The 58,499-nt window shown below is 49.8% G+C and overlaps 1 protein-coding gene across 1 annotated transcript; it reads right to left on the reverse strand.

Annotated features, from left to right (window-relative positions):
* Positions 1–2,131: 2,131 nt before the first annotated feature.
* On the reverse strand, positions 2,132–56,795 carry gfra4a (GDNF family receptor alpha 4a). Its single transcript, XM_067243447.1, has 9 exons — positions 56,738–56,795; positions 14,290–14,568; positions 13,739–13,819; positions 11,333–11,672; positions 9,165–9,274; positions 7,942–8,076; positions 4,385–4,554; positions 2,295–2,476; positions 2,132–2,210 (listed from the first exon to the last, which is right to left on the reverse strand). Exons 1-8 carry the CDS (start codon positions 56,793–56,795, stop codon positions 2,342–2,344), a joined length of 1,308 nt encoding a protein of 435 aa, XP_067099548.1. The 3' UTR covers positions 2,132–2,210; positions 2,295–2,341.
* Positions 56,796–58,499: the final 1,704 nt, after the last annotated feature.

Consider the following 58,499-nt stretch of genomic DNA (forward strand, 5'->3'; position numbering starts at 1 on the left):
GGTTATACACTGTGATAGTGGTGAAGACATGGTTATACACTGTGATAGTGGTGAAGACCTGGTTATACACTCTGATAGTGGTGAAGACATGGTTATACACTCTGATAGTGGTAAAGACATGGTTATACACTGTGATAGTGGTGAAGACATGGTTATACACTGTGATAGTGGTGAAGACATGGTTATACACTGTGATAGTGGTGAAGACATGGTTATACACTGTGATAGTGGTGAAGACATGGTTATACACTGTGATAGTGTTGAAGACATGGTTATACACTGTGATAGTGGTGAAGACATGGTTATACACTGTGATAGTGGTGAAGACATGGTTATACACTGTGATAGTGGTGAAGACATGGTTATACACCAAGACGTGAGCAGCCGATCCTCTAAGTCCTGTAAATTGTGAGGTGGGGCCTCCATGGATCACACTTGTTTGTCCAGCACATCCCACAGATGCCCGATTGGATTGAAATCTGGGGAACTGGGAGGCCAAGTCAACACTTTGAACTGTTGTGCTCCTCAAATCATTCCTGAACCATGTTTGCTTTGTGGCAGGGGGCATTATCCTGCTGAAAGATGCCACTGGCATCAACGAGTACCGTTTCCTTGAAAGAGTGTTCATGGTCTGCAACAATGCTTAGGTAGGTGGTACATGTCAATAATAACATCCACATGAAGGGCAGGACCCACGGGTTCCCAGAAGAATATGGACCAAAGCAGTGGACAGGGGTCCGAATGGGCACCCTGACTGCTCTGCACTGTGTGTTTTGAAAGATTTTTTATTTCAGAACCAGCATTCACTTCTTTCCACCGAGTCGTCTAGCCATCACAAGGAAGAGGACTGACAGATTCACTTCCCTTTTTAATCACAGAACAAACCAGAACATGACAGAACTGGGCTGGTGTCACATAGTGATGATGGGAGACCAGGTTCACAGGGCCCTCAGGTCTGTCCGTATAATAATGTTTTCATTTAGCACATTTTTTACTTACATTACATTTACATTTAGTCATTTAGCAGACGCTCTTATCCAGAGCGACTTACAGTAAGTACAGGGACATTCCCCCCGAGGCAAGTAGGGTGAAGTGCCTTGCCCAAGGACACAACGTCAGTTTGCGTGACCGGGAATCGAACTGGCAACCTTCGGATTACTAGCCCGATTCCTTCACCGCTCAGCCACCTGACTCCCATACATAAAAGGTATTTTAAACGGCAACCTCTAAATCTGCAGTCAACATCTCTAACCACTGAGCTATACCCCCATTCTATCAGCCTCTGGTTCCAACAGTAGCCCTGTGATGGCGGTGAGTCAATGTGGGTTCTCACTGTGTAAAACCGGTCTCCTATCACCAGGGTGAACCAGCACATTGTCTCATAAAAAATGTGTGCTTTTTAATACTCAGATACTCCCATGTCAGAAATATGCTCCAATGGGGGGGCAGGCTTTCTTGTCACATGATACAAGTCCATCCAGTCTTCCTGGAGACACTTCCTCCCTTGCGCTGACCATGATGGGAGAGCATGATTGATGACATCGTAATCCATAGATATATATATTTGGTGTGGTAAAGACCACATACATAAAAAATATATACTGTATGATCACCCTCTGGCCTGTCATTAGAATGACGTTACCTACAGTGGCGGTGCCCCAGGGCGCCCTGCGGGGCGACTCATCCGTCCTCGAATTGTGGAAATCTCACGTGGGTTTGTCCTCAGAAATATCTACAACTGAAATATGACAGCGGGTTGAAAATAAAAAATGGTCTTGGCTTGATAATGTGTGCCTCAGACTTTGTGTGCTGGTAAGAAAACGACTTATAATTTCATTGTGACACCCAGAAAAGTAACATTCAAATAAAACATGAGTGAAGAGAAATGCCGCCTGTGTGTGAAGGGAGCCATCTTTGTCGCCGTCTTCACACACAGATCCTCTCAGCAGTGTCTTCACATGGAATATCTGTACATCAAGGAATGTTCTAGAACAGAGTCCTCATTAGAAAAGAGTAGAACTGCATCTCTATTGGATAGCAGTGACCCCTCCCCTTCTGTCTGTACAGCTCCAACACCTCGCTTAGGGGATGGGGAGGTGTGTGTGTGTGTGTGTGTGTGTGTGTGTGTGTGTGTGTGTGTGTGTGTGTGTGTAAATGGGGCATGGTGTTCCAGGTATCTTCCACGTGGGCAGGTGTGTACGGTACGTCCACTGTGAGTCACAAAGAGAAAAGTGATTTAGTGAAAGGAAGGAGGAGGGGGGGCAGGCACGTAACCCTGCCCTCTCTGTACACACCTCCCCCCTCCCCGTCAGTCCCCCGAGGGCGGGGCTGGGGGCGGAGTCTACAGGCCCCATAGCAGCAGCGCGGCGAGGAAGCAGGCCAGGGGGCAGGGCTGGAGGGGCTGGGCGTGGTCCGACAGCCCAGGAGAGGGCATGGTAGAGTCCACTTCACTCCACAGTCTGTCCTTCTCATCCAGCTGAGGAGAAACAACAACAGCTGGATGTCAGGCTGGCATCTCACCCCACACCTCTCCACCCAGGCCCAAGCATCTCACCCCACACCTCTCCACCCAGGCCCAGGCATCTCACCCCTCACCTCTCCACCCAGGCCTCTCACCCCTCACCTCTCCACCCAGGCCCAGACATGTCACCCCTCACCTCTCCACCCAGGCCTCTCACCTCTCCACCCAGGCCCAGACATCTCACCCCTCACCTCTCCACCCAGGCCCAGACATCTCACCCCTCACCTCTCCACCCAGGCCCAGACATCTCACCCCTCACCTCTCCACCCAGGCCCAGACATCTCACCCCTCACCTCTCCACCCAGGCCCAGACATCTCACCCCTCACCTCTCCACCCAGGCCCAGACATCTCACCCCTCACCTCTCCACCCAGGCCCAGACATCTCACCTCTCCACCCAGGCCCAAGCATCTCACCCCTCACCTCTCCACCCAGGCATCTCACCCCACACCTCTCCACCCAGACATCTCACCCCTCACCTCTCCACCCAGGCCTCTCACCCCTCACCTCTCCACCCAGGCCCAAGCATCTCACCCCTCACCTCTCCACCCAGGCCCAAGCATCTCACCTCTCCACCCAGGCATCTCACCCCACACCTCTCCACCCAGGCATCTCACCCCACACCTCTCCACCCAGGCATCTCACCCCACACCTCTCCACCCAGGCCTCTCACCCCACACCTCTCCACCCAGGCCCAAACATCTCACCCCACATCTCTCCACCCAGGCCTCTCACCCCACACCTCTCCACCCAGGCATCTCACCCCACACCTCTCCACCCAGGCCTCTCACCCCACACCTCTCCACCCAGGCCTCTCACCCCACACCTCTCCACCCAGGCCTCTCACCCCACACCTCTCCACCCAGGCCTCTCACCCCTCACCTCTCCACTCAGGCCCAGACATCTCACCCCACAACACCTAGAACCATACACCTCTCCACCACAAAAAAAAAAAGAAAACACCCCACCCAGAACCAGACCTCTCCACCCAGAACCAGACATCTTCCCACCCAGAACCAGACACCTCTCACAAAACCAGACAGGCTGGTGACTCACTGTCCCATGCCCTTGCCTCCCCTGCTCTCCTTTTGGACAAGCTTTCTCCACTGTGATCTGTTTATACAAGCAGGCATTCACTATCAGCAGTTTCATCCAGAATATGGGAGAGAGGAGAACAGAGCTTGGTATCAGAATCAGATGGGCAGTATTTCACAGGTAGAAGAAGCACCTTAGAAATATGTGGAATAAAATCTTCAATCATCAAACTCAATCTCCCAAATTTCCTCCCTGACTAACTGGAACTGAGTAAATAGAGTTGCCTGGCATCATTCTTTTCATCCCACACTGGTGCTCTCCCTCCCTCCCTCTTTCCCCCTCTTCCTACCTTATCCTCTTCCCCTCCCCCCGTTTCTAATCTGCTCAAGGACTTTCTCTCCACTCATCAGTCCCTCTTCCCTCCCTCTCCTCTCTTTTTGCAGTGGGAGATGTTATCATTCATGACTGCAACCCCTCATCTAGTCATGTGGTGGGGTTGGTCTCTGGTCTCCAGCCCTCCCTCCCTCTATCGCTCACTTCATTGCTCCCTCCCTCCATCTGTCCACCCATCCTTCTGTCTTTCCTCCATCCACCCATCCTTCTTCCCTCCCTCCCTCCCTCCCTCCCTCCCTCCCTATCCCTTCCTCCCCAGCCTGAGGTAGGTGTGATGAGGGCAGATCCTGGAGGAGGACACAGGAGGAAGGAAGTTAACTGTTGATGATGTACTTATCTCAGCTCCTCTGGCCTCTAATAAAGATCGACGGAGGGAGAGTTAATTAATCTGTCCACCTCGCTGTGTATAGAAACACACACAGCTCTTTCTCCTCACCTGAGTGGGTATCTGTGCTCTCAGGATGCTCTGCTCAGTTTCCATAGTGACGCCAGGGTTGGTGGTAGCCAAGAGCTGGATGCGGTTGTCGGGGGCCGTGCTGGGCATCCCTGGCTGGCCGGCTCCTGACTTCCCTTCGGTCCCGTTCCCGAAAGCCTGGATGGCGTTCCCTGGAACACAGAGGAGCCGTCACGCACGGCAGACCGGCGGGTGGGACCGCTCTGCCCGGAAGGGTGCTCCAGGGTTTGTCCACTTTAACCCTCGTGCTGCCTTCGGGTCACATGACCCAAAGGTTCATAACGAACCATCGTTGTGTTTACCCAATTTTACCCAATACAAAAACAATTATTTTAACCATTCCAATGTGGGGAATGGTTAAAAGACAGTTAAAAGAAAATGCTTCACTTTGTTTTTGTATGAGGTAAATTTGTCGCAATACGACGGTGGGTCACAATGACTGATGGGTCAGAATGACCCGAAGATAACACAAGGGTTAACTGGGAGCCTTCACCAGATCATGTGCTTCTCACTGAGGAGCCCAGATCCTCAAGATGACACTTATCAAAACCAAGATGACTTACTACATGGTTATGAGGGGCCATTAATATTCCACGTACGTTCATGAGGCTAATGGGCTGCCTCGCAACAGCTACTTCAGCATGAAAGTCACTCCAGTCAGACCCGGCTCAGAAGGAGGTGGAAGAAGGGCGATTCCTCACCTATCTGATGTGATGGATGCGAGTAGTTAGACTCACTGTACAATCATCTGCTCTCCCTGCGACTGGAAATTTCCAGAGCAACAGTCTCAGACTGAGGGACTATCGACTGTCCTGCAGGTTCACTCCATCACTTTAGAAAAGGAAACATCTGCCTTGGCAAACAGACCCCTGCAGAGAGCATTGCAGAGAAGAACTAAACTCGACATACCAGGAGGCAGTGCATCCTGGGGCTGGCGGTAAACCAGTCAGCATTGAGATGCAGACCCACATGCCCAGACAGGAAGAACCGCTGGGCACTAGGAAGCTGCTGCTCACACCTCAGCAGAGGAGAGAGGAGCAATCTATAGAGGAACAGATAGTGAGAAGGAAGGGAGAGGTCTAGATTGAGACAAGCAGGTTTAGAGGGAGGGAGAGAAGGAGGGGGGAGAGGTTGGAGGGTTTGAAGAGGGGAGAGGAGAAGAAAGGAGAGAAGGGGAGAGGAAAGGAGAGGGGGAGAGGGGCATGGCAACATGCCTGGATGCAACTGTCACCAAGGAGATGAACTGCCAATGGATGGTAAGCTTTTGCGACAGATTCTTTGTCAATGTTTGGACATGGCTATTTAAGCACAGTTAACTCATCCTGCCAAACACACCTCTGTGTGTGTGTGTGTGTGGGGGGGGGGGGAGGGGGGGGAGTCACTGCAGTAGACATCCCGTCCCTCCTGGTGGAGTGGGGCGATCAGCACAGGGAGCTCCAGCCAGCCCAGGAGAGTAAGAAGACCAGGAGAGACCAGAGAGGGGAAGGGAGGAGCGAACAGGAGAGACCAGAGACGGAAGGGAGGAGCGAACAGGAGAGACCAGAGAGGGAAGGGAGGAGCGAACAGGAGAGACCAGAGAGGGAAGGGAGGAGCGAACAGGAGAGACCAGAGACGGAAGGGAGGAGCGAACAGGAGAGACCAGAGAGGGAAGGGAGGAGCGAACAGGAGAGACCAGAGAGGGAAGGGAGGAGCGAACAGGAGAGACCAGGGTAGCGCAGTCGTTCTGGATGCAGGTAGATGACGACTGCTTAAAAACATCCACTCTAGAGGACGATTGCTGCTCTCTCTGTCTCACTCCTCCTCTCCTATTCCCTCTCCCCCGTCGCCTCCTCTCCCTCCCTTTATCCTCCTGTACTCCTATGCCCATTCCTGTCGTCCCCCTCCTCTCCTCCTCAGTGCTGTACACTCTGTCCAGCTCATTAGCTTTGCAGCAGGAAACCAAGTTGAGCTCAATTACACAGTCATCAGAGGGCCTTGTGAAGTCCTGTCTCAGCACACAGGCTCCACCACAGCGCACGGGCAGCACCAGCACAGCAGAAACCTTCAGTATGGGGGCTTCCTGGCAGCTCACAGCACCAAACTGCCTCCCAGACACACTGGACTGTACGATCTGTTTGGGTAAGGCTTCCTATGGGACAGTCATTGAACAGCAGCAGGCATAAATGGGAGTAGGTGGAGCTCAGTGGTGGAGTATTTGACTGCAGATCAAGAGGTTGCGGGTTTGAGTCCCCACCAACACAACCGCCACTTTAGTTAAAAGTGTCTGCTAAATGCAGTCACTTTTATTTAACCTAATTTATCTCCCTGCAAGTCATTGTCTACTCTGCAGCATGATCTGTCCCAGTAACGGTGACAGTGTGCTCTCCTGCCGGGCCAGGAGCATTACTGGAGCAGGAGGCTGTCAACATCACAGGTGTCATCTCTATCAGCACTCCTCCATCTCTCCACAGACACGGAGAGAGAGAGAGAGACCAGGGGAGAGAGAACGACCGGGGGAGAGGAGAATGCATGACTGTATGTGTCTGTATGCAAGACGGGGAGTTCTGACTTGTATAGAGTTAGAGGCATTTAGAAATGCACCCGGTCCCATTACCTCCCAGTCACTTGAGCCACCCAGTCACATGAGCCACCCAGTCCCAGCCAAGTGGTCCTCTCTGCAGACCAGGTCCAGCTCCACCTCTCTGGACCTAATGAAACTCCTTGTTGAAACTCCACTTTGAGACAGCTAGATTAAGCTAATTTGCCAACTGGGCACTAAAGATCTTTGGTTGCTTGAAGTCTCTCATCACTGTCAAACTGCCTTGTTTGGACAAATTCGTCATTTTATAGGCAATCGATTGGGCGCTAAACGTTCCAGAAGCAAACGACCAGTAACTGATTTTTCAATGCATGCACTGAATAACAAGCTCGGGGTAAAGTCTAGTAGTTAACTAGCTAGCTCATAGATAAACACGGCTATCTTGCTACCCTTATGTTAATTACATTAGGAAAGTTGTATACATTGCAGGTTGCGCATTACAGCATTAGTCATACGTATAGAACTTGTTAATAAAGCCCACATGGCTAACTTATGATTAATACATTACACATGGCTAACTTATGATTAATACATTATTAAAGCTAAGACCATGTCTACATATAAGCTACTGTAAGGCTATCAAAAATATATGCTGCTATGGGGCTGGACCTGAGCTGGGGGTGGAGCTGGACCTGAGCTGGACCTGAGCTGGATCTGAGCAGGGGGTGGGGCTGGACCTGAGCTGGGGGTGGGGCTGGACCTGAGCTGGAGGTGGGGCTGGACCTGAGCTGGGGGTGGGGCTGGACCTGAGCTGGAGGTGGGGCTGGACCTGAGCTGTGGGTGGGGCTGGACCTGAGCTGAGGGTGGGGCTGGACCTGAGCTGGGGGTGGGGCTGGACCTGAGCTGGGGGTGGGGCTGGACCTGAGCTGGGGGTGGGGCTGGACCTGAGCTGAGGGTGGGGCTGGACCTGAGCTGAGGGTGGGGCTGGACCTCTCGTCCCAGCAGGTTGCGTGTGACTCACTCAGGCAGATGTTGTCGTGGAAGAAGCCCAGGAACTCAGAACACTGCTCCCGGTGGTTGCCACTGGCAGTGCAGGAGCACCAGGGTCCAACGTTAGAAGTCGAGTTGTCGAGGTAGTTAGGGGTGATGGAGCTGCCTGGAAGTAGAGACAGGGAGGAGCAGAGTGGGGGAGAGAGAAAAGACAGTCAGTCAAAAAAATGAATGACAAATTCACAACCGTAACAGGTAGCTGATGCACATTTTTGTCTCTATTTAACCAATTCCTTTTATTTCTACAGTAGTTTGTGTGTTTTGGGGGAGTAGCTTTGAAGGGAGGGGATGGGATATTTTGGGCTGAATCCTTTCGAACTCAAGCCAAAATTGCTAGGTTCGCAACCTTTTATGATCTAGCCATATATTCAACTGGAGGTGTGTTTTTGCTACACCCAATTCAATTATTGGCAGACAATTTTATTGAAAATAATGTACAAATAGTGCATATACAGGGAAATGTCTACAGACCCTTGAAGATGGCCTTTTAAAAGGAAATACTAAATTGTAGTACTCTGAGGTACAGTGATTTGGCTGCAACAGTGATGTCCAAAACAGGTCATCTCTGTCATCACCTATGTCGATGTTTCCAGAGTACACGAGGATGAACACAGACATTTAACAGTTATGGCTGTCACAGCCAATCACCCAAGGGTCTGCTCAATCTCTAACAATCTCTCTCTCTCTCTCCCCACTCCCCCTCTCTAGCTCTCTCTCTAGGTCTCTCTTTCCCCCTCTCTAGTTCTATCTCTGGGTCTCTATCCCTCACCCCTCCAAGGTCTGTTCTGGCACAGTGGCAGTACTTATGAATATCCCTTGAGCTTTGCTAGTTTCAGCTCCTTCCATACCCCAACTTCTCTACATCTAACACACTTGTTGAGGTAGACAGTCTCCTTTCAGCAGAAACCAAGCCTGTCATCTTACCTAACAGCAGTCAATACGTGTAATTGCTCCACTTATAATGTCTGCCTCAGGCTTGGAAACACACCGCCATTAATCAACACCTCATCGATCACACCTGTCATTCCAATCTTTCATCACGTCTTTCACTTCTTCTAAATGTGCTCGTCTCCTCCTTTTCCTCCCCCTCTTGCTGTTCTTTTCTTCATTGCGCTCTCTCTCTCCCTCTCCCCCCTCCCTCTCTCTCTCTCTCATCCCTGAGGAGTTGCAGGTGGGTGGAGCCATGGTTCTCACCTATGAGGCCGGTGTACGCCAGTAGACAGGCGGCGTGGTTGTCGTGGTTACAACCGCTCGCGCTGTGCTCCGAGGGCTGGCAGTCGTACTGGAACTGAGCCCAGCGGGACCTGGAGGGCGACAACACACCATCCATCACTACCTCGGGTACACACACACACCCAGGACCAGCCACGCTAGGACTCTCCCTTCTCATCCTCCCTCCCACCCTCTCCCCTCCTCCCTCCCCCCCTCTCCACTCTTCCTTCCCACCTCCTCCACCATCTCCCCTCCCTCCCACCTCCGCCTCCCCACCATCTCCCTCCCTTCGCCTACTCCTACCCCTTCCAACCCCACTCCTCTCCCCTCATCTTACCTACCCTACCTCCCAGGCTAGCCCAGTCTTTGTTTGGAAGCCAGCCATTGGAGATAAAGTGAGAGCGAGAAATAGAGAGAGTGCCAAAGTGTGTGTGAGAGAGAGACAGAGAGAGAGACAGAGAGATGTTGGGCTTGGCTGTGAGAGATGTAGGAGGTAAGACAAATATATAGATTTCCCAACTCCCTACATACACATGTAGTATATACTGTGCTCAACGTATACATATATACTGTGTGTCCTGCTCAAAACCCCCCCACCCCCCTCCACCCAACACACACACACACACACCGCCTGTCTCATCCGTCTGCCGCTGTGCAGAGTGACAGTGGATCACTGACTGGGAGGGAAGTCATCATCACTGCAGTTATACCATCTGAGTGTCGGGAAGGAGGCCCTGAGCTCTGGAGGGGCCTGGTGTTGGGGGGGAGGAGGGCTGGACACCTCCAGACTTGGTGGGGGGGAAGGGGGGGGGGGGGGGCAGACCTGATCGATAGCTGTGACTGATGAGAACTTCTGTCTTCCCGACATTCGAAGAGGAAGTAGATTAAACGCTGGCGACCATTTTCCTGTCAGTGAGGAGAGGGAGGCAGAGTGGAAGGGGCTTGTGAACTCCATCGCTACACATCCGTGACGGCGATGGAGCACTGGTTGAATTGCAAATACCTCCATCTGCTCTCAGAGTGCAACTGGGACCAGGCTCCGGTAATAAATACATGTCCTCATCATACACACACTGATATAAAGTGCCCTCCTTCACCTGGTGGCTTCATTTCCAATAAGAGAGTAGCTTGCAGAGAGACCCTGGTTGCCTCTGGACGAGCAGCTGAATGATGCTGACAGATAATAAGGAGGAAATGCTATGTTGTCATCAGGTCAATGATCCTGTTACACACACAGCCTGGTCTGGTCCTGCTGCACACACAACGCCTGGTATGGTCCTGTTACACACACAGTCTGGTCTTATTACACACACACAGCCTGGTCTGGTCCTGTTACACACACACAGCCTGGTCTGGTCCTGTTACACACACAGCCTGGTCTAGTCCTGTTACACACACACAGCCTGGTCTGGTCCTGTTACACACACACAGCCTGGTCTGGTCCTGTTACACACACACAGCCTGGTCTGGTCCTGTTACACACACACAGCCTGGTCTGGTCCTGTTACACACACACAGCCTGGTCTGGTCCTGTTACACACACAGCCTGGTCTAGTCCTGTTACACACACACAGCCTGGTCTGGTCCTGTTACACACACAGCCTGGTCTGGTCCTGTTACACACACACACACAGCCTGGTCTGGTCCTGTTACACACACACAGCCTGGTCTGGTCCTGTTACACACACAGCCTGGTCTAGTCCTGTTACACACACAGCCTGGTCTGGTCCTGTTACACACACAGCCTGGTCTGGTCCTGTTACACACACACAGCCTGGTCTAGTCCTGTTACACACACAGCCTGGTCTGGTCCTGTTACACACACACAGCCTGGTCTGGTCCTGTTACACACACATCCTGGTCTGGTCCTGTTACACACACACACACAGCCTGGTCTGGTCCTGTTACACACACACAGCCTGGTCTGGTCCTGTTACACACACAGCCTGGTCTAGTCCTGTTACACACACACACACAGCCTGGTCTGGTCCTGTTACACACACAGCCTGGTCTGGTCCTGTTACACACACAGCCTGGTCTGGTCCAGATCCATGTTCTCACGCTGCCCACAGCTAAACCTGCTCCCCGGTAACCAGAATTACCAACAGGTTCAGTAAAGGTGGACCGACTACTCCAGTAACCGTGGTTACCTGCAGATGTAGTCGGCCCTGCAGGTTCTCAGCTGGGCCAGGCAGTTGGGCTTGCTGTCGCGCTCCTCGTAGGAGCAGGCGGGGACGATGGTCTGGCGGCGGCGCTCCGAGCACGCCGTGTCCGAGCACGGGCAGAAGAGCAGCTCGTGGGTGTAGTCGGGCGGCACGCGGTCGAAGAACTTCCGGAGCGCCTTGCTGCACTTGGCCCGGTTGCAGGGGGAGCGCGCCGACGGCTGGATGCACGAGGACACGTAGTCCGTGCGCTGCTTCTGACACGCCTCGTCCACGTTGCACGCCTTCGCCGCGTCCAGGCAACGGTTCACCGTCGTTACCTCCGACTCTGGAACAGAACAGGGAACTGTTACAGCTGTGATGGTGTTAGCTGGGGGGAGAGGGAGGGGGGGGGGGTATTAGCTGGGGGGCTGGTGAGGGTGTTAGCTGAGGTGATAGTTGCAGGCAGGTGATAGTTGCAGTTGACAGGAAGTACAATTCCAAGAACATTTCCTCTTCTGCTCCTGCCTGGAGAACGTCCCATGCAAGGCCAGTGCTGTTCTTGTTAATGACGGGACTTTCCTACTGTAGTTTATCAACTGAATTAAAGATAGTGTGATGTTCTGAAGTCCAACCATGAATAGAACATGACTGCAGGGTGAATGCTAAATGATGCTAGGCTCATGGATATTTCACTATTGAGGGTTAATGCACAACTTGGAGCACCACTTCTAATTACACCTCTCCTCCTCCCTCCTCCTATTCGCCTCTTCCTCCCTCCTCCTCCTTCCTTTTTCCTCCTCCTCCTCCTCCTCCTTCCTGTTTCCTCATCCTCCTCCTTCCTGTTTCCTCCTCCTCCTCCTCTCTCCTCACTCTGCCTCCTCACTCTGCCTCCTCCCTCCTCCTCCTCCTCCTCCTCCTCCACCTTCCTGCTTTCTCCTCCTCCTCCTCCACCTTCCTGCTTTCTCCTCACTCTGCCTCCTCCCTCCTCCTCCTCCTCCACTTTCCTGCTTTCTCCTCACTCTGCCTCCTACCTCCTCCCTCCTCCTCCTCCTCCACCTTCCTGCTTTCTCCTCACTCTGCCTCCTCCCTCCTCCTCCTCCCTTCTCCTCCTCATGTGTAATGAGACTCAACTGTGCCGTCTATGGAAAACAACATTATCTCCCAATCAATATCACAATTTTGATGCTCAGGCCCTCTGGCAGGCGGAGGAGCTCGTTAGTCAGTCCTGCATGATGGAGTCCCGGAGAACTCAGGCTGAGCTGCCATGTTAAGTATGAATGCTCTTTGGGAGTCGCCACTACCACACTCAGCCAGGGTGGCTGTGCCAAGTGGGCTACTGGGTCCGTGTTTGTGAACTGTGACATGCGTGTGTGTGTGTGAGACATGTGTCACGTATGTGTATAAGTAGTAGTAGGAGAGCTACTAGGAGCGGAAGTACCAGGTGGAGGGGATGGATACCAGGTGGAGGAAAGCAGGACTAGCAGGAGAAGGGGTATTTTTTTGAAAAGCATCCAGAAGCAGAAAGAGAAAAGAAGCATCAATCATGGGATGGCTGTGTTGACAGGCATGCTGAGAAGCCAGGGAATGACCTTCACCATCATGAACAGCATACAGGTCTGCTAAAGTTCTCTTCCTCACGTCTATGCATTACTGTGCTCTCTGTATGAAGATCCAGGATGAAAGGGAGGCCTGAATATGTATTATTAAGGCTTCGCTCTAGCGGGGTTGGTGAAGGAAGACTATCATTAAATAGCATGGATGAATACCTCACGTCCTGATGATAATGAGACACTTAAACCCCTCACATTCTCAGTCTCTCCACATTCCTCTGAATGGAACAGCTTCTGACTAAAACAGAAGGCCCCCCTGAACTGCCAACCCCATCATCCCCCCCCCCCGACCCAACCCTGCCCCCCCCCCCTTCACCACCCCCAGAGATGGGATTCTGTTTTAGAAAGCAGTCATTTCCCCTGAAACATGGAGCTGAGCTCACAGCTGCATTAAAGTAAATAGGTGATTCAACTCTGGTCTGAGATAAAGCTGCCATCTCTCTCTGCCTCCCTCCATCCATCTATCTCTCCCCCTCTCCCTCCCTCCATCCATGCCTCCCTGCTTCACTTCCTCCCTCCATACCTTCCTTGCTCCATCCATCCATCCCTCCCCCTCCCTCGCTCCATCCCTCCCCCTCCCTCGCTCCATCTCTCCCTCCCTCCCTCGCTCCATCAATCCATGCCTACCTCCATCCCTCCCTCCCTCCCTGCCTCCCTCCCTCCCTCCCTCGCTCCATCAATCCATGCCTACCTCCATCCCTCCCTCCCTTCGTCCATGCCTCCCTGCCTCCCTCCGTCCGTCCGTCCGTCCGTCCCTCCGTCCATCCATCCCACCCTACTTTCATCCTTTGAGGCTACTCACCTGCAGCAATGGAGGCCAGGCGTACGTAGTCGAAGCCCCTCTCCTCCGGTTCATAGGGGAAGTTCTCCACCAGACTCAGCCCTGACAACACCCAACCAGCACAAATCAGTCAGTAGTAACATCCAACCAGCACAAATCAGTCAGTAGTAACATCCAACCAGCACAAATCAGTCACGAGTAACATCCAAACAACACTAGTCACTAGTGCTAGCATCCCAGGCTGCTTGATGATGCACAATGCTGCATGTCTTTATCTGTGTGTGTCAGTTTGTGTCTGTGTGTGTTACTGATTTGTGTATGTGTGTCTGTGTGACGTGTATGCATGTGTGTGTGACCCGTGCTGCGTGTGACCTGAGTGTGTGCGTGTATAACCTGTGTGTGTGACCCGGGTGTGTATGTGAGATCTGTGTGTGTGCGACCTGTGTGTGTGACCTGTGTGTGTGTGACCTGTGTGTGTGTGTGACCCGGGTGTGTGTGTGTGACCTGGGTGTGTGCGACGTGTTTGTGTGCGTGCGACCTGTGTGTGTGTGACCTGTTTGTGTGTGCCTCACCATGCAAAGCGGACTGGTGCAGGCTCCAGTAGATACTCAGGCAGTTCTTCTCCCTCTTCATGCCTCGTTTGCACTGGCAGCCGTGCAGCGGGCTGGAGAGCAGGGCTGCCACTGCGCCCTCACACTGGCTGCGGGCCCCCGGGCCCAGCTTCACGCTGCCGTCCCCCGCCACACACTGCCGCAGCGTGCGCAGGCGAGGGCTGCAGGAGTCATCGCTGGAGCAGCTGTCCCCGGCACGCAGGCAGTCACGCACGGCTGAGCCTGAGGCAAGGGGGAGCCCTGAGGAGAACACACACACACACCAATGATTAGTCCCCTGACGGCAGCTGTTTAGAAGGGAGGAGAGGAATCGGCAGATTATCGCCGAGCAGAGATTGAGGTAAACAGAACCACACAAGGCCACAGTATCACTTTCCCGCTGCATGGTACCAACTCGACTCTACTTTTGTGTAAATCTGGTACCTAGAACCTAGTACTGGTACTTTTCTTGGAGCCTCTCCGTGGAAGTTCCAAACAAGCTGAAGCGACACAAAAAGAGTGACGTCAAAACATAGCAGACTGCTGATTAGTCCACGAGAATCACGACACGGGACACACCGCAAAAACCCGCCAAACCACTATTACAGCGCTGTCTATAGCGTCCATCATTTATTGTATTCGAATAACATATATAGCGGTGGCATTTAAATGCCACCGCTATATGACCATGTTTGATTTCAGTTTTGTGCGCTTACACTTTTGGCCGTGTTTCATAGAAATTAGGTTCAAAAAGATTGCAAGACCATTCCCACGGCTTCAACTGGGCAGGTTATATATGAGTCGTTTAATCAAGATATCGTCAGCCATCCAGTAAATGTTGAACCCTTATTATGAAAGTCCTTATGACACTAGTTTACCACCGCTCTCCACTATCAACTGATGATGATAGCTTGATTGAAATGACTCAGTCTGCTCAAACTGAGGTCAAAACCTTTATGACCCTAATTTACATTCACATACATACATCTTTAATCCCATTCTCTGACAGAACTGCTTGAAACCAAATAAATGACTTAGAAAAGTAAAGACAACTTCTTCCCTGTATTGTTACAATGGGCTCTGGGTGGACCTCCTCAGTGAATGAGGGAAGTTAGCTGTTTAACTAGACAGAGGCTGTCAAAACTGGCTTGGCCTAACCACTCCTTGTCACCTGTCCCCTCGCTTCCTCCTGTGCATGGCAGCTTGTGGGGGATTGGGTAATGACAAGGCTATGACAGGTGTAAACCAAGGTGATTGTCGACAATGTTGGGCTGCTCTGTGACATTCCTCCATGTGATGATATAAACACAGTTTGGTCTGTCTCCTGACTGGCTGCACACCTCACACCTTCACGGGAGAGATACTTTTCCTCTCTGGCCAGATTGTCTTTCTCCCTGGCTAGCTGGTCTATCCCTGGCTAACCTCCCTGGCTAATTTCTCTCTCTGTCCATACCTCCTCTCTCTCTCCTCTCATTTCCCACTCCTCCTCCATCCCCCTTCATCCCTCTCAGCCTCCCTCCCCCTTGTTTCTCCCACAGGTGAGAGAGGCTGGTGTGTTTGAGAGTGTGTGTGTGTTTTAGTGTGTGTGTTTTAGTGTGTGTGTGTGTGTGTGTGTGTGTGTGTGTGTGTGTGTGTGTGTGTGTGTGTGTAGGAGCACCATGCCGGAGGGTTGTCGTCCTGCGCTTCAAGGAAGAAGAATCCCCTGGGTTCAGCGGGGAGAATCGTATTAAAGTGCAGCTAATCCAGACTGGAGATGGGTTTGATATTTGTCTGTGAGCCGAAGCAGCACTCTAGATCATCGGAGATAACCACTAGCCTGGAAGCAAGGCCCTGGCCGACGCCAGTTCAAAGACAGACAGTCAAAAGCAATTACGAGAAATCATTTGCCTTGTCATTCAAATGTGTTCCATTCCATCTGGCTCTCTCTCTCTCTCTCTCTCTCTCTCTCTCTCTCTCTCTCTCTGTGTTTATCCAGCATAGGTAAACAGTCCAAAGCCCCTCCTTCTCTGCACTCCACGGGCTGGAAGAGCTGTGTTAGGAACCCGTCATGTGATGTTTTTTTTTTAACGTAAAACGCTTCCATTAGCACCAGACACAGGAAAGGATGCAGCTTGTTGGTGGTGCTGGTGGTGGTGGTAATGGTAGCGTGATTGTGTCAGAATATACTGACAGAAACACAGAGCCTCAGTCATGCCAAGAAGCTGGATCAGACAGGGTGATCTAGTAGAAGCTGGATCAGACAGGGTGATCTAGTAGAAGCTGGCTCAGACAGGGTGATCTAGTAGAAGCTGGATCAGGGTGATCTAGTAGAAGCTGGCTCAGACAGGGTGATCTAGTAGAAGCTGGCTCAGACAGGGTGATCTAGTAGAAGCTGGATCAGGGTGATCTAGTAGAAGCTGGCTCAGACAGGGTGATCTAGTAGAAGCTGGCTCAGACAGGGTGATCTAGTAGAAGCTGGATCAGGGTGATCTAGTAGAAGCTGGCTCAGACAGGGTGATCTAGTAGAAGCTGGCTCAGACAGGGTGATCTAGTAGAAGCTGGCTCAGAAAAGGTAATCGAGTAGAAGCTGGCTCAGACAGGATGATCTAGTAGAAGCTGAATCAGGGTGATCCAGTAGGAAGTGGATCAGACAGGTTGATTCTGACTATTCCGAAGCTGAACCAATACAATTACCCAAGTCCTAGAGAGGATCTGCACAGTAGTGTGGAAATATGCAACTTTGAGTAAGCCTCTGAACACAAACACACACCAATCAGCCAGGTACGAGATCAAAACGACATCTCACAATTAACGTCTCCCTTTTTGTCTCCATTTTGCGTCGTTGGCCAATTCTAGGCCCAGCAAATTCCAACAAAAAGAAAATAAGATCCATTTTTCTAGACTCAGCTTGTTCACATTATCTAGTTGTGTTGGTACCCACAGATGCTTGAGCTCTCCCTGGCCACTTACACACGCAGACCATGACTCCGTTTCCTGCAGGATTCATTTCAACAGTAATCGCTCCTCCAAATGCAACATCGTTTTTGTTGTCTTTCATCGATTCAGCAAAACATGATGAAACGTTCGGGAGGACGGGGAGGCCGGGGCGATCCCGCTTCTGAATACTAATGAAATCCCCCAAACACACTGATAACTAATCCTCGACACACAAAGTCAATACATTGTGACGTTGGACTGTGTGGCTCAATAAAATGGATGGCTGCAACATCAGATTGGATATTGCATGAGAAAAAAAATCACACAAATCTCTAGTAGCGCCAACACCTGAGATACCTGTATGGATAATAGTGTGTTTGTCAGAACACAGTTGTAATCTAATCTGGAGACTTTCCTAAATATGTAATAATCTTCTCATTAAGCCTTCTTATTGACGTACTGTCTTGGAGACTGCATTCTGTTGGAGAATGATTAGGATGTCCTGATTCATCCCTTTATCACTGATAGACCCATGACCCCCATAGGTAGAGTGGTGGACTTGCCCTGTGGTAGGTGAGTGGTGACTGGTGGACTTGCCCTGTGGTAAGTGAGTGGTGAGTGGTGGACTTGCCCTGTGGTAGGTGAGTGGTGAGTGGTGGACTTGCCCTGTGGTAGGTGAGTGGTGGACTTGCCCTGTGGTAGGTGAGTGGTGGACTTGCCCTGTGGTAGGTGAGTGGTGAGTGGTGGACTTGCCCTGTGGTAGGTGAGTGGTGAGTGGTGGACTTGCCCTGTGGTAGGTGAGTGGTGAGTGGTGGACTTGCCCTGTGGTAGGTGAGTGGTGAGTGGTGGACTTGCCCTGTGGTAGGTGAGTGGTGGACTTGCCCTGTGGTAGAGGTCACATTCTAATTAGGAGACCACAGAGTCTCCTGCCAGGCTGCAGTGTTGAGGAGGGAAGCCCACAGCTCTCCTCTCTGCCATCTGTCTGGCTGCCAGGAGAGTCTTCCAAGGTGACAAAGCTCCAGCCAGGGCTCCAGGTGACTAACAAGACCTTCTTGTGACCCTGCTTCTGTCTGAACTTGGCGAGCCAGTGCTGAGCAAGCCGGCACCTAGCCAACTGAGGCCCACTAACCGACGCCTAGTCAACCAGCACTATGCTGACTGAGGCCCACTAACCGACGCCTAGTCAACCAGCACTATGCTGACTGAGGCCCACTAACCGACGCCTAGTCAACCAGCACTATGCTGACTGAGGCCCACTAACCGACGCCTAGTCAACCAGCACTATGCTGACTGAGGCCCACTAACCGACGCCTAGTCAACCAGCACAATGCTGACTGAGGCCCAGTAACAGAGGCCTAGTCAACCAGCACTATGCTGACTGAGGCCTAACAGGGTAACACCGAGTAAACTGAGGCATTGCCAGCCTGCATCTACCAACTGAAGTCTAGCTAACTAAGGCCTAGCGAACCTACCCTGAGAAAGACGTGTGGTTTACCTCAAAGAGACGCATGTTCTAGTCTCACAGACACAATATGGACACATGGGTTGTCAGCACTTCCATTCAAACCCCCCAAAATATGACTGCTAATTTCTCTGCTATATCACAGCCGATATACTTTGGCACATCAACACTGTTAAAACTCCACGACTGGCAGAACAATTATACACATCTGTTCTATAGTTAAGTTACACATCCCTTAAAATTGTAGCATTATGGCTTGCAAAATTTGTGCCGACTACAGCTAATTCAGTAACTTGGACGTCCTTGACATCAAAGGATTAGCTGGGGGTAATATGGGCTTCCATTACAGCAGCTAGTCTGGAAGCTCCGCAATGTTTTACTTTTCAGATTAGTATATTATATATATAATAAATTATTGTATAATAAATTATATATATAATTTATTGTAAATTCCCTTACAGACATACTATATATAGACTACTAATATGCTAGGATAATATTGCAGTCGTGGTGATTGATTGATGTTGATTGATTAAATGGGATTTTAAATACTCATAATAGAAAGGTTTGAATTTTATGCCAAGCCCACACAAACCAGGTTTATTCCCATACACAGCCGCTTACACCTGTTTCAGCACAGAACACCTTGTTTGTGCATCGGCTGACTTGGGGGTTTACAGGGCTCATTTCCTTTCTTTAAAAGGCTTTTCACAAATTACAACTCACCACGTAAGACCTTGTTTCTTGTTTTCATTCTGTACTGTGTGTTTGTACCATTTTCCGACAGGGTGTGCTTATTATGGGATGTCTTTGTGGTGATTGCTGAGAGGATGTGCTGCTCCAGCACATATCTGAGGGGACCCGGCCCTGAGTCACTGCTCTCAGGACACTTCCTGATGTCATCATCATCGTTGTCATCTTGGTGTTTTTTCTGTTGGCTTGTTCTGCTTGCCCACAACTCTGGAGACCTGCTAGAGCTCGAGCAGCAATAACAAGATCTGTCAAAAACATTTGAGTGCTCGCTCTCTCTCTCTTTTGCTCACTCTCTCAAACAATAATGCACACTAACACTCATTCACACACAAACACACACAACCCTCCAGAGTGGCACTAGTCCTGAACCCATCCAGAGGTTTCTGACAGCTCTGGCCGACACAGAGCAACGCAGCACTCTTAGAGTTCACCTAGGTGACCTCTGCCCTCCCTTCTCCCTCTCCCCTCTCTCCAATCCCCCCAACCAACTCTCTCCACCCTCTCCCTCTCTCATCCTGGGGTGGAAGTAACACATTTCAACTACTCATGTTACTGTAATGAAGTTTTTTCGGGTACAGTATATTTTTAAGTACAAATTAAGCTAAGTAATCTACTTCGCTACTTTGAAAATCACAATTCGTTACTTAGTAGCTTAGCTATCCTACAATTTGAATTAATATTCAAACATGTGACCGGTATTTCAGTAGCCAATAAAGATATCTGAGAGTAAATGAACCAATTAAAACCCTGATATTTGGACTGAAAAAAAATCCCTGTTGCAGCAGGTTTCAGAGAGAATTTATCGTAATAATCACAGTTAATGTATGGACAGAACTAGTGGTTTGGAGAAGCAAACCAACCCCATGATGGAAATTAATGACAGCCACCATGAAAAAAGAAACAGTGTCTGACGAGTGCCCGTGGCCCGCACCAGTTGAGGAGCTGTTCACGTCGGAGAGAAGAAAGGTGACAGCATGCTGATGCAATGCAATGCAAACTTTGTTTGCCATCAGCGGTGATTTAGGCTTCCAAGAATTCAACCTCTAATCTCACAAAGCACTTTACCATTAATCAATAAGGTACCTTTATTAAAAAAGTATTTAAAAGTAATTCTTTATGGATCTTCGATTGTATTAAGGTTTTTAGAAGATTCTTTAAATACCACCAGCTAAAAAGTAACTAGTACTCAGAGTAGTTTTTGAGAAGAGTATTTTGTTCTTTTACTTAAGTATTTTTTTTTTTAAACACCTGTACTTTCACTTGTAATTGAGTATTATCTGAGCAATTTAACAGTACTTGTACTCCCCCCAACCAGCTCTCTCCAACCCTCCCCCATTCCTTCACTCTGGAAAGAGCAAGACACACTTGAACTTCAGAGAGAAGAAAAAGCTTACTCCAGCAGATATTCTACCTTCCAGAGACCTTTCAAAGGTGTCAATTATCATCCCTGACAGCGTGGACATGAATACCAAGACCCCACGCTGTGGCGGACCATGTGACAGGAAGGTGACGTGACAGAGAGGGCTACGGCAGCAGAGACGCAGGAGACATCGTTAGCCTGTCATCATCAACATCATTATCATCATCATCCAGCGGACCAGCTCAGCAGGGGAGGGGAGGCGGCCACGGTAATTACCGAGCGTGGACACGGTCTAATCAGAGGCATCATTGTTACTGATATTAGGTGTGTTCGACTTCTTGCAGCCTTCTCTGCCTTGAAGCTGAGAATGCCATTGGTTGCTTCAAGTCAGCCGGGCTGCAGGCGGCTGCAGGCGACGCCGGCGCTGCATGAAGTCGAACGCACCTATTAATAGCTTTGATGTGACGAGGCATCAAGATTGGTTTAACACTGAGGAGTTGACCCATGATGATTGGTGGAGGGGATTTTCTAGCATCATCGTAAGAAGAGGGGGTTGGGGAGGGCACTGTCTTTCTCGTGTCATTTCCTGGAGGAGGGGAGCAGCCAGCAGGTGGTGGGTTGGATTCGTCTCTCACCTTCTCCCACATGTACATGAATACCTGTAGAGATGAATGACTCATCGATTCAAATCTCAAGATGGAGGGAATGTGTCGGTGTGGAGGGAAAAGGGGTTGACGGCGTGAGAATGGCTTTCAGTTTCTCCCCCTGGTGTTGTCGCCGATGAGACGCCGTCTGGAGACTAAATTCATCATACCTGACTTACTGCTTATCTCCCTCTCTCCCTCCCTATTCTCTCATCCGTCTCTCCCTGTCCCTCATTATCCCCCTGACCTCCTCCCTGTCCTCTTCGTCCCCCTCCCCCGCTCTTTCCTCCACCTCTCCCACCCTGTCCCCTGACCTCCTCCCTGACTTCCTCCTATCCCTCCCTCCCCTATCCTCCGCTCCCTTCCTTGTCCTCCCTGGCCCCTCCCTCCCTGACCACTTCCCTTCCTCTCGTCTTGCATCACTCCCTGCCCTCCCCCCTCCTCCCCCCTCTCAGAGGAGCCAGAGGGGACATTTTAATGAGTATGGACCAGAGTGGCATGGGCAGCAGGAGAGAGGACACACTGACCTGGTCCCAGCTTAGTCTGCTGACACACACACACACACACACACACACACACACACACACTGTAGAAATAAATCAGCTCAGACACAAATGACTAGCTGGGCTCTCTCTGTGTCACAAATGATTTAGTCTGGGTTGCTGGTGTTGAAGAATACACACACACACAGACTGGCTTTTCCTGCCGTTTCCCTGCCTGCGAGTCGGTCTGTCTGCGAGTCTGTCTGTCTGCCTCCCAGTCTGTTTGCCTGCCTGCCTGCCTTCTTGTCAGCCTCTTATTGGAGCTGGCAAACTGAGATGACCTCGGCTCAGCAACTGGAGCCAGTCTACCCCTGACTGCTGGCCAGCCTGGGGGGAAAATACAATGCTCGTCATTTTCTGACAGCGTTCTGTAAGCTCCCATCCCATGTGTGTGGCACCAGCTGGTTGGTCCACATCTCTGTGGATGTGCAAGCCTTGTCACCAGGAGTGCCATCCTAAATTGAGGATGGCACTCCTCAATTTAGGATAACTATTTTGGTTGTGTGGTTTCAGTTTGGGCTGCCCACGTCCGAGAGTGTGCCAGGAGAACATACAGAAGACTTATCAGATATGAAGATGAGGTGAGAATATGGAGATGTGCTCCGGAGCCCACAGCCAGGCTTTGGGGATGCAGGCTGTGGCTCCATACTACACCCTGTACTCGTTCGCACTTGCATTCGCGTGTGTCGTTATGTGAGTGTGTGTGACAGAGAGTATGTACATGCCTGTTATTGTGTGCGTGTGTGTGTGTTTGCACGTCTTATTGTGTGCATTGTAGAAAACCGGGGGAATCGGACCAGCCAATCCGGCACAGAAGGCGGGTCCATAGGCTTAGATTAGGGGAGGTGATAGGAGGAGTCTATCTGCCTGTTGAAATGCTGCAGCCACTTGGCACATGGCACTGGTCCCACCTGCAGCCCATCAGGTGATCAGGGGAGGCATGTAGGGAGCCAGCCTGAAGCTGCATGGGGAGACAAAGGACCAGAGAGACAACCCTGAAGGAGCGTTGCTCAGCAAAGAGACTGGCTGGAAAAGATTGACCTCTCACTCTGCTTTTTCCCCCGACAGGACCACACCCCATGAAGGCCAACAGACCCCGGACGGGAAGAATCCGGATGTAAAGTTTGTCCCACTACCCTTACCCTGAGATCCGTTATTAAAGGAGAATTTATGTTAACGCCAAATGTCTGAGTCCTATTTCATTGTGAATCGGGCCTTCAAGTCCTCTGGGTTGCTACAGCATGTGAATGTTTGCTTGGTTGGATGCAGTGAGGAGAGGAGATATTTTATATAACTTTCCTGGAGTGTCTCCCAAGAGCAGGCCAGAGGGCGTCCGCAATGTTCCTGTGACTGAGAGGGGGGGATAGGGCTACGGGAGGGTGATTCTAGACATCTCTGCTCTTCTCCTGTAGTACTACTTCCACCACTCTGCTCTCTCCCTGGGATTCGAGGTCAGAACCCGGGCCATTTAGGATGCATGGACCTCTACAAACCAACAAAGAAGCTTCTGTTTACGTCTCAACTCCAGAGAGGCAGGAGCTGCCTCTGAGTCCCAATCCTCTCCGAGACACAAAGCAGCATCGAGCGAGAGGCGGCGACGGTATTGACCGGCACAGCTCCAAAACACACAAGAGGACTGTGATTGGCTGCACGCACAACAACTCAGAGGAGGACTTTATTGCTTTTCCTTTACAGGCATACCCATTCTGCTCACTGGAAAACAGAATATTTATCAAAGGTTGCCTTCCTGGGAGAGAGAAACAAGCCTCAGGGCTTGCAGCTTGCGCTGGTAGTAGCAGTGTGAGTGATTAGCAGTGTCAGACAAAGATTTAGTATCCAGTTACAGACTTTATTAATAATCAAGTGTTCATTTAGCAGATGCTTTTATCCAAAGCAACGTAGAGGGAACCTCTAGATCTGCAGGAAAATGCTCTACCCCCGAGTTGCACCCAATGACAATAGCCAGTGTCAACACTTAACCAAATACCCTTAAAACAGAAGGATGTCCTACAACATCCATCCAGCAGCATTTAGCAGAGGATAAACTGACCTACAACCCAAGCTAAAAACTAAGTACAACATGATGAGACTCACGCCAGCCTCTATCTCCCCCTGCTGTTGTTAAGTTATGTTGTTATGAATCGTATTACAGAACACCAAATCAAAAACGTCAGAACTTTCCTTTTTCTGTGGCTTAGCTGACCAAGTTTGGAGTGACACATTTAGAAGGGGGGTGGGGGTTAATGTGTGCAAGGAGGGAACTGTTGTGTGTGTGTGTGTGTGAGGAGGGGGGGAGGGGTTTGTGCGTGTGTGGAGGCAGTTGTGTGCTAGTGTTGTATGTTATATAAGGACTGTATCGATCTGAAATGTGTGAGGCACTCTTGGACAAAGGGGGGTGGGTTGTTAATCATGTGGGACTGGGACCGCCGGCTGTGACAGCAGCACCTGGGGGGGGGGCTCTGCTTGTTCTGATCCCAAACAAGCAGAGCTCTGCAGTTACGCAGCACTACGCGAGGCTGTGGGTTGGCAAACTGCTGCTGTTCTTATCAACTCTGCTTAACCCTTGTGTTATCTTCGGGTCATTCTGACCCATCAGTCATTGTGACCCACCGTCGTATTGCGACAACTTTACCGCATACAAAAACAAAGTGAGTAATTTTCTTTTAACCGTTGGGCTGTCTCAGACCCCCCACATTGCGAAGGTTAAAAGAAAATGCTATTTATTTGTTTTTGTATTGGGTACAATTGGGTAAACACAACAATGGTTCGTTGTGAACCTTTGGGTCATGTGACCCGAAGGCAGCACAAGGGTTAAATGTGGTGCAATCACACATTTTTTTATAAACTGCAGCAGGGTCCGGTATCCAGCTTTAGAATCAATCATTTGATAAAAATAAAAATACATTGTACTTGTATATAGTGCATTTAAAGACCCCTCCACTCGCCACCAATGATGTGGGCGCTGAGTCTCCACAGCGGGTAACCATGACGAGGACTGTGGGAAGGACTTCCTGTTTAGAGTGTCGTACAGGCTTCGGCTGTAAAGACAACTCTGAATGGTGCCCTCAGACAGATCCCCTCTCTGCTCCTCATCCACACGAGAGATGCTCAGACCGAAGGCTCGCCAACAGCTGGCTCGTTATGGTCATGTTATTGGAGCTAGCCGTCCTGACACACTGCGTTACTGGGACTAGGCTCTGTTTGAGAGGTCCTGCCGTCCTCCGGACAGCGACAGAGCCCTCGGTTCCTCTTCGGCGTCGCTTGGAAACCGAATCATAAAACACCTGCCTGTGAAGACCTTTTCCCTCCTGATTATCTGTCAGAACGGAAATCACCTTCAATGATGAAGCTCATCTGGGCAGCCCAACTCCCCTGTGGTCACAGGGTTCCCCTGTGGTCACAGGGTTCCCCTGTGTTGTTGTCGGCCTACTCAGAAACTAAGTAAGTGGAGTATTTCACCAACACTGATTACACTTAAAATCTCCCAGATACAGAACCACACACACAGAGAAGTCTACAAGAGCAGGTCAGCTAGCTGTTGAAGCACAACAGGATGATCAGTGAGGGGGAAACTCGAGCGCAACAAGATTGCTGCTGTGCTAATTATGTTTATCTGGGACTGTAATTACTCTTAATGTCTGTCTTGAAAACTATTTATCACCACTGTCAGAGGGCCTCTTTTAGAACCATCTATTCAAAGAAAAACATTAGTCTGAGTCTCAATTTTTTTGGGGGGGGCTAATGTTTAATTTCCCAAGTCATACTTGTGTTATTTTGTTGCAGAAGTTAAGACATTAATAAATAAGAGTCTACTGTTTGATGCTTGTTGACAACCCTTCATATTGTAGCTATGTCTTTATGCTTGTGTTTTCCGGGTTGACAATAGTGTTGTAGCCAACTAATCATGGTCCACCGAGTCCACAACACAAACAACTGCGCCGCTAAATACGAGCCCAATACTCGTCATTATTGCCTCGTAAAGACGTAACTGGCATATCTGACAGTCATACAAACACACAAAACATCGTTAGTGTCTAAAGCACGATAAGAGAGACTGAGTTAGTCACGTAGCTTATTTATTTACAACATCACGACCGCACAGCCGTGAAACTGCACAAAACACGTCCACTTTCATTTCAAGAGACGTTCATATATTGTACAAAATTGCGATTCCCCTAATACGTCTTCACAGTTGTTTATCGAATGATGTCACTTTTTATAGGCATCACAGTTAAGCTGGCGAAAAGCACACTGCTACCCTCCAAACAGGGAACGCTGCACTTGACCTTGTCTGTTTTCATCACGGCTGCCCTCGAGCCCTCGTCAGGGGGCTTGTCCATCGTTGTTTCCCTGACACGAGAGAAGCATCCATGTTGCAGGAGTCTTGGGGCGCTGCAGCGTACGTGTAGCGAGAGGAGATAGGTAGAGAAGAGGTACACTGAGAATATCGTCAGTGCATCTACCTCGACAGACGGTTCCTCATTCAGAACCGGTTTGAAAACGAAGATAGAAAGTTCCAAAGGTGACTTGAATAGTTTCTTCATAGCGCTGCTTGACGTGTGGAGGGGATGGTAGGCCTATGTGTTTCCTGTTCACCAACCTTATACCCATATCAAATGGAGGGTCATGAACGTTTCAGCCTGTTCACATTGACTTTGATAAAGCTCGAGTCCACCGAGTAAGACGTGCAATGGCTATTCATCTGGTGAACGGGAGGTCAGTCACGTTTAATCACACCGTCTCATTTCTAAAGAATACATTGCTCAAACCCTGAATGAGAGAACTCTCTTTTGGCCGCAGAGAACAGATTTTAATTAAGGTGTGCTATGCAAATCCAAAAAGGTCATTGCCGACTCTGATCTAATCATATGCCTTTCAGACTCTTGATAAATGTGAAAACAGTCCCAACGTTCATGGCAAAGTCACTTCCTAAATATGCATTTAAATTAAATATCCACGGTTCAATTGTCACATACATGCAATTAATCAGGCACATGCGAGTCGTTACTTAATAGCTTAATTTATGAGGAGAGATGGGGTGTTTAACTGGAGGGCTCCTCCCATAGCCCTCATCACTGCAGACGGTGCTGACTCGTTCCATAGAACACAGAGAATACAGGCCCTATAGAACACAACCTACATAGAACACAGACCTAGAACACCGCCTCCATAGAACACAGGCCCTAGCCTGCAGAACACACAGAGAACACAGAGAATTACATTTCAGACACTACAATGAGTATCTAAATGAATTAACTGATGATTTAATCTACCTGGGTTAGGTTTCTATTGTGTAAAAATATCTGACTAATCTTCACAACTCCTGTTGGCACCCCGGAGCAGCATGAACGGTTACGTCTGAATGAGCTCTCTGAACCAGCCGAGATCAGAAGATCTCTCCGCCGAGCAGCCCTGCGAGGCAAAGAGCAGGTCAGAGTCTGCGATGGCTTCCAGATACGTGCGGAGCCAGATAACCCACGATCCCTCACTAAGCCCCGACGCGAAAGACAGATTTATGACTACATTTCAAACATATTACCCCCATCCACTCCCCCAGATCTTTACACACCTGCTGACAAATAACAGATAACCTTCTGGCTGAGAGCTCATACAACACAGAAGTACGAGGTGATTTATAAGAACCCCTCCATCCAGCTCTGTAAGGATCACTCCCAGCCCCACAGCGCCCAGAAGCATAGGGATATAAAACACGATTACAATGGATTCTGGCTTCTCGGGGGACACGTTTTCCTTGTTCTCACAGAGTACTGGGGGCGCTCACGTTTTGCCCTCCAGCTCTGCGAATAGTCAAGAGTCGGGGTACGGTGGCAGGTACCACAGTTAGGCAGGCACTGGAGTCCAATCGAAAGATAGTTCTGTTTCATGTTGTGTGGATTGGGAGCGTCTGTGTCCATACTGATGTGCTCAGCGACGTGAGACTGTTATCAGAGTGAGTTCCTGCCCTAATCCTAGAGTGTGGACGAGTCTGGCAAAGAGAAGCTTTCATCGGGTTTAAGTTATGTTGAGGTGAGGAGGGGGGAAGAGGTAAGAGAGGAAAGGTGGGGAGTGGAGAGGATAAGAGAGGAGGAGAGTGGAAGAGAAGAGAGGAGAGGGGAAGGTGGGTGGGGAGAGGTGGACTGCTTTCAGGAGAGGAGAGGGGAAGGTGGGTGGGGAGAGGTGGACTGCTTTCAGGAGAGGAGAGCAGGGGATACATCTCCTCTGTCATCTGGGCTTGAGAACAAAACTGGTGTTGAAGAGAACATCCCCGGCCATGACACTGCAGTCAAGAGTCACTGCCCCCCCACCCCTCTCTCCCATTCACGCACACAGGCACTCACATTTGTACATACACTTGCACGCGCATGTGCACATACACATTGTTTGAGTCTAGTGATGTGCTGAATTGGATTTCAGAGTTTGGTGGACTAACCATATTGTTAAATTATTTAACTCTGGCTGTGTGTGTGTGTGTGTGTGAGAGTGAGTGGGTGAATGAATGTGTAGAGCTGGCTGTGTGTGTGTGCACGTGTGTGTATATATATATGTGTGTGTATATGGAGCTGGCTGTGAGGCTGGCTCAAGCAGATCCTGGCTCTTTTCATGGCCAGACACATTTTTCAATTATGCACACGAGGGAAGGTATAAAACCCTAATCCCAGCCTAATCCCTAAACAAATACATCTATGGCCTCAGTTCCCTGAGTGGCTACCCCCCACCCCACCAGTGCCCCCCCAGCACTGCCCTTCTCTCATTAGCCTCCTCCCCTCCTCTCCCCCCCCCTCCTGCCTCCCCTCCTCTCCTCTCTTCTCCCTCCTCTCCTCCCTGATCTTCCTCTCCGAACCTGATTTACATCCTCAGATTACAGTCATTAAAACCAACTGGCCGTGACCATGGTGTTTCAGTTGCAGGCCATTTACAGGAAGATCAATGGCAGTAAGTGAATCCATCTCTAAATACTGACTCGCTCGTCTGAGTTCACAGGAGCAGGCGCAGACGGCTGCAGCGCTCCCTGGTTTAGAGGGGGGGTTCTGGCCCGTCCTGGCTATCAAACAGGAAGTGAGAATATCCCGGTCGAGGATATGAACAGGCAGCTCTCCCAGGTCCACTGGACACCGGGGATACAGCAGAGTAGAACAAGCGCTGGTGCCCCTCACCCATCTATCATGATGCTACAGAACGTCACCAGAGGACGAAAGGATACGGACCTTTCTGTCACCCCCATTCTCATCTTCACCGCGCACCTACATCTGCACATACTATCACACAGTCACAGTCACACACACACACACAGTCACGCACAGGGCCCTAGCAATAGCAATTCTTTATGATTCTGTTCATGAGTGTTTCCAGTCAGGCGTGGAGGGTCAGATATTTCTCATTTCCCTCCACATGCAGCCGCCAATCGATTCCTGTCAGACAAGACCGCGACCCCCCTTTGTCACCCCCCTCTCTACCCACATACCCTTCAGCCAGACTCCCAGACTCCCCAACTCCCATACTGCTTCAGTCGCCTACTCTCAGCCTTCCCTCATCGCCTGCATGCAGGATGAAGTAGAGGGAGAGACAGACAGGCACAGAGAGAGACACACATTGAGAGAGACAGGTATAGAGAGACATAGGTACAGAGAGAGACCAGGGAGAGGGAGACACACATTGAGAGAGACAGGTATAGAGAGACACAGGTACAGAGAGAGACCCGGTCTATTAATGCAGGGTGCTAGGTAGGTAGGGCTTTCCAGAGCAAACAGCCTTAGTTGCTTGGTTTCTTGTGTTTTGTAAGTCAAGTTACACCACTTCACAAGGACTCAGGACAAACTAATATGATACAGTATTTCAACATTTTCAAGTACTTTGCATTGTGTATAAACCATACACACAACATTTCACAGCAGCAAAAGTCATAAAATAGTATTGAAGGTTTACAAAGGAGGCCAGTTCCACAGATACAACAACAATAGCCCAAATACATCTAATTGTTTTATTCAGTAAATACTGTAGCAAAAATATAACACCTACTCACCAGCACACTAAAAGACAAAATAACTAAAATACCGTGTGGCAGTTGCAAGTCCACTTCAGAGTCCCTTCAGCGGAAAGTACAAAACAAGCTGATGATTTCCATTAGTAATCCAAGGTTAGGAAGTTTTGTAGATCCAAAAGGTCCTCTACCATTGTTAGAGCCCAGACAAGCCCAGACCCAACATGCTGACACCCTCTCATTAGCACAACTGAAAACAGGTACCTCATCATCACCTTAAAGGGCCAGCGTGTCTTTTCATAGGTAAGGCCTGAACTGTTAGTACTATAATCAGGCTGTCAAAGAGTCCAGGGAGAGAGAACAGAGGCCTGTTCCATAAAGCGACATTACCTAATAAGCCAGGCTTTTGCCAGTTAGTCTGACTAATTTTCCATTTGATTCTGTTCCATAAAGCCAGTTTAATGGAGTTCAAGCTCAGTTACTATGGCAACTTATGCTGCAACGTACTTTCAGGGAGAGGTCACGTGGCCATGAACATTGCTGTGGATTGATATGATCCATGGTCTACCTCTCAGGGTGCTTCAGAATAGCGTGCACTTGCAATTATCTTGACGACTTTAACCTGGCTTGAATTAGTGGGATTGCATGAACTAGAATTGGGATTTATGGAACCGTTTTAGCCCCAATGTATTTGTTTGGTTAATTCAAGTCAGGTTTGGGACTTTAATCACAACCTTTTTGAGCAGGCTTTAACAGGCCACAGGGAGAGACCAGGATATTGACCAGGGGAAGACAAGGAAAAGACCAGGGAGGAAGAGACCACGGAGAGACCAGGGAGGGAGAGACCAGGAAGAGACCAGGTTGAGACTAGGGGGAAACCAGAGAGAGATCGGGGGGGGGGAGACACCAGGGAGAGAAAAGGGACAGAGACCAGGGAGGGAAAGACCAAGGAGAGAGAGACCAGGAACATAGAGACAGGTACAGGTCTGTCTGTGCCATTGCACTGGGCTATGGAGGGTAGATCCATTATAGGATCACGCAAGCAGGAGTGTGAAGCTGCATGGATGATGTAACGCTTGGGACAGCAACACCGTTTAAGAGCTTATCTGGAAGACAGTTGCTACGGTGTGGCTGTAGCCTGGATGTGAACAATCGCATATTCAAACACCTTTTACATTTACACACAAATGTGATTTCATGTGATGTGTCTTTAGATAATGGACTAACAGTTTTTCCTCATAAATAATAAATGGCATTTCATCATGGCTTGTTTTCACAAACCCAGCAGGGCATTCTTTGGTAGAAGACGCACCGTGCTCGTAGCATGCCCCCTGTCCAGAGGTCAGAGGTCAGGGTAAAATGCCCCCTCCCCTGTCAGCCGTCAGCTCCATGTGAACATGTCTCCTGGCCAGCCAGCAAACCTGACTCTCACTCCTCACCACACCAGCTATAATATGTTTCCAGGGGACTAATAAGAGATGTGTTCTGAGCCAGCGCCGGCTAAACTGAGATCTGAGCAGGCAGCACAGGAACCAGACCTGCAGGCAGAACAGCTTCCCTGCCTGCCTGCCTGCCTGCCTGCCTGCCTGCCTGCCTGACACAGTGCATGTTAGGTGAAATCCACACAGTTAAGAGTGGACTAGTAAAATTATGTTTAAAAGCGATATTTCGGTGATCGTTTATTTCTTGTCAGCTAAATCTCTGAATGGGGCTGAAAGTCCAAGGGTGATGACTTAACAGGCGCTCAGGGACGCGTGATCAAGAACCGTAAAAACAGAAAGAAATGGGTTTGTAAATCTCCCACCTCATCTCCTCACACGAGCCGGGTAATAGTGTGTAAAACCATGTCAGGGGTTTCTAGTTTAATCATTCCACTCCAATGGTCCCATTTTTGTCCAAATAAACGCATCATGTCACCCATAAGGTCGTGACATCCTATGAACCATATAATGGACTTGTTCATAACCCTATTATCATCACCATCATCATCATCGCCTTCATCATCATCCTGCTGAGTACAGCTGGCCCAGTAATCCTCTCATCACACTCCACTCCAACAGTAGAGAAAGAGACGTCCAGCTCAGACCAAAGCAATCGATTGTGAAAAAAAGATTAGAGAAGCGTTTGAGTGATTCAGTTATGTATTGATTTTGATTTAAACATGAGTGTCTCATCCACTCCTGGGATTAGATATCAACACAGCTCTAATCAATGCTTCCTCTCACACAGCCTCCATCATTAGTGGTGATGTGGTGGTCACTGGTGTCTGGGGCTGAGGAAACACCTCTGGTTACCATGGAGATGCCCAGACCACAATAACCCCAGGTTACAAAGGAGATCCCCAGAGCATAATAACTGCACGTTTCCAGGGAAAAAGACCATAATACCAGACTACGTTACCCGGGATCTCCCAAGACTGCCCAGAGGACACATGGTAGGTTGTCCTGTACCCTCAAGCCCTCATCCAGGGTGACTAAACAGATGCTGTCCTATGGGGGCACTTGTTTTGACTCCGGACTGCAAGGCTGCTGGAGAGGGGTGGGAGGGTGGGGGGTGTTTGGGAGGGTAGACTTGCAGACAGGTGGGGTGGGAGGGTCAAGGACTTGAGGCTGAGAGGCTGATAGGAGCTGAGAGCTGCCAGTCTGGGAGGTGATGGGGGTTGACAGTGCATGACTACAACACTGCTGATGCCACGTTTGCGGTCGCCAAGGAGAAAAATCCACTGGGATGGCTGCAGTACTCACGCACGCGTGTTTGTTTTTGTGTGTTTGTGTTTCAGATCTTCTGTGTGTGTTTTGTTTTCCTCTCTGTATGTATGTGTGCATGTGTGTGTGTTTGAGCAAGCTTGCTTATAATAATAATAATTAGGGGTGTAACAATATATCGTGGAACAATATATCGCAATACAAACATTTTACAATATATATCGTAGAGTTATGTCAAGATTTTTACAATATGACGTCCGTTTGATCCTATTGGTTGAGCTACCAGCGCGCGACGTACTCTGCACCTGCGAAAATTTAAAGAAAGTTTTTGAAAATGTTTCATATTTTGGAAATTAATCTGTGAATTGAATTTCTGTTTCATTTAAAATGTTGTTCAAAATATTGTGATACGTAGTGCATCGTTACACCCCTAATAATAATAAAACACACACACAGGCACACTTGTGAAATGTGTGATTCCTGGAGGCCGACAGGCAGCAGAGCAGTGCCTCATTACTGATAGGCTTTGGGCAGGGGCTGTGGGAGGGGCTAGTGATGAGGAAGCATGATTGGCCAGAAGCACATATCATCATCAACATCAATCAGCCATCCAGACAGGATGAAGTGCCTCCCAGCTCCTGACCCACTCACCCACCCTGCTGCTGTGGCTGGAGGAGCTCCTGACCCACTCATTACTCTCAATACAAACGCCAGCATCAAAATGTTGGGATGTGAGAGGCTGTGAGAGGCTGTGAGAGGCTGCGAGAGGTTGTGAAGATGTTAGAGGCTGTTAGAGGATGTAAGAGGCTGTTAGAGGCTGTTAGAGGCTGTTAGAGGTTGTGAAAATGTTAGAGGCTGTTAGAGGATGTAAGAGGCTGTTAGATGCTGTTAGAGGCTGTGAAAGGCTGTGAGAGGTTGTTAAGATGTTAGAGGCTGTTAGAGGATGTAAGAGGCTATTAGAGGCTGTGAAGATGTTAGAGGCTGTGAGGATGTGAGAGGCTATGAGACGATGTGAGAGATTATTAGAGGCTGTGAGAAGCTGTGGCGTATACTCCATAGTTATGTTGCATTTCCAAACCCTTGTGGACATCGTTGGAGAGTATCAGCCACGCTCTGTGATTTATCGACCAGCGCCTTGCGCTGCCCCCCGTAGGACCCAGCCAGGCCCTGAGCTCTCAGAGCGCCGCAGTGCAACGCCAGGACATTCCATAATGCCTAGCGGCAGGCAAAGAGACATCCACCTCCTACAAGCCTCTCACTCTCTCCATACACACCAGTGTATAGCTGTTCTCCACTCTGACAGCATATCAGTAATGTTTCAGTTGAGTTCTAGTTACTGCATGTGCAGCTGTCTCTATCACAGACATCACACAGGCAGGCGGCCATTTTGTCAACATCAATGAGTTGGCCCGCAGCATGACTCAGCAGAAAGCAGAAAGCTCCATGAACAGCTGAATCCAGCATTAGTGTTTTAGTTGCATGGATGTGCGGAGCTGTGGGGCTGCATATCTCTCTTCCTCTGTGGTTCACAAGGACAGAGAGTGGCAGAACAAGGACGTAAATATCTCCTTCTCGACTGGAATCTTAACTGAACCTACACCTCCCCCCCCTCACCCTCTCCCTCCCCTTTCCCCCTCTCCCCCTTCACCTCCTCATCTTATCCACCCATCTCCCCCTTCCTTTCTTGTCCCTCCCACCCTCAGGCAGAAATGGGTATGTGTCCGTATGTTTGCAATGTCTGTGTTGTTGAGGACCTAGGTGGGAGGAGACTGGGTGTTAGGTATGCATCCACAGCTCCATGGCAACAGGAGGAACAGAAGGCGAGGTCAAATCTGTGTTCCTCAGCACCCCCCTGCTCCCCCCGTCCACACCGGAGCCATGCTTTAATCCGTGGGTATGAATAGCACTAGTACACCCCCCCCACACACACACACACACATACACACACATACACAGGAGACTGGGCTGGTCAGCCTTGAGGAGCGGAGGCCAGGTATTCTCATTCAGGCCAGTGGTCTCTGCAGCCCTACGTGCTCTGACTCTCTGGGATGGAGATTATCAGCTAGCATTAGCTTCAGTAGCCCAGCTAGCATTAGCTTCAGTAGCCCAGCTAGCTTTAGCTTCAGTAGTCCAGCTAGCATCTAGTGTTAACTACAGTAGCCCAGCTAACAGCTAGCCTTAGATTCAGTAGACTGGCGCTAGCCCAGACCACCCTTGCAGCTAGCGTTATCTTTAGTAGCCCACCGCCGGCTAGGAACTAACGTTTGCTTCAGTAGCCCACGTTTGCTAGCAGCAGTGTTCCTTTGGTCTGCAGGGGGGGCCTGGGGCTGGGCGGCATGGCTGTGGGGGGCCTGGGGCTTTGGAGGTCGGGACAGGGAGGGGATAGTTCCTACAGGGCATCATGGCCTCTGTCCCCCTGCCTCTGGGCTGGGTCTCCCCTACTCTGATCCTAACTCCTCCTGAATAGTAATCCCCTGAGGAAAGGTCCCAATTATATCCATCCAAATCCCAGAGAAGCAGCCTCTGTCTATCAACTCCAGGAACAGAGAGCGAACAGGAAGGGGAGAGAGAGAGGGGGAGGGAGAAAGGGACAGTGAGAGCAATAGGGAGCGAGGCAGCCAGGGAGAGAGAGAGAGAGAGAGAGAGAGAGAGAGAGAGAGAGAGAGAGAGAGAGAGAGAGAGAGAGAGAGAGAGAGAGAGAGAGAGAGGGAGAAAGGGACAGTGAGAGCAATAGGGAGCGAGTCAGCCAGGGAAAGAGAGAGAGAGAGAGAGAGAGAGAGAGAGAGAGAGAGAGAGAGAGAGAGAGAGAGAGATGGATGGATGGAAAATGGAAAGATGAGTGATCCAGGAAGGATCTTTTAACTCATGCCATGATGGTCTGTGCACCCCCTGCCCTAAACACACACACACAAACACACCACTATTAGGTTATCACCCCCCCCCCCCATCCCAGAGAGCAGGTGGGTAACCAGGATCTGATGCTTGGCTGATAGACAGAAGGAGGAGGAGGGGGGTAGCCAGGATCTGATGCTTGGCAGCTAGGCGGGAGGTCCAGTGGTGATGGTGTTACATGGCTGATTGGGATGAAAGACTGGCGTGCCTGCAGAGCTCAGCTGTTACTGCTGGGGAATGGAAGAGAGGAGGAGAGGCAAGGAAAGGAGGAGAGGAGAGGCAAGGAAAGGAGAGGAGGGGAGGAGAGGCAAGGAAAGGAGGAGAGGAGGAGAGGCAGGGAAAGGAGGAGAGGAGGAGAGGCAAGGAAAGGAGGAGAGGAGGAGAGGCAAGGAAAGGAGGAGGAGGAAAGGCAAGGGAAGGAGAGGAGGAAAGGCAAGGAAAGGAGGGGAGGAGAGGAAGAGAGGCAAGGAAAGGAGAGGAGAGGCAAGGAAAGGAAAGGAGAGGAGGAGAGGAGGAAAGGCAAGGAAAGGAGAAGAGGAGAGAAGGAGAGGCAAAGAAATGAGAGGAGAAGAGAGAGAAACATTAAAGAAGCAGACAGACAGACAGACAGAGAGAGAGAGAGAGAGAGAGAGAGAGAGAGAGAGAGAGAGAGAGAGAGAGAGAGAGAGAGAGAGAGAGAGGAGAGAGAGAGAGAGAGAGACGGATGGATGGATGGATGGATGGATAGATGTATGGCTCCTGTGCGTGTGATTGTGGTTGTGCTGAAGATGAGGGGATGCAGATCCACAGAAGGTCATATTTTACATAACAGTATCCTATTACCACATATAAAAATACCCTGCAACAGGTTAGTCAGTAGATAGATAGGTAGTGTACAATAAGAGACAGTATTTTCACTGTTGAAGCTTTCCATAGAGGTGTCTTATACTGCAGAACTATAGCCTGAGGCCTTGGACACGGGAGAGAAAAGTAAAGTAGAGTAGGGTAGAGAGGAGAAGAGAGGACAGGAGAGAAGAGAAGAAGTAGAAGAGAAGGAGGAGAAGACAAGGGAGGAGGAACAGGGAGGGAGGGATCAGACTGCTAGCAATCAGCAGGATGAAGCTGTGTTGAGCTCTGTGGTACGATGAGTCTGCATGAAGAAGACTCAGCTCAGTGGAGCACCCGTACCTCATGAATCAGTCCTGAACTTGCTCCTAAATATGATCATTTCTTACCCTCGATTATACAATCTAACCCCTCCAATATGGCTCCCAGGTAATCCTTTCAGTGTGCTGCCGTAACTGCAAAGCACTGAAGCCTCCTAGTCATGGTTATTATCTTATTTCTTTTTTTTGGTTTGTTTATTATTTGTTCTTGTGTTCGAGTGAAATCACTCGAAGTCAAATACTTCAGCACACATCTTTCTCATGCGACTTTTTTCTCCTAAACTCAGGAGTCAGGAGATCGGCAAATCGTCACCAAGCATTGGGTTGTCGGTAGAACACTGCACGCCCTTTCTGCGAATGATTTCTCCATCCTCTTTACTAACATATTTTTTTAAAATGGGTCAAATGGTCAAAATTAGGTGCCTGAACTGAAAGGTTCTCCAGATAAAAGCTGAGATAAGGTAGAACACAGGTTCTCCAGAGAGACACAGCAGGGAGCAGGTGCAACCAGGTTCCCCTGAGAGAGAGCTAAGGAGTAGGAGGAACTGTTTCCAGAAATGCAGAGAGGCTGCGGGTCCTGGATACTCTGCAGCAGAAGCATGGTTGGCCTTGTTAGCTGATGCCTCTTCCTCGCTCCTCTGCCCCCCCCCCCCCCCCCCCCCCGCCCCCCCCCCCCACCTGCCCATAACGCTCCGCTACTCTGATTACACGGAGGGGAACTGGAATCCTTGGATTCTTCCTTATACAAACAGCAGCGCATGAGCTCATGCATAAATCTAAAACATGCATACAGAAATCTTTGTATATGGACAGCACACATACCTACATATACACCCCCTCAACACACACTCTAACCCGCACATTTACACGCACATACACACATGGTCATGCACACACATACACGCCACACACACGCACTCACATGCATTCACACACATACACCTACACATACATACACACAGGCAAAGCTGTACACACCTTCCATTACAACTTCTCCATGGCAGAAACTCCAGGTCCACATCTACTATAACATTCTGACAATGCTAACACCCACCCACACACAAACACACACACACATTTACATTTAGCAGACGCTCTTATCCAGAGCGACTTACAGTAAGTACAGGGACATTCCCCCGAGGCAAGTAGGGTGAAGTGCCTTACCCAAGGACACAACGTCATCTGGCAGAGCCGGGGATCGAACCAGCAACCTTCTGAATACAAGCCCGCATCCCTAACCGCTCTGCCACCTGACTCACACACATTCAAGCGCACACACACGTACAAGCTATCAAAATGTATTACAGTTCTGCTTGCACCAGGGAGGACTGCTGGATGCTCTTTTGTTTCGATTACAGTATTGATTTAGGGGAGGCGTTACATCACCCTGGAGAGTCACCCTGTATGGCTGTCCTCTTATTCTGTAGTCCATAACAAGGGAGGTGCGGGTGGTAGTGGGAGAGGGGGCAGGCAGGAGTGAGAGGGGGGGGGGGGGACTCCAGAACAGCACAACTCCAGTTCTAAACCTCTCGTCAGCTGAAAGCTCCAGTCCGCTAGCGCCCACGCCGGCCCCAAGGCTGCAGGCTAATAGCTATCAGGGGCTCGCACGCATCATTAACGAATGTACCGACCTTTTACATTGACAAACAAAACGACAGCTTATTCAGGTCAAGTCTTCTTTAAAGTCAGCGCAGCCGCTGTGAGTGCAATGCAGTGACAAGGATGATGGATAACCGGATACGGGCGGGCGGAGCTGCAGCCTCGCTTGGCTGCCCCGCTCCGGGTCCACTGGCCCGCCCAGATGCTCCTGTCCTGGTTCTGGTTCTGGAGGAGCCAGAAGCAGTGGTGGGGGGGCAGGCTCTGAGCACCTTGATGATGTCAACGGGAAGGGGGGGTGTAAGGGGGGGGGGGGGGGCGCTAGGATGAGAACAGCAGGATGAGGGTTTAATAGAGATTTACAACCCCAGACTTTAATCGGGCTGTTTGGCCGGCGGTGGAGAAGCCCAAGAGGACAAGGTCTGGATGAGGACCAGCCCCGCCTCCAGCAGCCTGGAAACACGATGATCTCCTGGACACAGACCACTTACCCAGACATCTCCACACCTCCACCCCAGACCACTTACCCAGACACGTCCACACCTCCACCCCAGACCACTTGCCCAGACATCTCCACACCTCCACCCCAGACCACCTACCCAGACATCTCCACACCTCCACCCCAGACCACTTACCCAGACACGTCCACACCTCCACCCCAGACCACCTACCCAGACATCTCCACACCTCCACCCCAGACCACCTATCCAGACATCCCCCGACCACCACCCCCCAGGTAGCAGACACTTTCCCCAGGAGCACCAGATCCCTCTCCAGCTTCACCTCCAGCTTCACGAGCATCCACAACAGATCACAGGGAACTTCACAGCTGTTGAAGAGACGACTGGCAGGTCCATGCTGCCTCTATGGATTCCCTCCGACCGAGCCGCAGGAGCCAGTGAGGAGCTGTACTCCCCAGGACGGTGAGTGGGTAGAGGCGTGTGCGGCATGGCGTGTGTGGGTAGGGATGTGACATCGCGGTGACAGGGCTCTTATCAGCGGCAGCGTCCCTTCCTGCTCGTCGCCGCAGAGCATAACCGTCCTGCCTGTCTGGGCTTGTGACTGGAAGAGAGGAGCCACAGCCTGTCTGTGATTGGAGCTGAGGAGCCCCAGCCTGTTTGTGATTGGCGGAGGGGGAGGGCCTGATGTGATAAACACTCCGTCTGCTGAGAGGATGTGCCTCGCTCACCTGCAGAATGAGCCATGACAACACGGGCCTGTGTCTATGCTACTGTGCAGAATGTGTGCGTGTCTGTTTTCCTGTCTGTGTTTCTGCATGCCTGTATGTAAATATTATAGATTTCAAATTCAGTATGTACAGTATATAGTAGGTATATACAGCTCTGGAAAAAATTCTAAGAACAATGCACCTTTTTCTTTCCTTTCCAAAAAAGTTGAGAAGGAACATTTTCAGTGAGGAACAGAAGGGTTCAATTTAAGAGGCCACTGCAGGTTAAACCCTTCTGTTCCTCACTCAAAACTTTCCTCGTCGAATTATTTGGAAAGGAAAGAAAAAGGTGCTGTGGTCTTAATTCTTTCCGAGAGAGCTGTATATCCTATATAGTTTAGGTCTATATATAAATATATATAAGCCTACTTGAGTCTATATTTAGTTTGTAAGAGCATTTTCTACGCTCCTGCCTCGCTGTGTGCCTGTCAGCTTGTGATGGATGCCTGGCATATTTCTGGAGAGGATCTGGGGACTGCTGTCCCCAGGGAGCGAGGGATCCTTCCACCCTCCCTCCCTCCCTCCTTCCCCTCCTGCTCCTGCTGGGTCTTCATCCCACCACTCCGCTCTTCCCAGGGGCAAGCCAACCTCCGTGGGATCCCCCCCCCCCCACAAGACACCCAGGAGAGAACGTTGATAAGGTGGTCCGTTAAACATGAATTATTTACAGACTTCAGATTTCAGCTTCTGAGGGAGGGCTGCTCTAAGCAGTCCTGACGTGGTTGGGTGAGGCGGGTGAGAGGGAGGGTTCATCTGACCCGTCCTGACGTGGTTGGGTGAGGCGGGTGAGAGGGAGGGAGGGGCGCCGGCTGGAAGGGCCGTCTCTCCACCTCGTTCGGCTCAAGTGCCACGGAAAGTTTGTAGAAATGACCAGAACTGCCGGAGTGGGTCTGGGCTTCGCTCACCTCTGCAGTCCCAGTCAGGGGTGTTTGAGATCAACGCAGTGGATGATGGAGGAGCGGTGTCTGCATCGAGCCATCAGCATGCAGGCGGGCTGCGTCGCGAGCGGGCTGACTGCCTGATGCTCCCTGCGTCGCCAAGGGGGAACCAGCGCCACAGATTGCCTCGGAGTGTTTTACAAAACAACAAAAGGATTTTCTAACAAGGGCACGTCTTAATTATTCAAAAACAACAAATAAGCCCTCTTTGTTGCGGAGCCCCTCCGCATCGCAGGGTTAATAATTAAACGGGTGATGACGTGGCTTCTATGATATGTTCTTATAGAAAGCTTTCATCTGTCACCATGTCTCTGGCTGTCAGCTTGCATTAAACACAGAGCCTTTAAACAGTCCTCTGAGCGGCTGGCCTTGGGACTGGAGAGAGGAGAGAGGAGAGAGGAGAGAGGAGAGAGGAGAGAGGAGAGAGAGGAGAAGAGAGAGAAAGGAGAGAGAGAGAGAGAGAGAGAGAGAGAGAGAGAGAGAGAAAGGAGAGAGAGGAGAGAGAAGAGCGAAGAGAGAGAGGACAGAGAGCTGAGAGAAGAGAGAGCGAGAGGAGAGAGAGGGAAGAGAGTGGAGAGGAGAAAGAGAGGCAGCCATGTTCCACTGCTGGTTAGTGTCAGCTGTTATATGATATTCATGCTAAATGATGTTTTCAGCCATTTCTTTATCTGGTCTGCTCTGAATGGCCAGCTCAGAGTCCCCGTGGACGTACACTGTAACATGTCTGACCCTCAAGCTGGAGTTGGTATAAAGACAGTCCTTCAAGTTTGGCTATGGAGAGCAGTCACTCCAGATCTAGTATTTATTATTTGTTTTTTACTTATATTACAGTAAAGAGGAGAAAGCAGAGAGGAAATACGTGTGTTTGTGTTTTGTGTGTGTATGTGTATATTGTAGGGGGTAAATGTTGGCTAAACAGACTAAACTAATTCCCCTATGGTTTAAAGGAAAATGGGAAACGGAACGGCATGAAACAAATAATGCCAGTACCAATGGAATTACAGTTATTTGTACTCTATGGGTTAAATCAGAGCAAGAATTGTCAAATTAAGGTTAAATGAAATAAACATTTAATAACATTGCAAATGAATGAAATCAATTAAAAGGCAAACATGTTATAAAAGGAAGGTTAACTCTTAGCTACGCAACCAGGATTATTGTAAAACCAGAGATAGAAAGCAAGATGTGAGGAAGGAGGATGAGGACATTCCAGTACTGAGGAGAAGGTCTCAGGAGGTCAAGAATCCACCGAACAATGCTTCACAATTCCTTTTATACACAAGCACAACCAATCAGACCAAATATTGACCCTTACTTATCAACATATGACGAGCAATGCACAGTAAGTTACACAATGGGGCGTGACACCCAGCCTTACAATATGTACAGTAAATGTGTGCGTATGTTTGTAGGAGAGTGTGCTTGTGTGTTTGTAGGAAATAATTTGGGCTTGTATGTTTTAATGAGAGTATGTGTGTCTTTGAATGAGAGAGTGTGCTTGTGTGTTTGAATGAGAGAGTGTATGTCTTTGAATGAGAGTGTGCTTGTGAGTTTGAATGAGAATGTGTGAGTGTGTGTGTGTGTTTGAATGAGAGTGTGCTTGTGTGTTTGAATGAGAGAGTGTGTGTATGTGTGTTTGAATAAGAGAGTGTGTGTGATGAGTGGATGGGGACTTCAAAGGAGGTTTTCCAGCCTGCGTATCTGTGTTCCATGTAATCATGGTCCTCTAGTCTAGATAAAAATCTGTTCAGATCCCACACACACCACCCTGTCCACCTGGGCCCCACACACCACCCCACACACCACCCCACCACACCACACCACCCCCCCACACTGTCCACCTGGGCCCCACACACCACCCTGTCCACCTGGGCCCCACACACACACCACACACCACCCCACACACACCACCCCACACACACACCACCCCACACACCACCCCACACACCACCCCACACCACACCCCACACACCACCGCACACACACCACCCCACACACCACCCCACACACACCACCCCACACACACACCACCCCACACACCACCCCACACACCAGCCCACACACACCACCCCACACACCACCCCACACACCACCCCACACACACCACCCCACACACCACCCCACACACCACCCCACACACCACCCTGTCCACCTGGGCCCCACACACACACCACCCTGTCCACCTGGGCCCCATACACCACCCCACACACATAGTGAGCTGGTATATACTGATATTGGTTCTGCCCATTTAACATTACATTCCTTTGACCTGTTATTCATTGTAGACAATTGTATCCAAAGAGACGTACAATAGTGCAAGTACAGCAGAAGATCATGGATCAGAGGTGCCTAGTTCTAACAGTATTTCTGTGGTCAGAGTCAAGGAACGGTCTTGTATCTACCAGTGAAAAACAACCACACCTCAGCTGCCAAGAGCAGTGCAGCAATAAAACGATCTCAGCTACAGTGTCACAATAACTACATCTCAACTACAGCATTACATTGCACAGTGTAATAGAAACAACATCAAAATCTGAAGTGCCACATCAAACCATTTTCAAGGTAGAAGTTTCAGAATTCCCTCTGCCCAGGTCACTGTCAACAGGTCATTCCCGGGTGAGCAGGTACTTTGGCTGATAGAACATAAAGGTCTGTTAAAGCGCTCCCTCATCCAAACAAAGTGAAATCTGGCAATGACGAAATGACGACCACATCTCATGTCAGTGATTAGCAGATGTCTACGTCACATTACCCCCTGAATCCCGATGCGTGCTGTGGTTATGAAAGTGAGATGCATTGCGTGTCGACACATTGTGTGTCTGCAGATGCTGCGCGGGTTTGCAAAGTCACAGAGCAGAGATCGCCACGGAAACCCCTCCGCCATCACGGCCTGAAGGACACAGCTGACCCCGCAGACTCACTCCCAGCCAGGGTAACAAGCCTGGGAGAGACAGCAGGAGGACGAGAGGAGAGGAACCTCGACACAGCTCAGGAGGACGGATGGGGAGAGGGGGATTACAGCGGGTGACGGGTTGAGGGAAGAGGAGGAGAGGAGGAGAGGAGGAGGGTACAGGGGGCGCCAGGGGAGGGGAGGGACAGGTAAGGAGAGGACGGGGAGAAGAGAAGGCATTTAAAGAGGGTTGAGGAAAAAAACGAGAAGGGAAGAGGGGAGGAGGGGTATAGGAGAGGGGAGGGGAGGGGGGGGAGTGGGACAGGAGAAGGATGATAGTGTGGAGGTTTAATTACAGTTCTGTCCCGAGCTCCCCCGGGTATCCCATGATTCACAGCTGCTGGGCAGCGCAGCCGGGGCCAGCACACTCCACATCACCTTATCTGAGCTTCCCTCTGACACCACCCACACCTTCTGTAAATAACCCTCTCTCCGGGAGCACAGGGACACACACCGTGGATAACCCCTGGGGCGAGAGAGAGGGCCAGAGAGAGAGGGCGAGAGAGAGGGCAAGAGAGAGGGCGAGAGAGAGGGCGAGAGAGAGGGCAAAAGAGAGAAATAGGGGGGGATAGAGGGGGGGGACAGACAGCAAAATTGAGAAGGGAGAGAATTAAAGAGGAAGGAGTGAGAGGGAAAAGGGGGGAGAGAAGAGGGGGAGAGAGAGGGGGAGAGAAAGCTTGGGCTGTTGTGACCTGGGATCAGACAGACTGGGCAGTGGTCATGCATCACTGTAGTAATATAGAAGCTATAACTGTGGCAGGTACGCTGTAGCAGTGAGGATGCAGTGTCCTTTACATGACTTTACATTTAGTCATTTAGCGGACGCTCTTATCCAGAGCGACTTACAGTAAGTACAGGGACATATCCCCCCCGAGGCAGGTAGGGTGAAGTGCCTTGCCCAAGTACACAACATAAATTCTGCACAGCCAGGAATTGAACCGGCAACCTTCTGAGTGATAGCCCAATTCCCTAACCGCTCAGCCATCTGACTTTACACCAGGAGACACGTGGACCAGTCTCTGTTCAAAAGAAGTCTAAGACACTCTGACATAATCAGCCTTATTACTGAAGTCCCTATGGACTACAAACAAAGCCTGATCAGAAGTATACATGGCCCATACTGTCTTGTAGCCCGTCCTTCACACTTCCTCTCTGACTGTAACCCAACATTGTCCTTCCTGTCTACGCAAGTGAATACAGTGTATCATTTTGTGAAGTATAAATGAAAAGCCATTTGGTTTTCTAGTATTGCACCATTACTCTTTTTGGCAGCTCTTTAAAACTGTGTGTGTAAGTATGTGTGTGGTGTGTGTGTATGTGTGTTTGTCTGTGAGTGTGTGGTGTGTGGGCCTGTGTTTGTACGTGGGTGCGTGTGTGTGGTGTGTGTGATGATGTATGTGTGTGTGCATGTGTGAGTGAGTGTGCGATCCGTTTGTGTGTAAACATATATAGTGTGTGTGTGTGTGTGTGAGTGTGTGTGAGTAGGCTAATTAGCGAGGACATTATCCATGCAAAAGCTGTAAGCTACTGTACACAGAGTCTCTAATGCTGCCATCAGTCCCGATCAGCGCCAGCTTCATTATGGCAGACTCATGTGGGTCTCAGGCTGTGACACCATGCGCTGTGTGCTGAATGTAAAGCTTACTTAGTTACAAGGACTTTACATTTGATTCAATTTAACGTTGAAGGAAATCAATTATCCAGAACGGGTTCGACTGCTGACCGCCCCTTGGCCCCCCCCACACACACACACACTCCAACCCTGGCCTCCTTCCCTACCCTCCAAGACCCCAACCCCCCACCCACCCCTCGCTTGAAACAGCAAGCCGTCGTGTTCAGGAGAGGTTGTTGTGTCTGCAGTAACAAAGGGGGGAGTCTAGAAAGCTCTAGAAAGAAAGAGGAGATAGGTAGGCGAGCGGGAGAGGAGCCGCGGGAGAGGAGCCACGGGAGGCTAGGTTGAGGATGTGACTGATGACGCTGACAGCTTCTACAGAGCTCTGCCATCACTTAGTGAGCTCTGTACAGCTCTGCAGCTCTTCACATGAAAACACACAAAGTAGGATGTTTTTTCTGTTAGAACGACTAAAGGCAGAGAAACAGCTGGTTACAGCCCAGAGACACACAGAGAGAGACAAAGAGAGACAAAGAGGACCAACAGACCTCGGAAGTGAACAAGGAACCACAAAGGTTCTGAGGCACCAGCTGAGGTTCAGGGGCAGCACTTGCAAAATTACAGTAATTTGGTATCTTTTTCACTCAATTACTCCGGAAGTCCTCCATTGTGGTTGGAATAACTGCAGAATTGAGGAAATGGCTAGTGGCTATAATCAATCAGTTGTCCAGAAGTTCAAAATGCGGGGTTGTGTGAAAAGATGTCAGTAGGTTAACTATGCAGAGATGGACGTTTGCCAAAGTTGAAATTCCGAATCAGAAAGGCATTTTCATGCAGCCAAATATTCTTTCCATTACAACTGGGGAAGTTGACAGCATTGAAGAGGGAGACTACAGTGTGGCATGGTGAGCCAGGTCCATCATCCACCTGTCCACAGCTTGACTCTGGTTAGTTTCAAATGTTGTATTTTAAAAGAATCCTGTGTTGAGCCAATACAATAGACGTGAGTGAGTTAACCTATTGTGTCGCAAACAACCTGGAAACCCTTTCCATTTACATGGCTGATTGCTCATTAAAAAACAGGGTTCTTGCTTGATTGATCGATGGCTTTCATTCGAATTGTGGTTTTGGAAATAAATGACTGTCTCTGTAGCGGCGTGTTTGAAGGAGGAGCAGCGCTGCTCTATTGTGTTGCTCCTCCTCCAGACACACCCATGACTTTCAACCCCAACTTCATGGCCCATTTTGCGGAATCTACGCAAGCGCACCCTGCAGAACAGAGTTTGCCCTGGCCAGGTGAGGACCAATCCGAGCAGGCTGAAACCTCCACCAATCAAGAGTGAGCTGGTGAGACTGTGCCGTGAGCAGGTTTGGGGGAGCAGCCATGATACAAAATCAGTGATCAGGAGAGGACTCCTAAATAGTGCTCACAGCTCAACAGAAGCTGTAGCTGGGAAATGACTAATTACCCTCCCCCCTCGAACCCGTTCCCTCTCTTTTTCTCTCCACGTTCAGTCTCTGTCTTCCTTTTTTCTTGATCACTCTCTCTTCCTCTCCCTTCACTTTCTCTCTCTCGTCTGTCCGTCTTTCTCACACGTACGCAGTCCGTCCCCTCTGAACCTTTCAACCGCCCTCTCATATCCCCCCTCCGTGTCCCCATCTCTCTTCGTGCCGCGCCCATTTTGGGGGGGGGGGGGGGGGCGTGTTTCCCCGGGACGGGACAGTGTAGACAGCAGGAGGGGGACAGCCCTCTGGGCGCAGACACACGCTGGAGCGTGTACCTCTTCACACTCGCTTTCTCACTGCATCCTTTAGCACACTTCCCTTTCTTCCCTCTCCTCCCGCTCTGCTCACACCGTGTGACCCCAACCTTCCTCTCCTCACACTGATCTCCGGTGAGCCTGGAGGAGAGCCTGCCAGGTGACAACCAGGAAGGAAAGGGGGAGGAAGGTGGGAGGAGCGAAAAGGGAGGCGCACTACCCAACATCTCGAGCTGGTGATTAAGCTGTGTTACGAGCCAAATCTTTACCCAGACAGATCAATGTCGGACAGATCTACACACAGATCTGTTCGAGCGATCTCGACACATCTCTGTTGGAGAGATCGACCTCGGATCTACGTCCGACATATCTCTGTCGGACAGGTCGATGTCGGACGGCTCTACGTCAGGGAGATCTACGTCAGAGGGGCGCCATGGCGAGCCGTGCGCGTGGCGCTCCGGGAGCTCGGGGCTTGTTAGAGAGCGGGGAGGAAGACGCCACGCCGAGCCCTGTCAGCCCGGCAGAATGGAAATACAGTAAGCAAGAAAATAGAACATGAATAAATAAATGACAGAATGGGTTTTCTATTTCGGGAGGACCTCAGGAGAGTTTAGTGAGGAAGCGTCTACTGTATGTAGAGAGAGGAAGCTCAGGGCTGGTTTTAACATGCAGTCTAACCTTGAATGTTCCCACATCTGTGGTCCATTAACTCTACTCTACAATAGGCTGATAGCATTGAATTTAACATTGAACGGAATCAAGCATTAGTAATTAATGGTGTTGATCTTTTGAAGATTTCCCAGAGGGTCAGATATACAAAGTCTTCTCATCCCCTGGTACATTGTTGTTGTTTAGTGTTTTGTGGAGTAAAAATCGCTAACTAACCGATTCCATAAGGAGGCAATTACAGGATTATCCCGACCCAGAGCAGCCAAGTCTAAAGAGACCAGCTGAGTATGGCCCATCCAGGAACCAGGAAGTACCTCAGGAATAGGTTACTCAGGAACTAGGAACAAGTCTCAAGTTTAAATCGTATTCCTATGTGACCTAAACACTCAAGTCGCATAAACAATATAAGTAAACCTTTCCACCAGAAGGAAGGCAGGTATCATCATGAAGCATGCGAGGCATGCTAGGCCACAGACTAGCCCTCTCTATCCCTCCTCTCTCTATCCCTCCCTCCTCTCTCTGTTTTTCTATCCCTCCTTTCTCTATTACCCCTCAGTTTCTCTATACCCCTCCTCTACCCTCCATCTCTCATGTCTGTCTGTCTCTCTATCCCTCCTCCCTCCATGGGATGGCATGCATGGATCACTGGCCTTGGTAACAAGCCGCACAGACACAGCTAACAAGCCTGCGACAGTAGACCAGACAGGCAATGTCTGTGAGGAAGGGATAGAAGAGAGGGAGGGGGAGAGAGGAGGGGGGAGGGAGGAGAGGGGAAGAGGGAGAGGAGGGAGGGAGGGAGGGACGGGGGAAGGGAGGAGAGGGGAAGCTCAGTGTAGCTGAACGTGTTGGCCCATCACTACAGGTCCTAATGGTGGAACAGGGATCAGTGCAGAGAAGGTTGTGACACGACTGCTGTTGAAGGGTTTACTGTCAGACAAGGAACACGGACAGATTTATCTTCAGAAAAAGCACAACAGGGATCAAGGCTATATACCAGCAGGATCATAGGGGCAGCAAACCATACACTGAACACACACACACACACACACATCCACCACAGTCCAAAACACATCAACAACACTTATACACCGAAAAAACCCACTCACACACACAAACACACACACAGCTCTGAGAGGGAGAATACCTACCAACACACAACGAACAGTGCCAAATAAACCCACTTGGACGGTTGTGAATGAACACGTCTGGCCACGTCTGCGAAAGGGTAATGATTCAACCCTCTGCATAGGCAAGCCGAAACCTACAGAGACAGATATGTATCGCAACAACAAATGTTAAATAAACTGTGTGCAATTGAGGAGCCAACTGCGATAAGGCCAGCGCTGGGGATGAAAGCGTGGCCAGGCGTATGAGTGTGAGATTGCTGCCATGTGCGGTATGCAGATCTCCCCTTCCGGCTGCCTCGTCTCCGGCTGCCTCGTCTCCGGCTGCCTCGTCTCCGGCTGCCTCGTCTCCTGCAGCGTCGAGGAGCACTGTGGTCACGTCCCTGTCACAGTCCCTTTGTCGAGCTCTGCATAATTCCCCGTTTAGCAGCCGAGCAGCTGAGCTGATAGCGGGATGTAACCAGCGTTATTACCGAGTGGAGAAGTTCCAGAGACTATACCTGACTGGTGACAGATACTAACACTGCACCTCGCAGAGCACTGAGCTCTAAAGCCCCTCCTCCACTTTCTCCCTCTCTCCCTCCTCAGCCTTCTCCCTCTCCTCCACCTCTCCTCCTCTCCTCCCCTCCTCCTCCTCCCCCCCCTCCTCCTCCCTCTGTAACGAAGCCAGCCTCCTCTACCCCCTCTGCCCCCTCTGCCCCCTCTCTCCCTCCTCCACCCCGTCTAACACAGCTGTCCCATGTGGCAGTGTCTTGCCCCCAGCAGACTGGGGCACCCTCCAGGTCTGGGGCTCCTCTGGGTCTCTGGCCTGCGTTCACCTCAGAACCATCCACTGGTGCACTCTGTTAGCTCCCTAACGCTGATGGAGAAAGGAGTAAGTAGAGCCTGTGAAGGCTGCAGGAAGCTAGTAACTGCTCTCTGTGTGGCTCAACAGACTCCAACCAATCTAGGATCTTTCAGTGCTATCCTTTCCCCACAACACCTCCCCTCACAGCATCTTGTTCTGAGGTGGTTAACACCTAACCCTGGGGTCTGGCAGGTAGCCAATCACAAGCAAGGTCACTGAGCCTTTTGGCTGCCTAGAAGAGCCCTGCTTCCAGACGCTGGAAACACTTTGTTTTTATACGGCCACTTTTGGCCTCTAACTGATGGAGTGTGTGGTTGTCCAGGGAGACAGAGCAGTACCTGCTAGCCCCAGAACAGTACCCGCTAGCCCCAGAACAGTACCCGCTAGCCCCAGAGCAGTATCTGCTAGCCCCAGAACAGTTCCTGCTAGCCCCAGAATAGTACCTGCTAGCCCTGAAGCAGTACCTGCTAGCCCCAGAATAGTACCTGCTAGCCCCAGAATAGTACCTGCTAGCCCCAGAGCAGTACCTGCTAGCCCCAGAACAGTACCTGCTAGCCCCTGAGCATAGTCCAGTCCCTGGCCAGGCAGGACCAGACCATGGTGAAAAATGGGTGGACCTGTTTAAACACTGAAAGGTCAGGGTGGTGGAAATCAATGATAGAATACCAGGTCAGACTTCAGAGGCTGGGGGGGGGGGGGGGGGGGGGGGGCGGCAGATGGACAGAGTTTAAAGCTTCTAATTAAACATACATATGGTGGCTTTAAAGATGGAGGATGACTTAAGGGATGAGAGCGGACCCGCTGACTGAATATTTCTCTTTCACTCCTGCTCTTTTTCTATCTCCTTTCTTTCTGCTTCCCATTCCTCTCTATCAGTCCTCCTCCCTTGGTTGTTTGATCTTTCCCTGGCCCCAGTCTCCAGGCAGACAGCCTTTACATCTTATATCCACTGTTCCACCAGAAGGAGCGTGTCTAAAAAAAGTATTCTCAAATTAAATGAGCTTGACTGCAGGCAACACAGAGGAAGGCTGAGACCACACTGACTTTGCAACAGGCAACTGGAATTCGATTTGAAGAAAATAGAAAGCGATTGTGTGTGTGTGTGTCTGTCTATGTGTGTATGCGTGTGTATGTGTGTGTGTATGCGTGTGTATGTGCGTGTGTATGTGCGTGTGTCTGTGCGTGTGTCTGTCTGTGCCTTCTGTCGTTCTCCTTCTGCTCCAGAAGTCCAACTGGATTATAACAGGTGCACACCCCCGAATAATATTTGTCCGTGTTGTTCATCCGTTCCTCTGCCCTCCTTTCCACCTGCACATACTGCTTGAAAGATTTCCAAAATAAATTGGAAATAGTTCTGAAGAGGCTTCTCCAGAACCCACTATATTGTCTGTGTGGCAGTCCAGATTCCTCTTGAAGAACCACATGGACACCTTCCTACGCCGTGCCTTTCATAACCGTGATATTGGCAGTAATTCGCCTCCCTGCCATATGTGCTTCTCATGTGAGACTAAATATATTCATGATGAAAATGCATAGATCCAGTTGAGTGTAACCCACTGCCCACCAACAGATATACGTATACCTTCACAAGCAAATGTCTCATAGAATACAGTATGTTGTCCAGGAATTAATCGGGGGTTAGGGCGGAGTAAATCCAATCTAGGAATGACACCATGTTGATCCATTAAGAAGCAGGAACACAGCGGTAATACAGGGACTGTACGCTGTACGAGCTCACAGCCTATCAGGGGGAGGGTAAAGCTAGTAACTTGGAACATGGCTAGTAAATACAGACTGTTCCTTGACTCTGACCACCAAAATACTGTAGAACTACGCACTTCTGATCCTTGATTTTCTGCTGTGCTTTCTACCTACACTATTTATCTTCTGAATTAATGAATGTATATTGTTGTAGAGTCAGTAAGTAAGTTTGAACAATTATATCAGTAAACATCGTGTCACTCAAATCTCCACCTGGTTCTGCTCACCGAATCACTCAAATCTTCACCTGGTTCTGCTAACTGAATCACTCAAATCTTCACCTGGTTCTGCTAACTGAATCACTCAAATCTCCACCTGGTTCTGTTTATTGAATCACTCAAATCTCCACCTGGTTCTGCTTATTGAATCACTCCACTCGGAAACAAGCTGCTTCATGTTTCTATACAGTTCTCCTGATGGTGTGGACTGAAGTAGGCCTGCAGAAACATCAGGGTCGTATGTCTTACCCTGATATATAATTTATTACATCATATTTAATATAGCAATGTTAGTAATAGTAATAATGAGCCAAAGACGTTATGGTTTGACTACGTTTTCGTGCTTACTTTCATACCTTTTTCAAATTCCATGGATTTCTTATTAAAAGGAAACAGAGCCTGTGCAATCCCAGGAGAGAGTCTGTGATGCTGGGGTTTATTCAATCAGCTGCAGCAGACTTCCAGAGATGGCCCAAGACTGCCCCGCAATTACACACTAACAAATTGTTTTTACTTCACGCTTTTCAACATCCTCTTTATGGAATCCTAAACATCTCACTGTTTTGTCTGCGTGCTCTGAAGCACGTAACAGAGTGAATCTCGATCAACGAGGAGAGGCAGATCTGGACTCGGACTGGTGACTGGAGATGTTGACTGTAGTAGCGTGCAGAACACCGACGCTAAGTAATTAGGTCTCGCCAGCCCCATTGTCCATGTTTCTGCTGAGGCCGGGTCTGTGGCAATCTGTGAGCAGTCCACTCTCACCAGAACCCACTGACCACTAGGAAGAGGGCGTCAGGACCAGAAGACCAGGACCAGGACTGGAACCAGAACCAGAACCAGAACCCATAGCAGGATGGGTGGGTGGATGTGTGTGGTGCTGGGTTGTCATGATGGACCAGATTGTCTGCCTGTCTGTCTGCATCCTGTCTGTCTGTCTGCCTGCATCCTGTCTGTCTGTCTGCATCCTGTCTTTCTGTCTGTCTGTCTGCCTGCATCCTGTCTGTCTGTCTGTCTGTCTGCATCCTGTCTGCCTGTCTGTCTGCATCCTGTCTGCCTGTCTGTCTGCCTGCATCCTGTCTGTCTGCCTGCATCCTGTCTGTCTGTCTGCATCCTGTCTGCCTGTCTGTCTGCATCCTGTCTGTCTGTCTGTCTGCATCCTGTCTGTCTGTCTGTCTGTCTGTCTGCCTGCATCCTGTCTGCCTGTCTGTCTGCATCCTGTCTGCCTGTCTCTCTGTCTGCCTGTATGTCTGTAAATCTGTCTGTCTATTTCAAACTTATCTGACTGTGTCTCTTTCTGTGTGCATCCTCTCTGTCTGTCTGTCTGTATCCTTTCTACCTGTCTGTCTGTGCTCAACATGTCTCTCACTAAAAAAAGTCTCTGCGCAGAGATTTAATCGGAGGCATTTAGACTACTCTCTTTTTGAGATTCAATCACAGCAGACCGTTTGCAGGCTTTTATTTCGACTCGGGAACACGCGTGGAACTAAATGCCATATCCTTCTCGTGCTGCTCAGCCAGGGTAATTGGCTCCCAATCTTTTCTTAACAAAAGACCGAAATGGCAAGATTTAACATAAAAGGCCCGCTGTGGTTCCTGCTCCCTCGTGTGTACCTCTCCACAGGGTCCATGCTGGGGCTCCGTCCTGCCTTCCAGCTTCCTCGTCTGCCTCAACCTCCGACTCTCTCTCTATCTCCCAGCCTCGCCTGGTAATTACTTCAATCTGCTCTTTCCACGTATGGCCTGGCAGCGACCAGGCGTTGCTGTGAAGGCCAGGGAGCTGGCTCGGACAATGCGCTGAAATGTCACCAGTTTGCCGGCGTGCGAAGAAGTCAACTCTGCCTCTGGTTCCCTGACTGCTGGGGTTCAGCTTACATTACATTACATTTACATTTACATTTAGTCATTTAGCAGACGCTCTTATCCAGAGCGACTTACAGTAAGTACAGGGCCATTCCCCCGAGGCAAGTAGGGTGAAGTGCCTTGCCCAAGGACACAACGTCAGTTGGCATTTACCGGGAATCGAACTGGCAACCTTCGGATTACTAGCCCGACTCCCTCACCGCTCAGCCAACAGCTTCCCTCCAGACGACGGGCAAAGCGACATCTGAGCCCCTCTGCTGAAATCAACTCCAGAGTACCATTTTTCAAGATGTGCTTCTTACCTCGTCTCAGACGTGGCCTTGACACCCAAGGCAGTCCACTCAAAGAAGTGACACATGACAAACTCAATCAATAGATCAATCCCACATCGTGGATTGCGTGTCCTAAATGCTAAGTACAGACTGGAGGAGCAGAGACGGATTGCGTTCTGTGTGGGCTCTCACCCACACCCTCACTCTGGTTTCCCTGAAGCCACAGGTGACCCACATTGCAGCAGAGGAAACATCACAGAAACTGTGTTCTGCTGGAATGGAGCTCTTTAAACCTGCACTGATAACCAGGCCAGTGGTTTCCTTTAGAAAGATGTCTCCCTCTTCTCAGTGTATCATCCAAGGATCCACCCATCAAGAAACCTATACTACACACACCTGTACTACACACACCTATACTACACACACCTGTACTACACACACCTATACTACACACACCTGTACTACACACACCTATACCACACACACCTATACTACACACACCTATACTACACACACCTGTACTACACACACCTATACTACACACACCTATACTACACACACCTGTACTACACACACCTGTACTACACACACCTGTACTACACACACCTGTACTACACACATCCGTACTAAACACACCTATACTACACAAACACACACACGTGTACTACACATACCTGTACTACACACACCTGTATTACACACATCCGTACTAAACACACCTATACTACACAAACCAGTACTACACACACCTGTATTACAATCACCTGCCATACACACACCTGAAGTACACACACCTGCTATACACACACACCTGCTATACACACACCTTCTATACACACACCTGCTATACACACACCTGCCATACACACACCTGCCATACACACACCTGCTATACACACACCTGCTATACACACACCTGCTATCCACACACCTGCCATACACACACCTGCCATACACACACCTGCCATACACACACCTGCTATACACACACCTGCTATACACACACCTGCCATACACACACCTGCTACACACACAGCAGTACCAGGGAAGAGAGAGAAGGCAGGTGAAGGGGCAGGGTGAGCAGGAACTAAACATGGTAGAAGGCCAATTTGTTTGAATAAATGCATAAAGTGCTGGAAATCAGGGCATAATCTGACATGGTTTGATTCAAGGCTAGCCGGTAAACATGTGGTTTGCAGTTCCTTCCCTTTTTTGAGCGTGTGATGGTTACCATGCAGAGGATGGCGATAGAAGTCATTAAATGTTCATGAGATACATGAAAATCCCATCTCCTTGTCGGTTTCATTTGAATAAACTTACATTCTTGGACCAGCTAAACAATCCATCTGCTTTGACCTGCTAACATTGTAATGGACATACACATATAAATATCGAATTACAATAAGACCAATTAACCAGTTTAAACTGTAGACACAGCTGAAGCACAGTAAAGCCTGCCCTGTGATGTTATATAATATGATAGACATCCTCAAGATGTATATCCACTGTCCTGTGAGGTGATAGACATCCTCTATATAGCCACTGTCCTGTGATGTTATATAATGTGCCATCCTCTGGGTGTTGCCGGGTATCACTGCCGCACCTGCGTCAGGGTACCGAGTGTTCCGGAGTCTGGATGGCGTCCAAGCTATATCTGACAGACAGACAGGAAGATGAGACCTTCGCTAAAGAGAGACTCTGCTGTGCTGACGTCCCCTTGACAAGGTGAAAACAACATCAGAGGAAGACTATGGCCAACTGTCAGCTTGCGCCCCCCCCCCCCCCCCCCAGCACGCCCCCCCCCCCCCCCCCCCTCCGGTGGAGCGAAGAGCAGGTGACAGGTAGTTAACGTCTGCCATGACAGGTGCTTACGGACCAGGCTCCTCGGAGCTCCACCCTGTTGAAACAGGGGCAGGAGTCCTGGGGTGGCTGGATGAGTTTGTCTGTGGGTGGCGTGTGTGTGTGTGTGTGCGTGTGTGAGCGTGTGACTGTGTGTGGTGGCTGTGGTGTGTGTGTGTGGATGTTCTGTAGGCGGCCTCCAGAGGCAGCTATAGAGAGCAGTGACGCAAGAGGTGTAGCTATAACGCGGCGGGTGGTAAACATTTACATTGACATACACATACACACGCACGCACACATGCACAAGCGTGCATACACACACACACACACACACACACACACACACTACTAGTGGCAAACAGGGGAGCAGCAAGAGGAGGGAAGAGGGACAACTGGTTCCAGCAGTATCAGAGCATCAGAGAAAAACAGGATTACAGAGCGTCATGATCACTGGGTGTGGAGTGGTTTGAATCTCAATGTGACCCTGCCGCATGGAAATATACAGTATGCTTTGGTTCACTATACTAGGTTGTAGACAAACACACTTGTTTATGTTAAACAGGTGTTTGATTTTGTAAGAATGCATAAAACAGCATGGGATCACATGCAAGTCGATAAAGAAATTGCTGCTTGGCGTCAATCCACTCTTTTAAATTAATCTAGGGATTAATTATAAAGAGATGCAGAATTAGTTGCAGTTGCGGTTCTTAATGAAATTTAAGGAACGTGAGGTATTGACCTCACATTCAGAAGACCAAACGGACTCACTGTTTCTCATCTTAACATTAAGAAATGCATTAACTCGGGCAAGATGTGGTTATTTTCCAGGTAAGAAAGTCTGAATAAGGTCACAAAGACAACCCATCACTGGTACTGAAACAGTTCGATCGCTGTAGTCATTATATGAGCTATCTGAACATAACGTCCCCGCGGAGTCATCAAGTTGACATACACTGACAATCTGCATTATCCCTAATGGACATTACCCTGCGCGCACGCTCATAAACCAGGACAGTCGTGTTCAGGGAAACCGAAATGATATCATTTCTCATCGTTATTACTTGTCTAAAGCATGTGAAGGCGGCATGTCGGCAACACTCCAGCTCGAGTTATTCTGCCGTCTCGATGCGGCCAGGTGACCGTGCGGAGCAGCACCTGTGTCCGCGCCGATGTGAGGGACAGGGGCAAAAAAAACTTACAGTTTCTTCACCACACTACGAGAAACAACTCTTGGTACCCAATTACGTTTTGACACGTTCTACTGAAAACTCACTTCAGCACAAGCAGACATACCAAGCAGACATACAAACCAGTGCAATGTTTTAACGTTTCAATTTCCTATATTTAATTACTCACCAATGAGCGCAAGCTGTAGGAAGTATAGCCCGACGAGGTCCATTCTGGAGTGCGACATTAATTCTGATGAAAGCAATCCTGAGCGCTAGGAGAAATGCGAATAATGCCCTGTTTGTTGAAATTGACACCCTAATGTGATAAAACAATATATCTATCAAATAGGATAACAATTATCCAGTTACGTTGACGCCAGATTCCACAACACCATGTGAAAAAACAGCAATATGGAAATCATCCTTTTTTTTACCAGTCAAACTTTTAGCATAAAATTTAGGCTACAGTTGCGCTGTCAACCTTTGAATAAACGAAATAGAGGTTTGTAAAAACTGCACTGACACGCAAAAAAATATCTTGTGTTGGTGAACGCGACTGCACTGCTTGATCATCCCCTTGACTCGATCACTTCATCCCACCGACTTGATCCTCTGTGCTCCGCGTGCTCCGCTCGCGCACAGACAGTGTGAGAAATTGCGGATGATTCGTCTCAACGGGTGCGAAGCTTCGCGCGCTCCCACCAGCTGGTTCCAGAGAGCAAGCAAGGTCGTTCAGCCACACGTTGACTACACTTTGACTAATATTAAAACATTTAATATGAATTTTACTTAAATCACATGTTCGTTATACCACCATGACGCTTGTCAAGGTCATTTTATCCTACTAAAGGGGGTTTGCGAGTAGAATTGAGAAAGTAGCCTTATGTGGAGCACCACAGCCATTAAAGGATGCTTCTGCAATTCCCCCAATTTCATGTTGCCTTTCATGAAGCTTGTGCAGTTTGTGTTTGTCTGGAAGGATAATAATCTTGGTTTTGGTCTCTCATACAGATAGTGACTAACATGTCCTCTTTCACTTTACACTTCCAACTAGTTTACTGGTATCTCTTTGATTGTTTTCCTTGTCAGGCACGAGTGGTTCTGTGTATCTGCATTGTGGGGGGACTCTGGGAAGGCGTGCTGTCTGAGTCGTCTAACCCCAGGCTGTTCTCTCCTCACAGCCCATTCTCAGCTTTATGCACAGAGACAACAAGTTTGCCATCCACAATATGAATGCACATTCCTAAACAGCCTTTCAGTGTGTTTAACTGCACAACACAGTAGTCCGACCATCTATGCAGCTGTTTGTGTCTGAACTTGAGCTGAATTCACCCTAAAAACCCCAATTTGACGGCTGTATCAAGTGTTGTTTTGTAAACAGAGAAACCCCTGTGCTCGATAACACAGCCTCCTCCTGTATATCTACCACTGGTCTGCCGTCATCTGGGCCCGGACCCTCAGTAGCCCTGCTGGCAGGGTGCGAATTACGGGGGGGGTTTGGGGGGGTCTGACCCCCCTAATTAAGACTCGGACCCACCCAAAAGAGGTCAAAACAACAGGTCGGGGGGGTCGATACACGCCCTGGAGAAGAAGTTGACCCCCCCCCGATTGTCATTGTATAATTCGCACTCTGCCTGCTGGTCATGTCTAACAGCCTTCCTTCCTGTGGTGGATCCCACTGATGGGGTGGAGGAGCTGAGCCACCCCCAGGGTGTGACAGGAGAAGAGTCCTCTCAGAGAGCGTTCTCCATAAATCATGGCCGCTCTGTAAATAGTTGATATTTGCAGATGTTGTGCGTGTCGTCTTCTCAGAGCATGGACCCTGGAGCACTGAGACGCGCAGCTCTCTCACGGCCCCACTGTCAGTGAGGGGAAGCTGCTCGCGTGTCGGATGAGCGGACTTCTCTGTGGAGCTGACGTGTGTGGAAATGACTCTGTGTAATATCTAT

Source organism: Osmerus mordax, chromosome 9 (assembly GCF_038355195.1).
Source record: "Osmerus mordax isolate fOsmMor3 chromosome 9, fOsmMor3.pri, whole genome shotgun sequence".
Lineage (NCBI taxonomy): Eukaryota > Metazoa > Chordata > Actinopteri > Osmeriformes > Osmeridae > Osmerus > Osmerus mordax.

Coding starts and splice junctions, on each gene's coding strand:
- gfra4a (XM_067243447.1), bottom strand. CDS start 56,795: ATGTCGCACTCCAGAATGGACCTCGTCGGGCTATACTTCCTACAGCTT. Junction 13,820..14,289: donor GCACCAGTCCGCTTTGCATG/GTGAGGCACACA, acceptor GGGTGTTGTCAG/GGCTGAGTCTGGTGGAGAAC. Junction 8,077..9,164: donor GGCGTACACCGGCCTCATAG/GTGAGAACCATG, acceptor CTCTACTTCCAG/GCAGCTCCATCACCCCTAAC.